Source organism: Nicotiana tomentosiformis, chromosome 5, assembly GCF_000390325.3.
Source record: "Nicotiana tomentosiformis chromosome 5, ASM39032v3, whole genome shotgun sequence".
Taxonomy (NCBI): Eukaryota; Viridiplantae; Streptophyta; class Magnoliopsida; order Solanales; family Solanaceae; genus Nicotiana; species Nicotiana tomentosiformis.
The window spans coordinates 39,503,833-39,575,921 of record NC_090816.1 but is presented as its reverse complement, the minus strand read 5'-3'; the positions used below and the strand labels follow the sequence as shown (position 1 = coordinate 39,575,921).

At 40.3% G+C, this 72,089-nt stretch overlaps 4 protein-coding genes across 4 annotated transcripts in view; 2 read left to right on the top strand and 2 right to left on the bottom strand.

Moving 5' to 3' along the window:
- The first annotated feature begins 37,034 nt into the window (after nt 1-37,034).
- LOC138892208 (uncharacterized) lies at nt 37,035-39,035 on the top strand. Its single transcript, XM_070175913.1, has 5 exons — nt 37,035-37,286; nt 37,463-37,989; nt 38,094-38,423; nt 38,679-38,819; nt 38,906-39,035. The coding sequence occupies exons 1-5, from the start codon at nt 37,035-37,037 to the stop codon at nt 39,033-39,035; spliced, it is 1,380 nt and encodes a 459-aa protein (XP_070032014.1).
- A 16,198-nt stretch (nt 39,036-55,233) lies between these two features.
- On the bottom strand, nt 55,234-55,668 carry LOC138892207 (uncharacterized). The gene has a single exon (XM_070175912.1). It carries the CDS (start codon nt 55,666-55,668, stop codon nt 55,234-55,236), a length of 435 nt encoding a protein of 144 aa, XP_070032013.1.
- Nucleotides 55,669-58,002: 2,334 nt separating this feature from the next.
- On the top strand, nt 58,003-60,822 carry LOC138892206 (uncharacterized). The gene is made up of 4 exons (XM_070175911.1): nt 58,003-58,488; nt 59,525-59,581; nt 60,067-60,252; nt 60,475-60,822. The coding sequence occupies exons 1-4, from the start codon at nt 58,003-58,005 to the stop codon at nt 60,820-60,822; spliced, it is 1,077 nt and encodes a 358-aa protein (XP_070032012.1).
- Nucleotides 60,823-72,021: 11,199 nt separating this feature from the next.
- The window catches only part of LOC138892205 (uncharacterized), a 1,220-nt gene continuing 1,152 nt past the window's right edge, over nt 72,022-72,089 (bottom strand). Inside the window, exon 2 of the mRNA XM_070175910.1 lies at nt 72,022-72,089. This exon is cut by the window's right edge and continues 534 nt beyond it. Within this exon, the coding sequence (XP_070032011.1) occupies nt 72,022-72,089 (68 nt within the window).

Sequence of the window (72,089 nt, the reverse complement as noted above, 5' to 3'; positions counted from 1 at the left end):
TGTTTAACTCAAGGTTGAGGATGTTTCCCGGGAAGCTTAAGTCCAAGTGGAGTGGTCCGTTTGAAATAGTTGGTGTCACACCTTTCACTGCATTGGATTTGAAGAACAAGAACAATGAAATGTTTCGAGTCAATGGTAACTGGGTGAAGCATTATTTGGGAAAGGTTGGAGAGAGCCACGTGGTGGCGGTTATTTACTTCACTTGAGGATGCAATGACATTGCATCATGCCAGGACGTTAACTAAGGCGCTTCTTGGGAGGAAACCCAAGTTCTTTTCCTTTTTCTCTTTTTAGTTAGATGTTATTTGGCATTTTCTAACTTGATTTAAAGTATGCTACAGGGATGAGTGTTAGATGAAAAATGGTAGACAAGGTTGTGTCATCGAAATAGGAAATGCGGACCACACTTTTCCTTTGTGCAGCCGCAGGAAAAAAGAGTGCTACCACAGAAGCCTTAGTGCGACCACAAATTTCATCTGAGGATTGCACTTGCTAGAGCAAACTCAGATGCCAAATGACAGGCCCTCTAAACTTTTCACCTATCAGTGCGAGGCAAAAGTGCGTACTTCTAGATAATTGTGCGGCCGCACTTCAAAATTGTGAGGACTGCACAAGAGTAATTGACTACTGAAGGCCAAGTAGTAGAGTGCGGCCCGTACTTGAAATTTTGCGGCCGCACTCACCTCTTTAACCTTCCAATTTTTGTGAGTATAAATATAATTGAAGGCCTCATTTTACACTTTTCCAACTTTGCAAAGCTACTGTTGCTCTGAGTAATTACCTGAGGATTTAGCACTTTAAAAAACACACCACCATTTGCACTCACTAGGGTATTTGCACATTTACACCATTTGGTATGCTTCATTAATGTTGATTTTATTTTAGAATTTATTTTTCCTTTTTAACTTCTTTTTATGCCATATGTTATTATATTCCGTTAATGTATCCATGTGGGGGTAGTTTTGTACAGGGTAAGTTGATAAAACATGCTAGATTGGATTGAGTTAATTGATTTCTATGTCTATACCATGTTGCCAAGTAGACTTGAACAAATATTTGCATAATCTAGGTAAAGTTAGACCTGTCTCATTTTGACTTATTCATTATGCGGACCACACTTGAAATTGTACAGCCTGCAATCTTCTAAAGAAAGCAACTTGGGTAGATGGTGTTTCTCTGGCCGCACTTTAATTGTGTGGACCGTATAATTTCTTGAGAAGCTGCAGATCAGGTCTGCACTGTCCATCAGAGGCTTTCCCTCTAAGGTCTGCACTGTCCATCAGAGGCTTTCCCTCTAAGCTTCTTAAGTGCGGATCGTACGGACCACACCTTTTAGTGTGTGGGCCGCAGATGAATTCTGTAACCACAAAATGGCCTCCACACTGTCTTTCAGAGAAGGAGCATCCGAGCCCTTGCAAATCTGGACAGAAGTGCGACCGCACATGGAATTGTGCGGTCCGCACTCCAAATTTTGTGGATGACACTTCCCCCATTTCTTTTGCATGTTTATCCAGCTGTAATCTCACTACTTCTATGTTGTTCTCACTCACTTACATGCGACTTAACTATTCTGAATCATGAATTTTAACTAACAATTATCTTTGTGCTTATACAGACAATGGTATGATCACAAGGTCAAGGTGAATCTATCAAAGGAAGAGTAGAATTTGAGGCCAAAGGGTGACATACCTTTGTATGCAGAAGGCTTGACTTGTGCCTGAATGAGAACAACCTGCCCATCCATCGAGCTATTCTGGTGGCTTTTATTATGGCCAGGTACCCAATCAATGTGGGTGTCCTAATGTTGTCCAACATCTCCCTTGTAGCACAACAGAGTAACACCACTTACCCCTTCCCCAACACTATTACTGTGTATCTGACAGATGCCAAGGTGAAGCCCAGGCCATTTGACACCAATGTCAAGCCGACATGGCCGTTTGATTGGTACAAGCTGCAGGATCAGAGGAACCCAAAGAAGAGTGCTCAACCTTCTACTACTGCTGGCCTGTTTGATGAGCCGGTAGTGGTAGTTTCTGTTCCTTGTGATTTTCCATCCACATCAGCTGAGCCTTCTACTAGTGCAGCAGCTGCTATGCCCGAGCCACCATCCTCAGCTCCTATTACAGCTCCTTCTACAGTGCCTACCCTAGCTCCGAGGCCAGTGCCCCTACCTACAAGTCCATTAGCTGCTTTGTGAGTCTCCCAAACATTGGAGAGTCTCAACAACTGGATGCAGGCAGCTACTTCAAAGCTGTCTAAGATCTCCAGTAATGTTGCAGGGCAGACATCTACATGAGCACCCCCGGACCCTCTAACATTAATGAGAAGCTTAGCAATGTATTGGACAACCGGAAGGTCATCATGGATACATTGGTACAATATGGTGCTGTGATTAAGTGGTTGACCAAGCAAGTGAAGAAAATGAGGAAGTCGCAGGCTATCCAGAAGTCAGTTGAAGAGCTTCGAGCTGAGGTGACGCGGATAGCCGAGGCCGGAGATTTGCCATTTAATATGCTACTTGATCCCTCCTAGACACACCCATCTCGATCTTCGCAGGATACTCCCGTTGCTCAGACTGAGGAGCCATGCCTTTGCCGCAGACACTGCTGAGGCGGTGCATGCGGTGTTCACTTCTCCGGCCACTCCCAGACTTGATGATGATATTTAGTTGGCTGAGCCAACAAGGACTGGTGCTGTTGGGGACACAATGATAACTGAGGACACTCAGGGAGTTTCTTCACCCTCTCTACTTTTTGATCTTATTTTGTTAAGCATTGGGTACAATGCTTATTTTTATTCGGGGGGTGGAGCTTATTTTGATACATTTGGCTACTTTGGAATGTAATGATTGGATGATTCTACTTTATTTTTATTTTATCTTTAGTAGTTGTTACTTTCATTAGCTTCTTTAATTGTTTATCTTTAATTGCGTTTGTTGTAGTAGCTTTTATGTTGTTCTCAGTAATGTTGATAATAAGCCTTTGGTATTCTTAATGCCACAGTTCTTTCCAAATGTGGTCTTTTGCGTGAACCGGGTGATTCTTACCGAGGATGGATAATGTGACAACTTTCTTAAGGGAATGAGTCAGTTTTATGTTTAGGTAATAATAGTAGTAAGTGTTGACGGCCAATTTTGACCCTCCCATTTAAACATTAATTAATTTATACTTAATAATTTACAATAAATATTTTGAAAATATTTTCTATACCTATTTCTACAAATTAATTCAGTATTAGGTTTTGAAATTAATCACTTAGTATTTGTATTGTGTAATTACAAATATATTTATTATTTTAGGATTATTAAAATAATTTCTATACGTAAGTTCTATAATTAATTTAATACATTGCTCTTCAATTTCAGGTTAATTAGGTTACTAGGTTAATAATTAAAAATTAGTGTTATAGTTTAGAAAAAACAAAGTATTGCTACAAATAATTAATTACAATAATTAGTAGTGTATTTGATAATTATTATTTTATTCTATATTTTATTGAAATAATTAAGTTTGTTTAAATTAAATTCAAAAGGGATAAAGACTAAAGGCTACTATTGCAATTCCTTAATTATTTATAAAGTGGTTATTAGTTGAATTGTTTTAGCCCAAATACAAGGCCCAATGTGGACCTGACCCAGTCCAAACACCTTATCTCATTCCAAGTTGGCGATCTCCGCCACCCTCTCTCAGCCAATGAGGGCACGCCACATCACCCGTCCTTATCACTCACAGAACAAACACAAATCATCTGGGCCGTTCATTTCTTTGATCAATGGCCAATGATTTTCACTCCATTTTCTCTTTAATTGCTAAACACTCAGAATATTTAATCCTAACCGTTGGATCATAGGGATCAAACAGACACCGAAATTCCCCACAAAGAATTGTTAAATCCGTAAATGTCAAGACCGTCGATCTAAAAGATCAATGACCCAAAACAATTCCCTCATTCTTACCTTAGAGATCAACCAGTATAACACCCAAGACCCTAATTCATTCGTATCTTTCACAGCTGCCCCCCCTTTCATCTTTCGTCCTCATTATCTCAGACCACCATGAACATCAGTCAACAAAACCTTGCATAAATCCGTGCAAGGTCATGTAAGCTCTCGTCAAATCACCACTTTTTGCTTCTTTAGCCAGAATCTCACTGTTATTTCCCCTTTCATTCACTGAAAATGTATCATCAGAGTCAAATCTCTCAAACTTGAAACACCATTCCGTATTTGTTTTCAAATCAAACTGAGAAAATAACGTTTTGTCTCTAGGTTATGATGAAGGTTGTTTTCTTTCATTTTTCATTGATAGATATTCAAAACCCCAAATTCGAAAACCCTAGACCAAATCGCGCAAGGGTAAAATCTTTGAAATCTCATCTGTTTTGTTAAATCTATGACATGCATGAGAATATCTCATAATTTAATCATGGTTATTCAAGGTCCAGAAGTCAAACGCAGTGACCTCTGCACATTGAAGCTTTATCCGAAGGTCCTTGCCTTCAACGGTCGACTTCTCTCCTCTCAGGTAAAAACCCTTACTGATTTTCACCCCTGTCTCTTAGATTTCCACTCGATTTTGCTTACATCAACTGGAAATAACCACTATAAATATAATCCTTTAATGTTCTCACCTAACAACACAAACCAACCACCTTACACTGAAGAGAAACACATACATGAATACTAAGAAGTTTAGGATTCCAAGCTTTAGGTTTTCTTACTATTTTCTTTTCTTTTGCTGAGTACTATCGCTGATCTAAACTTGAAGTTTCAGGGTTCTTAAGCAACTGAAAAGAGCTCTCGTTTGGTCTGCTGCTTTAAAAAAGATCAACACATCTCTCATTCTCCTCTCTTATTCATTTTCTTTGAATGCTACAATCATGCTAGTTTTGTTTTGAGTATTACAATTGTTTTATGGTATTCAGTATGTTAATGTTTATGTTTTGTCAGTTTAATATCTGCTTGTGATTAGTTGTCTTGTTTTGAGTCTTTAATTGATGATTGATTAAAACGTTAATTGATTCTTTCTGATCTTTGTTCTGAGTTTCTCTACAGTCTACACATTTAAGTTATTATGTTTCATTGATTTGCAGTAATCTTTATCCTTATCTGTTGCATCTCTGTAGTTTGTGAGTTGAACTTATTATTTTATAACCATGGCTAAGTAGAATCTTAAGGTGTTTTAGTTTATATCTTCTAGCCTTTAACCTTAAGCCTAAACTCAGTGCTTATATGTCCTCTTCTCTACTTTTGTTTGTTAAGTTATTTCTAAGTTGCCACTATGGTATCTTATTCTGTGTAGTTGATGTTGCTTCTGTTGATCTACTCTTGTTTGAATTAACTATCTTCCCTTCTCCCAGTAGTCTCGTTGTACATATCTCTCAAGACTAAGTTATCTTTTCTCATAATACAATCATGATCCTGTTTTCTTTTCTTTGTATAAAGACTGATAACTTGTTATGCTGAACTTAATTTTTTTCTTGATTAGTCATCATCCTCAGCTGCATGCTTACTTGATATCATATCTCCTGTCTCTGATCCCTTAAGCTTATAATTGATCTCTGAAAACTGACATGTATTGTATCTCTTAATATTGTCTTCCTTTAAAAGGGAATGTAGTTACTCTTCTCTAACCAAGTGACAACTTGTAAAAATAGGAGAATGATCATTGTAAAAATAGGAGAATGATCATTTTATATTCACGTACTAACCTAGACTTAAGATTAAGTTAAACATGTTTCAATGCAATACCTTCCCTTTATCTGTAACGCTTTCCCTTCATGCCATGTTTAATCTAATTCTATAAATGTGTAAGGTTTCCCCTATCTACATAAGATGATTACTGCATTTGAAGTGTTCAAGTAAGTTAACTGAATACTGCATGTTCTTATTTAGTTCCTAATTTCATACCTTGTCCAGAACCACGCAAGTCCTTTCCAATTGATAAGTCTTAAAAATAAATCTAATCCCTAAAGTCTCACAAGGATCCTCGCTGATGTTATCTGAACTTGATGATTTGTTTGAAGCTAATACTATTAGGAGTATGATTTTGTAGAAATCCTTAGGGATTCCATGTTGTAGTCTATAAATTTGTGGACCTATTGAGAAAGTTGATCATGTCCGGGATATCTTTGAAACCTCTGTATATGTTGAGTTGTTGTTGCATAGCTTTACATTTCCTTGGAATATTACTCTTCTCCAAATTTGGACTTTTGTAATATGATTATGATGCTTCTGCCCCTCACCTATGTGTGTTTAAAGTCAGATCTTTAGATTCATCTGATATATGTTTATTTGGTATCCAATGTAGACTATATGTTCTTATGTTAGGAGGGAAAGTATATATTTTGTAGTAGGTAATGCTATAGCATTTAATTTACATTGAAAGGGTCTCATTGGTATTTAAACCTTTAAGGAAAACATGTTGTTTGTGTTTAAGGAAATTTGGGAGTGGAGTTCGACTCTAAGTTGGGATGCCCTCCCCGGCAGAAGCATTGCTCTGGGCCTTGATTCCCTTGGGAACTTTGAAGTATGGGGGGATCCAAAGGGATCCTCGACCTTGAGTGGAGTTTCCTCCTTAGCCCTTAATTCATTGACGCATTTAGTTCTTTGGGGGTTTAATGTTTAATGACAACAAAAGGTTTTTAATGTGAATCATTTGTTAAGTAGAACCACCACATTAATATAATTTCCCAAAGTATTGATTATTTTCTTGTTCCAATTGTTAGTTTAATGTACATGTCATAAATGTTTTGAATATGTTGAGAATATGGAATATACTTCTAATGACCTTCTTTTATTCTTTTGGGCATATATACAACTGGGCCTGATAAGTTCCTAAGGAACTCAGAACCCAAACTAGCTTTGCTACATCTTTGAAGAGTCCAGTTTGGTATAGCCGCGTCTCTCAACTCGTTGGGCCTACCTTATTGAGGCCCAATCATCAGAGTCCAGTCTTCTTGTCACGACCCAAAACCTAACCCGTCGTGATGGCATCTATCGTGGTACTAGGCAAGCTGACCTTTCCAAAACACTTTCAAAATTTAACAGAAGTGAATTAAGATATTTAAAATAATCAGAGTTTTCTCATAAATACGGGGTAAAACCCAAATAAAATATAAGTGCGGAAAAAAATAGCCCGACATCAGGGTGTCACTAAGTAATGAGCATCTAGAGAACCAAACTAATACAACCAGCATCTAAGTGTCAATACAAGACAAAAAGAAATATATAAGGAGAGACAAGGTCCTGCAGACGCCGGCAGCTACCTCGTTGTCTCCGGTAGTCGATCGCGCCCGAACTCAATGACCTCCATGATCAAACGCACCTGGATCTGCACATGAAGTGCAGGGTGTAGCATGAGTACAACCAACTGAGCAAGTAACAGAAATATAAAGGAACTGAGAAGTAGTGACGAGCTATATAGTACAGTTCACTTCAAAAGTTTTCAGTAAAGAGTGAACATGATTTCAAACCCTGTGGTATAAGTCAAATCAGTTCGCGCTCATGTAAAATAAATATGAATCTTCTAGAAATTTCACAACAACAACAAATAACAACCAAGTGCAACAATAAATAAAAGCAAGTACAACCTCTCAAGGCACCAGTCACTCAATCCATCTCAACAGCTCACACTCTCGGCTCTCAGCCCTCAATACACACTCTCAATAGGTACCTGCGCTCACTAGGGGTGTTCAGACTTATGAGGGGATCCTATAGCCCAAGAGTTATAATTCGCACGGACAACTTACGTGTTGCACGGACAACTCACGTGCTATAATATCATATCTGGATCCGTACAGACAACTCACGTGCTGCACGGACAATTCACATGCCATAGTATAAACATAAGGATCCACACGGACAACTCACGTGCCATACAACAATACCTCACAACCAGGCCCTCGGCCTTACTCAATCATGAACCTCTCTAGTCTCATAGCTCTCAATAAAGAAAGGAAAAACAACCCAAATCAAGATGTTACAGTATATCATCTGGGAAAATAGTAGAGACTGAGATAAGCATGTACAAGAAACACTATGACTGAATATAACTACCAGGAGTAGGAATATAGCCTAAGCATGATTTCTAACATGAAAGACAGTCAAGTTCTAGTAGACAGGAATGCATATGAACACAAATAAAGTCTATTAGACTTTACAGTCTCCCGGGACGGACCAAGTCTCTATCCCTCATGGCATACATCCACACGCCTGTCACCTAGCATGGGTGCCACCTCCAAACAGTCACATTATACCAAACGCCAGGTTTCAAACCCTCAAGAAAAGATTTAAAACTATTACTTACCTCAACAGCGTAGAACTCCTACTCCGTAATGCTCTTTCCTATAGAACCGGCCTCCAAATGACCCGAATCTAGCCACAAGCAGTAAAATACAATCAATATGAGCTAGAGAAATGCTTCACACAAGGAAAATACCAATTTATAGGCCAAATCCCGAAATTCACTCACACCCGGCCCCGGGCCCACGTCTCGAAATCCGAAAAAAGTTACAAAACATGAAAGCCCATTCACTCACGATTCCATACATATGAAATTTATCAAAATCCGACACCATTTGATCCCTCAAATTCTCCCATCAAACTCTCCAAAATCCCAAACTCTAACCCTAACTACTAATTAGGTGAGAAATTAATGGGAAAACACCATAGCTAATGATAATAGAGCTCAAGCAACTTACCTCAGTGAATACCCTTGAATCCCCTTCAAAAATCACTCCAAAAGCTCCAAAAACCCACTTGAAAATGGTGGAAATGAACCAAAATTCGCGAAGTTTTCAATTTATAGTTTCTGCCCATGTCTTTCGCACCTGTGGCTAAATATGCGCATATGTGGTGCCGCATCTGTGACCACGCAGGTGCGGAAAAGACCTCACACCTGCGACCACTGCCTAGCCTTCTCACTTCCTCTTCTACGGACACCTATCCGCATCTGCGGACTCGCAGATGTGACCTCTCCTACGCACCTGCGGACCCCGCCTACCTCAACACTATCCGCACCTGTGAACTCCCACGCGCGCCTGCCACCTCGCACCTATGGCTCCCCCTCTGCAGGTGCGGAAATACCAGTAGTAGCAGCTTCAGCTGCATTTTCCAACTTCAAACTATCCGTTTACCACCCGGACTCACCCCGAGCCCCTCGAGACCTCGACCAAACATACCAACAAGTCATATATCAACATACGAACTTAGTTGAACCTTCGAAACACTCAAAACAACATCAAAACACCAAATTTCACTCGAATTTAAGCCTAAGAACGTCTAAACTTCCAAATTCAACAACCGATGCTGAAACCAACCAAACCACGTTTGAATGACCTTAAATTTTACACATATGTCAAAAATGACACCATAAACCTACTCCAACTTCCGAAAATCCATTCCGACTCCGATATCAAATTTTTCACATCCGACCGAAATCTCCAAATTTCTAACTTTCGCCAATTCAAGTCTAATTCCACTACGGACCTCCAAATCACATTCTGGATGCGCTCCTAAGTCTAAAATCACATAACGAAGCTAATGGAACCATCAAAATTCAAATCCGAAATCGTTTACACATAAGTCAATATCCGGTTGACTTTTCCAACTTAAGCTTCTACTTTAGAGACTAAGTGTCTCAATCCACTCCGAAACCACTCCAGACCTGAACCAACTAACCCGGTATATCATAATATAGCTAAAAAGCACAAAAGGAAGCAGAAATGGGGGAAACGAGGCTATTACTCTTGAAACGACCGGCCGGGTCGTTACATCCTCCCCCTCTTAAACAACCATTCGTCCTCAAACAGATCTAGAAATATACCTGGAGTCTCGAATAGGCGTGGATATCTGCTCCATATCTCCCGCTCGGCCTTCCAGGTGGCCTCCTCCACAGGCTGACCTCTCTACTACACCTTCACTGAAGCTATGTCCTTTGACCTCAACTTCCGAACCTGCCAATCTAAAATGGCCACCGGCCCCACATCATAAGTCATATCACTCTCCAACCGAACCATGCTGAAATCCAAAACATGGGACGGATCTCAAATATACTCCCGGAGCATGGAAACATGAAACACTGGATGCACACTCGACAAGCTGGGTGGCAAGGAAAGCTTATATGCCACCTCCCCTATCCTATGAAGCACCTCAAAAGGCCCAATGAACTGGGGTCTCAACTTGCCCCTCTTCCCAAACCTCATAACACCCTTCATGGGTGATACCTTCAGCAAAACCTTCTCCCCAACCATAAAAGACACATCACGGACCTTCATTTTCGCATAGATCTTTTGCCTAGACTGCGCCGTGCGAAGCCGCTCCTGAATCAATTTTGCCTTATCTAATGCATCCTGGACAAAGCCTGTACCTAAGAGCCTAGCCTCACCCGGCTCAAACCATCCTACCGGAGATCTACAACTCCTCCCATATAAAGCCTCGTACGGAGCCATCTGAATACTCGACTGGTAACTATTGTTATAGGCAAACTCCGCGAGCGGCAGAAACTGATCCCATGAACCCCCAAAGTCAATGACAAAAGCATGCAACATATCCTCCAATATCTGAATAGTGCGCTCGGACTGCCCGTCCGTCTAAAGGTGAAAAGCTGTGCTCAACTCCACCCGAGTACCCAACTCTCGCTGCACGGCCCTAAAAAACTGCGATGTAAACTGGAACACCATGCAGGCGAACAACCTCTCGGATATAAATCTCAGCCAACCGCTCTGAAGTGTAAGTAGTTCCAACTGGAATGAAATGCGCGGATGTCACGACCCAAATCGACGGGCACCCGGTACCTTATTCAATCGAATACTAACATAACGTATCTTTTCGTATCATACTATCATAGATAACTGAGCTGGAGAGGCTCCCGTGAGATAGGTAGAATACAACATGTAATACCAACTTATACTTAAGACATATGGGCCTCTAAGACCAAAATAACCACTCGTACACTGAACATAGGCCGACAAGGCCATAAGATCTTTTACGTACATGACATCTGTCTACAAGCCTCTAAGAATACGTAATTGTCATAAAGGTCGGGACAGAGCCCCACCATTCCAAACAATATACATCTAAATCATACTAAGGAATAAGCAACTCCGGAGCAAATGGTGTGCACATATATCTTCAGCTGAGCTGATCGCCTACTTGGAGGACTTTTGACCTGTCTATCGAGACCCGCGAGCATGAAACGCACCGTCCCCAGAAAAAGGGACGTCAGTACAAATAATATACCGAGTATGTAAGGAATAAAAATTAGTAAATAATAGACATGAGAGAAACATGGATTAAAATACTTGACATGTATGTCTGCAAAGCTCTGCGAATCATTTCATTTTCATAACATAATGCATAAGCATATAAATGTCATACCATGCATAGGTATATGTGTTCATAATATCATCAAGCCTCTGAGGGCATCCCATCATATCATTTCGGCCACTATGAGCAAATCATCAATGTATACCAGCTGATCAGGTGGTGGTGCGTATATAACGCCATGACCTTTTCTCATATCCCATATACATATAACATACGCGTATATAACGCCATCTGGTATTGGGTCAATGTACATGTATAAATGCATGAAATGAATAAGAAATACGTTAATAAGATTTTCTCAGAATTTCATAAAAATAATATGTCTGTCGGATAAATTTTATCAATTATGTATTTTTTTTTCTGAGACCCATGAACAGAAGATATAACAATAATTCATATGGGGAATCAAAAATATAGACACCCCTAATATTTCTATGAATAGAGTCATTTATGGAAATTGTGCATTTGCTCATTTCGTTCATGTCGTATAGATCATGCCAAAAAGAAATAAGGGATAACCTTAACATACCTGGAGTAGGGAAAAATCCGTATGATATTCTGGGAAAAGGTTGTACCGTACTCCTTTAGAACCGCAAAATTTTACGTTGCTACGGTTCTAACAATTCTCGTTGGAATTGTTTGGTTGCAAGAAGTTTGGTTGAAATCATGTAAGAATTGCTTGAAGATCCTTTTATTTAGAGTATTGAAATTGCATTTTGATTTTTATCTCCCTCGAGGTTTCATTCCGCTAATTTAGCCGCAACCCGCCCAATACTCCAAATGAAGAGAAAACAGGCCAAAATTTTACGCTAAGAATTAACTTTCTTTTTTTTGCTTAAGAAATGAACAATTGATAACGTTGTTGTTACAAAGTGTATCCTTTCTGAAGCTTGTTCTCAAGAGATGAGAATTCAATTTGTGAATCAGAAAGCTTTTTGTTGAACCTTTAGGTGGGCTCCTCTCGATAAGATGACTAAGGCACTTTAGTTTCTAAAGTTTCCACATAATGTAATGACTTAAAGAGTCATTTATGGGGTTTAAGGGGTGCTTCCACGTGAGTTCCCCCTCACTTATCCAATTATCCACCATTTTCTTAATCAATTCATTAATTCCCCCACTTGTCCAATAATTAACCAATTACTCACATAATTAAGAATTATCTCAAATTACATAAAATACTACTCACTTTTAATACACTTTATACACCTTAATATCATAGCCATATGGTACCTTGTATGGTACTAGTCCATAAATATCGGGTATTATTGCTCGGTTCATATTTTATCTCAAAATGTCAACCTTTGACGAAAATTCATTTTCTTCGATTTGCTTACCCTCTCACCTTCACAAATTTACTCATCACTTGTTTAAAGTAGCATAATGCTTATAATCTCCAAATAATCTCATTCCCAACCTTACGTTGAATAGCTTACGACGAAACTTTAAGGTACGTAAATGCGGAATGTAATATCTCATTTTCCGAGCTTCCATCAATTTACTTATGACGTACTTTCACGTACGAAAAGATGGGGTGTAACATCATTCCCCCCTTTAGAACATTCATCCTCGAATATTGACTGATGCACTTATCCTTTTCATAACCTATGAAAATTGCAAATCCCGTTGCTATTACGCACTGTAATTTTGCATGAAAATTTTGCCCAAAATCCGTCACTTTTCTTAGTCTTAATTCACGTTTCTCGTGAATTAGAAGTCTTAGAGATTCTTGGAATTTTAAACAAAAATCCGTAACTTTTGTATCACCATAATAAGATAAGGAGTCTCTTTCTCACACCATGACTTGTGGTCGGAATCCTTTCAATCTCGTAACTGTTGCTACCTTTGGCCATGCAGCTCCTTTACGACTTTTTCCTTGTATGTGCGCCTATGCGACTCTTCCCTTCATGTTTTAGCGAATCTTTGGGCCTCACTTTAGGAACATATACAGAACTTGATAAGATGTCCCTCTGGGCATCTATAGGTGTATTAAAGTTCTTCGGTCGGTACTTTGTCGAACTTACGAATATTGCCATATCTCATTTCGTACTTTGTAACTTCTATCCATCCATTGTTTATTTACCTCAATGTTGATCTACAATCTACCACTGATATATTGAAACTTCTTACGTAAAACATTTCCACTAGGGCTTACGTTGCATCAAGGAATATTCGAAGTGATTTTCCTAAGCCACTTAGCGATGATACTGTACTTCAATAACCGTACTTTATAGCATCCCAATGTGACTCACTTACGTGGGGTATTTTAATCCTGTACAATTCATGAAATCCCTTCAAATCATCACTCAATTGAAGGTCTAAACATAATCCTTCATTTATCATAAGTATACCTTCATTTTACTATCAGGGCAACATTCCATCTCTTTTAAATGCTATTAGTCTTAGACATCTTTGAGTTCATTTAGGCTGAACGTTTTATAACTTAGAGAAACCATCAGCTCTTTTGTCTTTATGGGCTTAATCCCGATAACTTATCCATTCCTGTAACCTTCTCACTTTCCATTCCTTATTCTTACTCATGTCTTTCCAAAACCTTGTCGCTCTACCATACTTTAGCTTGCGACCTACACATATTCATTTGTACTACTCGCAACCTTCCTTCAACTTCTTGTACCATAGATTCCCTTGCGTTATTTTGGAACATCAAGTGAGACATCACATCATTTCTAAATCTTCTTTACTCTCGTAACTGGACCTCTCGATACATAGAAATAACACTTTTGACCACTTTTGTCACTAACGACGCCACTATCATTCATGGATACTGAATCCCCACTCTTCTAGATTTCTATCCGCAGTACGGAGTCTTCCCAACCTTCAGCATTTAAGTATCTCGTACGTTGTTCACTTTTACCTTACTTACCTTAAAATTTCGCATCACATCTTCTATCTCTTTCATGACCTCCCTTTCACATAGGTATAATTCATATCCACAACTTGAAGCTCTATTATAATACTTGCACCTCTGGTGCACACACAATCCGGTGGGAGCTTCATAGTGACTTCTTATCGTAGAGCTGCTATAGAATATGGTTAATGTACTATCCTTTTAGTACCTATGATATTAAGAGTGATCCTGTAATGTTCTGAATCATGATTTCTATAATTTTCTGAGTCCAATAATCAGATTCCTGATTTACTTAGTTGATGTAATTCTTTAGTTTCCTCTTCCTTCTGATCATCCTTTATGTAGGCTTAAGGTATATTCCGATCTGTGGCTCATGGCATTTAGTTATTACTTTAGCCTTTCATGGACGCTATGGAAAACCATGTTACAATCTTCTAATGATTCAATCCTTTGTCTATGACCTGGACTCAATTCCTTCTTTTAACGCATACCAGAGCCTTCTAGGACTGATCATTAATCGAATAATTCCTTTCGTTCCATTTCAGCTTTCTTCAAATGTAAGCAAATTCTTTTTCATGATCTTTTGCCCCTTGTTGCGTGCATACTTAGCTTATCTGAGTTCTCATGCATGCCGAAATGTTCTTTTTGTGCAACTTATATGGTCTCGAATATTACTTTTGGTATAACTCCCGTTCCTTAGCCACGGTAGGTATTACTTCCTTATGGAGGGCATACAATATTGTTGTAAGACTGTTGTTACAAGACCATTTCCTCCTTAGGTTACTGAGATTAGGTTGAAGCCTTCTTACTTACTTCCTCAGCTAGTCTTTCATTGTAGTATTTAGGGAGAATCCTCTGATTCTTGTAAAGCTGTGAGCTTATCATATCGTATACCCGATGGAATTTTTGATGTCCTTCCTCGCCTATAATTACCCGTAGTTACTTACCTCCATGCCCTTGTGCTGGTAGGGTTGCTTGTGTACTGATATTTTAACCGTCTTCCCAGTGGGATGCTCTTTTATTTCCTTAACACTCATACGTTAGCTTTACTACTCCAACTCCTATCTGAATTTTTCTCAAGGTCGAGATGTCATATCTGCGAGACTGAATTCCCCATGTTGGGGTTCACTCTGTTTATTTTGCACGATCTATTGATTTGTATGTATCCTCTTGTCTAGCCATAACTAGGCTCTTCCTGAATCAACTACTAACTAATCGTTGGCCCACTCTCATATCAATATTCCGCGTAATCTTTCTTGGGTTATTTCCTTTGTCTTAACTTACATCTCGTACTGGCTCCTTATTTATCAATAACATCTCGAGCAGGAACCCTCACTTCCTCTCATTGACGTTGTGTTTGCATAATGTTCTGGAATCGTAGCCTATCCGTAGGCTTTGAATAAGTGCAATCTCATCCATTTTTCATTTTTGTCGCATTATTCCTTTACCATACCATAATTTCTAGAACCACTTAATTCTGACTTAATTCCACATCACTCCATATTCCCCCCCCCCCCTTTAGGGGAGTACTAAGAGTTGGAGCTATGATGATCTACCTATAGATGTTTTACCTTTTCATCTTTGGCGTCATTTCACATCATCGATGACCCTTACTCGCCTTGCGGTAATCCTTCTGTACCAAGGATAACAAAATTCCTTACTCACGAGGAAGGCACCTAGTATAACTGGCACATACAGTCCCTTAAGCTTAACTTTGCTTACATTGCTTGCTTTAGGGAAGCGTCTTCCTGAATGACCATTCTCTAAATTTCTCATGAATCTTCTTCTGTTGTCTGCTCTATTATCGCCGAAACGAAATATGAAATTCTCATGATGCTGACTATTATCCAATCAGTTAGTCCCTAATTCTTGTTTAGTTTATCTTGTTCACCAGCTCATACTGATTTCTATTGTTCTGGGGTATAACTTTTCCTTCCGGTAGTCGCGTTGGAGTCACAAACTTATTTCTTGAAATGAGGATATGACTTTATGACCTATACTCTTTTGTTGTCTCAAGGCCCATCACCTCTCGTCTTTTAGTTCAATTGACTATAGACTCTGTAATACTGTCATCTTTTTGATCTACCGTTGTCATCCATGTATCATATCTTACTCATAATGCTTCATTAACTCTTTTCTTATTTCCCGCTAATATTTATGTCTATCACTTTATTCTGAAAACTCGAACAAGACATTCTTTTGCTTTTAGCTCCTGTTTGCTCCATCCAGTGGCTCTTCGGGTTGCTTAACATTCTCGCTCTACTAGGGACGCGAGCCACTCTAAGGTAATATTTATCCCTTCCAGGCTTTCCATGCCTATCTTCTGATTTTGTTTTTCATGCTAATATTCACATCTAATTGAAACATTCTAGAGTGCACCATCTGGGTGCCTCACAAGGAGATCTATTAGCACCTTTGTAATATCCTTTGGAAATGTCAACTAACACAAACAATCCATTTACTATTTTGGGTTACTCTAACCCTAGCAGGATCCTAATATCCTGTCATTTTCTTAAACTACACATGTTAGCCCCCATAGGGCATAACTGAGATGGGTGTGGCCCATTCTACATACATCTGTTACTGTTGAAGGTAAGTCACAATGCTTATATTTTTCTGCCGGAGTTGAAAATACCGATAATCTTCATTAACTGGGTACCTCGTACCCTTCTCATCTTGCTCCTTTTACTTGTTAAAACTTGTATCTATCTTCTGAATCTCTCATTGCCTTTTACCATAGAGGTGGATATATATTCTTTCTTTAAGTCTCCTTATCAAGAAGCATACACATAAGGTAAACACATGTTCTGCTGAAGATCTCACATTTATCCATCATAGGAATGATGCAAACTCGAGTTCCTCTAACTCAATTCTTCCACAGCTATATTTCTTACCAACCATCTTTCTGGATGTAGGTATCATCGTATTATGAGTAAGATAGAGTTTAGGAAATTGAGTTCTTACAAGTGAGCTCTACCACATGATCTAGAGTATGAAGAAAGAGTGACAGTCTTAAATGCCCTGTAGCCTCCTGCTTATAAGTGTGGTGCATGACACACCCATAAATAAGACTCTACTAGACACGGCTTGTAGACTCCCTAGGACAGAACTGCTCTGATACCACTTTTGTCACGACCCAAACCGATGGGCCGTGACGGGCACCCGATACCTTACTCAACCGAGTACCAACATAATGTATCTTTTCGAATGATACTATCATAGATAACTGAGCCGGAGAAAATTCCATGAGATAGGTAGAATACAACATGTAATACCAACTTATACTTAAGACATATAGGCCTCTAAGACCAAAATAACCACTCGTACACTCAACATAGACCAACAAATCCATACAATATTTTACGTATATGACATCTGTCTACAAGCCTCTAAGAATACGTAATTGTCATAAAGTTAGGGACAGAGCCCCGCCATACCAAACAATATACATCTATATCATACTGACCAAACAAGCAACTTCGGAGCAAATGGAGTGCACCAATATCTTCAGCTGAGCTGATCGCCTACTTGGAGGATTCTCGACCTGTCTATTGAGACCTGCGGGTATGAAACGCAGCATCCCCAGGCAAAAGGGATGTCAGTACAAATAATGTACCGAGTATGTAAGGAACGAAAATCAGTAAATAATAGACATGATAGAAACATAGATTAAAAGACTCGACATGTATGTCTGCATAGCTCTGTTAATCATTTTATTTTCATAACGTCATGCATATGCGTATAAATGTCATACCATACATAGGTATATGTGTTCATAACATCATCAAGCCTCCGAGGGCATCCCATCATATCATTTCGGCCACCGTGGGCAAATCATCAACGTATACCAGATGATCAGGTGGTGGTGCGTATATAACGCCATAACCTTTTCCCATATCCCATATACATATAACATACGCTTATATAACGCCATCTGGTCATGGGTCAATGTACATGTATAAATGCATGAAATGCATAAGAAATACGTTAATAATATTTTCTCGGAATGTCATAAAATTAATATGCATGTCGGATAAATTTTATCAATTACGTATTTTTTTTTTCTGAGACCCATGAACAGAAGATATAATAATAATTCACATGGGGAATCAAGAATATAGACACCCCTAATATTTCTATGAATAGAGTCATTTATGGAAATTGTGCATTTGCTCATTTCGTTCGTGTCATATAGATCATGCCAAAAAGAAAGAAGGGATAACCTTAATATACCTGGAGTAGGGAAAAATCCGTATGATATTATTGGAAAAGGTTGCACCGTACTCCTTTAGAACCGCAAAATTTTACGTTGCTATGGTTCTAACAATTCTCGTTGGAATTGTTTGGTTGCAAGAAGTTTGGTTGAAATCTTGTAAGAATTGCTTGAGGATCCTTTTATTTAGAGTATTGAAATTGCCTTTCGATCTTTATCTCCCTCGAAGCTTCATTCCACTAATTTAGCCGCAAGCCGCCCAATACTCCAAATGAAGAGAAAACATGCCGAAATTTTACGCTAAGAATTAACTTTCTTTTTTTTTTTGCTTAAGAAATGAACAATTGATAACGTTGTTGTTACAAAGTGTATCCTTGCTAAAGCTTGTTCTCAAGAGATGAGAATTCAATTTGTGAATCAGGAAGCTTTTTGTTTAAATTTAGGTGGGCTCCTCTCGATAAGATGACTAAGGCACTTTAGTTTCTAAAGTTTCCACATAATGTAATGACTTAAAGAGTCATTTATGGGGTTTAAGGGGTGCTTCCACGTGAGTGCCCCCTCACTTATCCAATTATCCACCATTTTCTTAATCAATCCATTAATTCCCCTACTAGTCCAATAATTAACCAATTACCCACATAATTAAGAATTAACTCAAATTACATAAAATACTACTCACTTTTAATACACTTTATACACATTACTATCATAGCCATATGGTACCTTGTATGGTACTAGTCCATAAATATCGGGTATTATCGCTCGGCTCGTATTTTATCTTAAAATGTCAAACTTCGACGAAAATCCATTTTCTTCGATTTGCTTAGCCTCTCACCTTCACAAATTTACTCATCACTTGTTTGAAGTAGCATAATGCTTATAATCTCCAAATAATCTCATTCCCGACCTTACGATTATTAGCTTACGACGAAACTTTAACGTACGAAAATGCGGGATGTAATATCTCATTTTCCGAGCTTCCATCAATTTACTTATGGCGTACTTTCACGTACGAAAACATGGGGTGTAACAGCGAAGTTGGTCAGCTTTTCCACAATAACCCAAATAGCATCGAACTTCCTCGAAGTTCGTGGGAGCCCAACTACGAAGTCCATGGTGATTTGCTCCCACTTCCACTCTGGGATCTCTAAGCCACCCGGTCTCTGATGTTCATACTTAACCTGCTGACAGTTGAGACACCGAGCCACAAACCCAACTATATACTTCTTTATCTGCCTCCACCAATTGTGCTGCTTTAAATCCTGGTACATCTTCGCGGCACCCAGATGGATGGAATACTGCGAGCTATGGGCCTCCTCAAGAATCAACTTCCTGAGCCCATCTACATTAGGCACATATATCTGGCCCTGCTTGCTCAACACGTCATCATAACCAATGGTCACATCCCTAGCATCACCTCGCTGAACCCTGTCCTGAAGAACGAGCAGGTGGGGGTCATCATACAAACGCTCCCTGATACAGTCATAAAGAGAAGACCTGGAGACCACACAAGCCAATACCCAACTCGACTCTGAAATATCCAATCTGACAAGCTGGCCTACTAGGGCCTGAACATCCAATGCCAAAGGTATCTCTGCTGCTGGGAGATACGCTAAACTCCCCAAACTCTCTGCCCGGCGACTCAAGGAATTGGCCACCACATCGGCCTTCCCCGGATGGTACAAAATAGTGATATCATAGTCCTTGAGAAGCTCTAACCATCTTTGCTGACGCAAATTAAGATCCTTCTACTTAAACAGATGCTGCAAACTCCGGTGATTAGTATAGATCCCACAATGAACCCCATATAAATAATGACGCCAAATCTTCAAGGCGTGAACAATAGCTGCTAACTCAAGATCATGGACAAGGAAATTCTTCTCATGGGTCTTTAACTGGCGAGAGGCATAGGCAATCACCTTACCCTCCTGCATCAAAACACATCCAATGCCTATCCTCGAGGCATCACAATACATGGTATAAGAATCCGAAGCTGATGGCAGAACTAACACTGGAGCTGTGGCAAAAGCAGTCTTGAGCTTCTGGAAGCTCTCCTCACACTCATCCGACCACCTGAATGGAGCACCCTTTGGGTCAATTTGGTTAAGGGCGATGCAATAGATGAAAATCCCTCCACAAAGAGACGGTAATAACCCGCCAAACCAAGAAAGTTCCTAATCTCCATGGCTAAGGATGGTCTAGGCCAACTCTGAACCACCTCTATCTTCTTTGGATCCACCTGAATACTCTCACTGGACACCACGTGCCCCAAGAATGCTACTGAACTGAGCCAAAACTCATACTTGGAGAACTTTGCATAAAGCTCCTCCTCTCTCAATCTCTACAATACAACCCTCAAATGCTGAGCATGCTCCTCCTGGCTGCGAGAGTACACCAAGATGTCATCAATGAATACAATAATGAATGAGTCCAAATAGGGTTGGAATACACTGTTCATCAAATGCATGAACGCTGCTGGGGCATTGGTTAGCCCAAAAGACATTACCAAGAAATCATAATGGCCATAATGGGTTCTGAAAGTTGTCTTAAGAATATTCGAATCCCGAATCTTCAGCTGGTGATAACTGAAACTCAAATCAATCTTGGAGAACACCCTCGCTCCCTGAAGCTGGTCAAATAAATTATCAATGCCAGGCAAAGGATACTTGTTCTTGACAGTGACCTTGTTCAACTGCCTATAATCAATACACATCCTCATGGAACCATCCTTCTTCTTCACAAATAGAACCGGTGCACCCCAAGGTGATACACTAGGCCGAATAAACCCCTTATCAAGGAGTTCCTGAAGTTGTCCTTCAATCCCTTCAACTTCGTCGGTGTTATACGATACGGTGGAATAGAAATGGGCTGAGTGACCGCCACCAAATCAATAGCAAAGTCAATATCCCTGTCAGGCGGCATGCTCGACAGGTCTGCAGGAAACACATCCGAAAAATCACGTACCACCGGAACAGAATAAATGGAAGGAGTCTTTGCACTAACATGCCTCACAAACGCCAAATAAGATAGGCAACCCTTCTCAACCATACGCTGAGCCTTCAAATATGAAATCACCCTACTAGGTACATAATCTATAGAACCGCTCCACTCAATCCTCGAAAATCCCGGCATCGCCAGCGTATTGACATGGACAACATGACATGGAGATAATCTAGAACAACATGACATGGAGATAACTAATCCATACCCAATATCGCATCAAAGTCAACCATACTGAGCAGCGAAAGGTCCACTCGGGTCTCCAGACCCCCAATAGTCACCACACATGACCGATATGCACAGTCCACAATAATAGTATCGCCCATAGGAGTAGATACATGAACAGATGAAACTAAAGACTCACGAGGCATATCCAGAAAATGGGCAAAATACGAGGAAACATATGAATATGTGGAACTAGGGTCAAATAATACGGAGGCATCTCTATGACAAACTGAGACAATACCTGTAATCACAACATCTGAAGCAATAACATCTGGTCTGGCAGGGAGGGCATAGAAACGGGCCTGGCCACCCCTTGATCTGCCTCCCCCTCTCGGGCGACCCCTAGCTGACTAGGCTCCACCCCTAGCTGGCTAAGCTCAACTCCTGGCTAGCTGGAAGGGTGGTGAAGGAACTGGTGCTAGTGCCATCGGCCGAGTAATCCATTGTGGAGTCCCACCCAATAGCCTAGGGCAATCTCTAATAATGTGACCAAAATCTTTGCACTCGAAACAACCCCTCCTCTGACGAAACTGCTGCTCCTGATGCCCAAAAGAACTACCCGAGGATACCTGAGTGGGCGGGGCATGATGAGAACTCTATGCTGGTAGTGTACTGAATGATGACTGGCCTTGCTAATGACTGTGAAACCATGGCCAGATGATGCACCACGGTGAAATGGCCGAGCTGACTGAGCCTATCTAAAATGACGACCTCTACCGTGCTGGAACTGGCCCCCAGAAGGAGCACCACTGAATCCACCCTGACCACGAGGCCTCTTGGCCTCTCTCTTAACCCTCTCCTGACCACGAACCATCTCAATCTGCCGATAAATGTCGACAACCTCATCAAAGGTAGCACCAGACACTATCTCTCCGGTCATAAGCAACCGTAGCTGAAAAGTGAGACCATCTATAAACCTCATGATCCTCTCCCTGTCTGTGGGAACTATCTATATAGCATGACGAGCTAACTCTGAGAATCGCATCTCATACTATCGAAACAGTATAGCAGTTCACCACAAAGTCTCCAATAAAGCTCTCCTATTCAGCTCAAAGGGTACAACAATACCAGCCTCAAAACCTGCACAAAATGTGCAGAAGGATAGTATGAATACAATATAGTCGGTAACCAGTAAGTATCAAGTCTAACCTTGAAGAAGTAGTGGTGAAGCTAGATGCATCCGAATACTTACCACACAAAAATAACAACAAGCATAGAGCTGGAATAATATATATCCTTATGATCAACAAATATCAAGATATAAAAACAACTGAAAGACCTAAAGCATGCTTTTCCAGTTCAATAGATAATCATAACACTGCTCAAGTATGGCAAGTAAACTGGCATGCTTCAATCAACAAAGTCGAGGCTCCCAACTAGCATGTATACTTGACATGCAATAGTTAGCATTTAAATGAATGGTTTTAACTAAATCAAATATATGAATTCATGCTCAAACCGGTATAAGATCTATGTACCCCGAGTATCTGCGCCACACACTTCGCAAATGTGGAGCCCCAAGATAGGTTTCCTACTCGCATCTGCGACCAAAACCTCGCATGTGCAACCTCACACATGTGCTTCCCTTTACCCAGAAGCGAGCACCTATAGACCACTTCCTCTTTGCAAAAGCGACATCATATCCGCAAAAGTGATATAGCATTTGTGACTAAACCTTCGCAGGTATGAAGAACCAGAACTCCCAACATAGCACCAAATGATTCGAAATTAATTCGAAACACTCCCGAGCCCTATGGACCCCATCCAATCATATCAGCGAGTCTAAATACATTATCCAAACCCATCCAAAGGCTTAAAACATTACAAATAACATCAAAACCAAGAATCGAAGATCAAGATCCTTCTCTTAACTTTCAAACCTTCAAACTTCACCGAACTCGTCCCAATTATACTTAGACATTCCGGATCACAACCAAAATTTGTACATAAGTTTTAATAAACTAAATAAATATATACAAGGTCTCAAAACCATAATTCGAGTCCGATAATATCACAGTCAACTCCTGGTTAAACTTACGAACTTTCTAATTCTTCAAATTGCAAACTTTCAACAAATAGAGCCAAAATCTTATAGGAACATCCGAATTCAAATATGAACATACGACCAAGTCCAAAACAACCATACCTAATGAAACTATCAACTCTCAATTTCGAAGTCATTTACTTAAAAGTCAAACCTTGGTCGACTCTTCAAACTTAAAGCTTTCCAATTGAGAATCATACTACCAAATCACGCGAACCCTGCAAATATCAAAATCAACCAATACGCTAGTCATAATACATCATATGAAGCTACTCAAGGTCTCAAACTTCTAAACGAAATACTATAACTCAAAATAACCGATCAGGTTATTGCACATACATCCATGCATGATTATTTCTCGGTCCACGTGCATTATATATCCTTACCTCATATTCATATGCATAAATCACTACATATTCTCAGATATGGACTGAGGTCATGGCACAATGTTTCTATCATGCAGATATTGGGATATTATTATTGATTAGTCACGAGGTCTTTATCGTACGATTATAACTATAGCACGTGAGTTGTCTGTGAAGCATGTGAGTTATCCTTGCAATGGTTATGATTATGAAACCTGAGTTGTCTGTGCAGTTGTTATGATTATTGACATATGAGTTGTCCCTGCAACACGTGAGTTATCCATCCGGTTGTTATAATTATTAGCACGTGAGTTATCCGTGCAATACGTGAGTTGTACGTGCAGTTATGGCACATGAGTTATCAGTGAAACATGTGGATATAGATCCATCCCCCTAGGTCGCCCACTCATGTTTCTCTCTTGATGGCATATACGCCATTTGTGAGAGATCGATGAGTTTCTAGTTGATTGTGATGTGGGATCTATGTGATGAGTTATTGAGCATAAAAGTGGAATCTTGACAATTCGAGTGATCCTTTGTGCATATTCATGCATTTACATGCATTATTCAAGAATATAATCTACATATGCTAGTTGATACATTTTACACATGTATGAGACTTGTTAGTGAGTTGTTGGACACCTGGAATATGTCGAATTGTTATAAAAAGGGAGTTACCATCATACACTGAAATGTTAGACTCATAAACATGGTATTTGGAAGATACGGAATTGGATCATTGTTAGGTACATATTTTACATTCATGTATGAGTATTTGAGCATACCCACTACTTGGTGCAAGTTTTATTTGCTTGATCTGTTTAATTGGCAAAGCTTGTTTATTACTCCTTACCTAATTATGCACCTTTATTATTGATAGTTGTTATCCTGTAACTGTCTCTCTGGATATTACTCTATATTATGTTATTGAGCTGCACATATTATGAAAAGTGTGTGTCTTTTGACTTAAAACCTCATAACTATTTTAGTGAGGTTAGTCAAGATACTTACTGAGTACATGGGATCGAAGGTACTCATACTAATCTTTTGCATCTTGTGTGTAGATTTTGGAGCTGAGATGTTGTGGATGACGAAGGCAGGCATTGAAGTTGTAGATTCATTCCAGATTCAAGCTACCATTTGTTCATGGTAGATTAGGACTTCATTTCTGTTTATGTAAACTTCAAATAGATTTTGTATTTATTTTTTACCAACTTTATAAATCTAAATCATAGTAGCTCATGACTTGTACTGCCAGTCCTTAGGATAATTATATTGAATTCTTTTGCTATTTTATTTATTATTATTGTTGGTTTTTCAGTATAGTAGCGACTTACGTTGTTTGGCTTACCTAGCGGGTTGGATTAGGTTCCATAACGAGTTAGCAGGATTTTGGGTCGTGAAAAGTTGGTATCAGAGCTCTAGGTTCAGAGGTTCTACGAGTCATGAGAAAATGCATAGTAAAGTTTTGCAAATCGGTATGATGACGTCCATACCTATCTACGAGAGGTTACAAGGCATCTAAGAAACTTCCCTTCTTTCTTTCCTAATCATGCGACTTTTTTCAGCTTGAAGCCCAAATCTCCAATTTCTTTCTCTTTGATATGTATTTGATGTTGAGTACTCTGTATCAAATATGATATTGATGGCTTATGATGTTGTGGAGGGTATGCGAAGGGTTGTGGATACTTGATCATTATCTCAATGTGTTGTACGGTCTTGAGATGTGGATGTTTTGGTGGATCTTCCAGTTGTTCATTCGAGGAATGAAGAAGATTCTTATATCTTGTTGAGGTTAGTAGGTGGATTATCTCATGCGAGAATATTTGGCCTTCTGTGATTTGTATAAGGCTTTTATTCAGTGGAATGCATATACTACTATTTTGGAGCACTTGAGAAAGTTGGCTTTACTTTTGTGAGGATGAGTATGTACTCGGCAGATGATCGGAGTGTGTTTTGACTAGTGCTATGCGAGCTTATAATGAGATTTAGTTGGGTAGCAGCCCAAGGTCATGGCAAGTTAAGAGGGAAGGGTATTGTGTGTTATCAAATGAGGTATTTATTGCTCCAAGCGAGGGGGGGGAGTCTACCATCGACAATCGGGTCATTTGGGCATATGTTGCTATAGTTCCTAGATTTAGATGTACTGTGGATTGGATATGGTTTGAGAAAGGTGACATTGAGGATGATTTGGTTAAGGAATTTACTAGATGCATGATGTACTATACTTTATAGGTATATTGAAATCTGGAATGATTCGGGTTTGATATTCATTGTGGATGTAGTGTGCAAGGAAGATGAATCACTTGGTTATTTCTTTTTGGATATTCATGTGCTGGTGGAGCACAAGTTGTTCGGTGCGTATTGGTTGTGCATTGGAGATTAGAGCAAGGTGAATGACTCTCGAGAATGGTTCTAATGGGTTCAAGATTCATATGTGATACCTAAGAATTTTTAGATTTCTGTATGGCTAAGATTTGAGGTTTGCATTGGATGGCGCTGAGACTTGCAATATTTTTATATCATTGTTGATTCCACATTGTGGTATTAGAAAGATGAAAGAAACAACTTTAGATTCATTTAAAAGTCTCTTCAGAGGGAGAATTTTTGTTTGAGTTACCTATGGGTTAGGGAATCTGCATGACTTGGTTGATTTAGATAGATCTAGTTCCAATGGCTGGTCTATGTACTTGCGCATTTCGAAGAGTTCATGATGGTTTTGACCATGACTTGAGGTTGGTATCTTCTATGAGTATAGAAGGTTTGTTACGTGTTGTGATGTTCTCCTAGATTGAGTTAAATGGAAAGTTTTTGGTTGATGAGGTGTATATCCTACTTGTGATTTAAAGTTGATGACCGGGTTCTCGTAATTTCATATCATGGCATGATCGATGCAGTGATTTACGAGGCATTGAGATTGAATAGACAATGTTGTGATTCAGTTCAAGAAGAAAGGTCACGAGTTCTATGCAGTATGAGAGATTTTAGATGTTTAAGATGCTGGAACTATCTTGTATCGCGTGAGAAGGGTGTGTGTTTTGAAGGCGTATTATGTATTGATTTGTGGATGCTTGACTAGTACTACAGAATTCATGTGGTTATTAACCATTGATGTTTAGATTTGATACTTGACGTGGAAGATTTATGGGAGTACTTATGATGAGGTGGTTGTGTATGTGTGATGTGTTTGTCATTTAAGTAGGGGAGTTAGAGATCAAGCATGGAGATTCCAGAATTTTGAAGTTAAGAGATTTAATATTCTTAGAGACTGATTATTCTTTTGGTTGCAGATTGTGAAAGTGTGTTGAGGACCAGACAACTGATTGCATATGTTATGGGTAGGTAATTGTGGACCACTGGCAGGCTACTTACCTATTTCAAGATGGTTTGAAATGGTTGGGGGCCTATTAGTGGGCCTAATGTGAGTGTGCATTCTATACCATATTGGATTTGTATATTCATGGTAACATTTACTATGGGTGTGTCATCGGACATAATGGATGTTATTCATGCCTCAATCTGTTTTTTGTGTTTTTGTCTTATGCAATGATGAGTTGTGAGATTACTTTATTATTCACACACTTGTTGTGGTCCCGTTTAGGCCTTGTGGTGATATATGAGCGAGATGGCTCATGAGATGTTGATTTGCTTATCGCACCGTAGTTGTGCTTGTCTTTATGTAGCGCATTATGCTATATGTCTTCCCATGGTTATGTGTATTCACTTTGCATGCTTGATGTTGACACACATGTGTTGTTGATTATGAGCATTATGGCTCGATGTGTATTCCAAGTGGATTGGTATGTAAGACCGAGTTGCACGTCACAACAGTATGATGTGGGATCGGGTTGTAGGCCGCAACAATACTATGTTTGGGCATGATTCCTTGTGCTTATTTCGTGTATTTTATTTCTCCCTTGTGGGATGGATTCATAACGTTATGCTTATGTTGTTATATTTGTTGAACTTGTTGGGTAGTTCTCTTATTTGTATTCTCTTCCCATTCATGGTTATATTCAAGTTGTTACTTGTTTGGTGCATGGGTCGCGTTATATGAGGTTATGGATGGAATTTGTGTGTCATGTCGGTCAGGTAGCTGGTACTTGGTGAGAAAAGGTTATTGGACTTGGAATTTGCACAATAAGATAGGGATAAGGTATCTTTGGATGAATAATGTCATTAGTCAGCTAAAACATTGGCAATGGTCCTTATCGGGCAAGAGAGCTTCATGACTTATTGATTTGGTAGGTGGTTAAGAGTTTCTATATGTTTATTTCATCATTATCTGTGTTGGGGAGGTTTGGAATGAGGTTCTATTTGATATAAGGTATATTTTTGATACCGGATTTGATAATGAGTAGCCATTGTGGTCAGAAGTTATTGTTATGAGTACATGAGTTTTGTGGTGCATCATGTGGTTAGATCTTGGCAGTATATTGACGGCTTGATGTAGCATGTTGAGATTGATATAGTGTATATACGCAAGAATTGGATCTTGGAGGGAGATCCGGATGTTGGAATATAGTTCTAAGGATATTGTAAGCTAAGCTTAAAGAAAGAATCTTCAGTTAGGTTGTGTTGATGGACTTATATAGATTGTGGTGACGTAGAATCACCCATGGGTATGTTTATGATGGGTTTATACAGTGATTAGATGACTTTGGAATAACTCTTGGCATGTTCGAGGACGAACGTATGTTTAAATAGGGGATAATATAACGACCCGATTGGTCATTTTGAGTTCTAGCATTTTGTTCTATAATTTGACTTCGAGTGACTTTATATGGTGTATTATCACTTGTGTGCATAGTTGGTTTTGGTTTTTTGGTGGTTTGGGGATGGATTTGATAGAAAGATTTTCAATATGGAAGCCTTAGGTTAGAAGAGTTGACCAATGTTTGACTTTTGAGTAAACAACCTCGAAATTGGGATTTGATGGTTTTAATAGGTTCGTATGGTTATTTTAGACTTGGGCGTATGTTCGAATTTGAATTTGGATGTTCCTAGAGGGTTTTGGCTTTATTTGTCGAAAGTTGGCAATTTAAATTTTTTAATAGTTTATAGTGTTGACAAGGAGTTGAATTTGGTGTTATTCGACTCCTATTGCAATTTTGAGACCTTGTACAGGTTCATTTAGTTGGTTGGGTCTTGTATGCAAAGTTTGGTTATGATCCAGAATGTTAAGTATGATTCAGATGTGTTCGACGAAGTTTGAAGGTTTGAAAGCCAAGAGAATACTTTTGATCTTTAATTCATTGTTTTGATGTTATTTATGATTTTCAAGCCTTTTGATAAGTTTAGATAATGTATTTGATCTTGTTGGTATGATTTGACGGGGTCCCATGGGCCTCGGGTGTAATCCAGGGTGATTTCGCACCATTTTGGTGATGTTTGAGTTGCTGGTTTTTAGCAGGTATCTGTGTTCTTTGCGATTGCGGTTAGAGCAATGCATTCGCGAAAAGTATTTTTGGTTCTAGTCTATTGCTCTTTGTGTTTGTGGGGAATTTTCGCATTCACGTAGTATTGGTTCCAGGTGTAACGCATTCGCATGTGTTTGTCGCGTTCGCGAGGAGTTAAAGCTAGTAAGGGAGATTTTTTCCTTCGCATTGATGAAGGTGTAGATCACGTTCATGAAGGATAGGGACTGTTGGCTATAGCGATTGCGAGGGCGAGGCCATGATCATGTAGGGTATTTTGGTTAGTTGTTTGCAAAAGCGGTGCAGTGGTCGCATTCGCGAAGGGTACTGCTGGGGAGTGTATTTAAGATGTTATTTCGGGATTTTGAGCTCATTTCTCATATTTTGAACCACAGACTTGGAGAGGCGATTTCTCATGGAGATTTTCACACAAGACTTTGGGGTAAGCGATTTCGACTCACTTTTGGTATTATTTCAAGAATCTGCATGAATTGTTAACAGTGTTTTAAAAAGCGTGGGCGTAAGGCGGAGCGTTTTACATATGCCTCAGCGGGGCGTAAGCCCCATAGGTATTTAATTTTTAATTTTTTATAAAATAATATAATGATAGTTAATATTTATAAACAGGTAAAATTGCATAAAATTTGAAAAAACCTATATATATGTGTGCTCCATCCCCACAAAAAACTATTCAAAACAATCTATTATACGTTACTTACAAGCACAAGTAATTTGAGTCTAAAAGAATAAAATTTTCTATATGGAGGAACAAAAAGGATGATTAACCTGCAATTTGAACTTTGAATTTGCTGCTATGAAGAAAAATATAGTTCTCTTTGTATTTGTAAAAAAAATTAAATATTCGTTGCGTTTGGGAGATATTAGCAGACTAGCGGACAAGATAAAAAATTGGAAAAACCATGAATTATGGCTTAAATCAATAAAAAAGGTCTTTACTTTTAAATTTAATACTTTTGAGTTCCTTTTTAAACCTTTTGAGTAATTACCAAACTGACTTTTGAGAATTTGGGTATTATATGAAGGACTAATTTAACAAATTTTGTTTTAATTTGAAAAAGTCTCTGGGGATTACTCCTTACTAAGAAAAGCGCCCCGAACGCCCGGGCGTACGCCCCAAATTGTGGGGCGTACGCCTCTTGAGACTTTCGCCCCACACCATCGCCCCGGGGCGTTTTTGGTACGCCTCGCCCCGTGGCTCGCCACAGAAATGCCTTTTAAAACAGAGATTGTTAACACCCAAAATATGGAATTTTGAGATGAAATTTTGGGTTTTGCCTACACTTTAAGAGAGTGTATTTTGAGGATTTGCGTATCGACTTGGACTCGATTTTGGAATCGAATCATATATTGGGACTTGGCCTATCGGATTTTGGCATTGGTTTCGGGTTTGGCACGGGGACCCAGGTTAACTTTTGTTGATTTTGAGAAATTTTTCAAATATCAAGGCTTTATTGATTGGGATTACTTCTTATAGCGTTGATTGACTTCCTTGATTGATGGCTGGCTTGATTCGAGCCGGTTAGAGGTGATTTCTTAAGGAAATGCGATTTTGGAGCTTTGGACCAACCCGAATGAGGTTAGTGTCTTGCCTAGCTTTGGTTGAGAGAAGTTTTTCTAATAATTGGTATTGTGTACTACATGCGGGGTGATGTATATATGAGGTGACGAGTGTATATATATGTTCCATGAGTATTCATGCTCGGGTGTAGATTTTAGATTACCTTATGCCTTGTTTGGTTGTGTGTTCTACTTGATTCTATGTTTTACACAATAGATTTACTACGTGAGCACGATAACTATTCTAGAGTTAATGTTGAGGCTAATGGTACTGTATTTGGAGCATGATGAACTATTCTTGAGATTGTTGCCATACATGCTTTAGACGTAGTCACGCGTATGTTATGAATACACACCTGCACTTGTTATTCTTGTGTTATGTCTTAAATTAATGTATGATTACTTGAGTTTCTTTACCCACGTTAAAGAGTATGAAATGTCTTTTAATGCTTATTTGAGCGTGATGATCATTTGGATGATGTATTACGTGCTGGGTCCGTGGTCATACATACATATAAGCATACATCCAACCTAGGGATCATCCCTTGCATACATGCATACATCAAGACATGGTTATTTCTCGGTTCACTTGCATTTTATATGCTTACCTCATATTCATATGCATACATCACCGCATATGGTTCTAAAATATATACTGAGGTCATGGCGTGAGGTTTCTGCCGTGCAGATATTGGGATATTGTTATTGATTGGGCACGAGGTCTTCACCGTGCAATTATGATTATGGCACTTGATTTGTCCATGTAGCATGTGAGTTGTCCGTGCGGCAGTTATAATTATGGAACGTTAATTGTCCGTGCAGCACGTGAGTTGTCCATATGGTGGCTATGATTATGGAACGTGAGTTGTCCATGCTGTCACGCCCCGAACCTGGGGGGCGAGACCGGCACCCGGTGCCTCATCTATCCTTGCGTACCAACTTACGACTAAGGGACTCTGAACATATAATTCATACTTTGGCCATGGGGCCACATTATAAGACATTTTGTGAAGCAAAATATAAAATTGAACGGAAACTACCGCTGACTAAATATCAATATAAAGCTGGGCCGACAAGGCCGCCATAGCTACTACGGCTGACAAACCAACAAAATATACATACACGGCCTACAAGCCCAACATACTGCACTAACTGACAGGATATGTCTACAAGCCTCTACTGCTGGATGTACTGTGATCGGAATAGGGCCCCGAACTACCCATAACCTATATACATATATATACAGGATGTACACAAAACTCTAGACCCGGCAACTCCGAAGGACGTGGAGCTTACCGATAAAGCTGAACTCGGGCAACACCTACTGAGGAGGTCTACCCGTCTGTCTGTCTGAATCTGTACGCATGAAATGCAGCATCCCCAGAAAAAGGGACGTCAGTATGAAATGATGTACCGAGTATGCAAGGAAATAAAGTAATTGAAAACTAAAACTGAACTGATAATATAATATTGTAGTAACTGGGAGTCAGAGATAATCTGAAGATATGCTTACCTGCTGATACTGACTCAACTCTCTCAATATAGTAAGTAAAATAGTTGTCCGGCCCTATAAGGCTCGGTATATATACACTGCTCTGCTGTAGTAGGCTCGCTCATAGGCGCTCAGCCATACTAAGCTCTGTATCTCAGCCAAATGGGCTCGCTCATAGGCGCTCGACCACAGTAGGCTCGGTATATAACTTACCATCTGATCAGAGGTTGCCCAATAGGGGCTTGCCCATCGATTATAGCTCGATGATAATGAAAATACTGTAATACTGTATATATAGGCTCTCTTCCCTCTTGACTGGAAGAAGACAATACTCAATTAAATATAAAGTCCTGATAAGGAGAATACTGTAACTTATGAGACTAGGATAATGTATATAAATTCGGGAGTATGAACTTCTTTTTATGCCTCGTTATCAAACACATGTAATTACGAGATCATGCCAAAATGAAGGAAGGGCTTAGCCTTAACATACTTGGAGTAGAAAAACATCCGTATGATATTCTTGAGAAGGATTGTACCGTACTCCCTTAGAATTAAAAAAATCCCATTGTTATTACGTAATGCAATTTCGTATGAATTCCTTTACTAATCCAAGAACTATCGTTGTTATTGTAATACGAAGTTTCATATAAATTTCAAAATTCCCTTACATTCGTTCCTTGTTTTGCCTTTCTGTATAATTTCCTCACCAAACTGAATTTGATATCCATTGAAGATAAGTTAGAGATGACTAATTTAAACTCCACTTCTTATGTGTTGGCAAGGGATGGCTTAAGAATGTTGTCCATGTGCCTCCTAATTTAATTTTCTAAAGGCAAGAGTCACTTAAATCCTCCTCCACTTGCTGCCATATGGGGGTGGGGAGTCCCCACCTACAATTATCCATAAATCCTTAATTACATGGTTAATCTCCTGTTAAATAATTAATTAACCAATTATCCACATAATTAAGAATTACATGTAGATCTGGTGTTGAGGCTCAGATGATGGTTGAAGCAAAGTGCGGACCGCACACAAATAATGCGGCCGCAAAACATGGTCACACTGACAAGAATTCAAAAAGTTTAGAGAGTGTGCAAAATGACCAAGAGTGAAGCCTTGCCAAAAGTGCAGCCGCAAAAGGAAAAGTGTGGCCGTAGAAGCTGAAGTGCAGCCGCAGGCCAAATTGTGAAGCTGCAGACTTCCTCAACACGCAGAACCAAGAAAAGTGTGAACCGCACATGAAATTGTGCGGCCGCCAAACCTCCCGAAGGGCATTTTTGTCAGCAAATTTTGGACCACTATAAATAGATGGGAATCACTTTTTAGGGCAAGTTTTATAGTTTTTTGAGCTATAGCCATAGTAGTTTACTACCTTTGGTAACTATACGGATATTGATTTGGAGGACCGTAGGTGATTTTGTCTTAAAACGGTAAAAGTTGGAAAAGTTGAAATTTGGAGAGTTGAGAAGTTTGATGGAGAGTTGACTTTATTGTTACTAGGCTCTGATTTTGGTTTTGGAAGTTGGAATAGGTCCGCTATGTCATTTATGAATTGTATGCAAAATTTGAGGTCAATCGGAGTTGGTTTGATAGGTTTCGACATCGGTTGTAGAAGTTGGAAATCTATTAGTTTTATTAGGCTTGAGTTGGGTGCGATTCGTGTTTTTGATATTTTTCATGTGATTTGAGTCCTTGAAAAAGTTTGTATCATATTTTAGGACTTGTTGGTATTATTGGATGGAGTCTCGGAGGCCCTGGGTATGAATCAGATTGAAATCGGGATCAAAATTGGACTTAGAGGATTGCTGAAGCAACTGGTATCATCGCACCTGCAGTGGGTGTGGCCGCAAGTGCGGTCATGTAGGTGCGGTCACGTAGGTGCAGGGTGAGTCATCACAGGTGCGAGATTTGGGGAGGAATCCTGGGAGCGAAGGTGCGAGGAAGATTACGCACCTGCGATGTCGCAGATGCGGAAGAGTTAGGAGCGAAAGAAGGACTTGAAGGGCCGGTTCGCAGAAGCAGAGTGTTTTGTGCAAAAGTGCACCTGCAGGTGTAGGCGTAGGATCGCAGATGCCATTGGTCGGGCCTTAAGTGGCTTCTGCAGATGCAGATTTTTAACCGCAAAAGCGGTGCTTTGGGCCGCAGAAGCGAAAACACTGGGCAGTGCTATAAGGACGAAGGTTAGAGTATTTTCTCCATTTGTGGACTTTGAGAGCTCAGATTGAGGCAATTTTTGGAGGGGTTTTTCACTATATTTCAAGAGGTAAGCAACTTTTGATGGTTTTTATCTATTAATATTTAATACCCATTGAATGTTAGATTAGGTGTTTTTGATGTGAAGTTTCCGGATTTGTGACCCATGTATTAGAGAGTAAGATTTTGGGATTTGAGTGTCGATTTGTGGTTGTAATTTGATAATTTTGGTATGGTTGGACTCATTGTTGAATGGGTGTTCGGATTTTGTAAATTTTGTCGGGTTCCGAGACGTGGGCATAGGGTTGACTCTTTGACTTTGATTAAAGAAAATAGCTTTATCGTATGGAATCAGTTTCTATAGCTTGTATTGATTGTATAAAGTTGCTTGTAGCTAGATTCGAGTCGTTCGGAGGACTATTCGCGAGGCAAGGGCTTGTTAGAGTAGGGATTTATGCGGTTTGAGGTAAGTAACACTTCTAAACTTGGTACTGAGGGTATGAATCCCTGGAATTCATGTTATGTGGTTAGTGTTGAGGGGACGCACATGCTAGGTAACAGGCGTGTGGCATGCACCGTAGTAATTGTGACTCAGTTGATTCTGTGGTACTGTGTAGTTATCAAACCATATTGCTGTTCATGTAATCCTTACGTGTTAGAGTAATTAAGCTGCAATCCATGTTAGAAATCATGTTTAGGCTATATGTTTATTCCATTGTGACCCACTGAGGTCATTTCTGCTGTTGAACTATTTGCTTAAACTGCAATTTTATACTCACTCACATTCAACATTTGCATAACATATCTCAGTCTCTATTGTCATTTACTATTACATCATGTTATCATTGTTTGGGCTGATTGGCATAAGCTTTTTGAGCTGGAGAGGCTAGAGATATTGATGACTTAGTTAGGGCATGAGGGTCGGATTGTGTTACCTATTGAGTACATTGGGTTGGTTGTACTCATACTACACTCTACACTTCGTGTGCAGATCCATGTACATCTAGACCCAGTGGTTGCTAGACTTGGAGCATTATCTACTTGGAGACTTTTGAGGTAGCTACTTTGGCGTTCGCCGACCTCGACTCTCCCTTTTTTTAGTTTATTTAGCATTGTTCTGTCTTTTCAAACAATTGTATTAGAAGTTTTGACTGTGTTGTCATATAGTAGATCATGTACTAGTTGATACCCGGATTTTGGGAATTTTGTATTTGGGTCGCAGTTATTCTTATCGATTATTTATGAGATTTTTCACTATTAAACTTATTTCAGCATGTTTTTAATTTAAAAATGCGTAGTTATTTGTGATTGTCGGCTTGCCTAGTATTGTGATAGGCGCCATCACGACATGTGAGATTTTGGGTCGTGACAAGTTGGTATCAGAGCCTAGGTTACATAGGTCTCGCGAGTCATGAGCAGGTTCAGTAGAGTCTTGCGGATCGGTACAGAGACGTGTGTACTTATATTTGAGAGGCTACCAAACCATTAGGAAAACTTTACTTTCTTGTATTCTTGCATGCGGATTTGTTGATCCCGGAAACTAAACTTCTATTATTCTATTCTCTCACATATGGTTAGGACACGTGCTATCGGATCGGGCGGACGGCCACCAGTACCACTAGCTAGGGCCGTGTGAGGCCGAGGCTGCAGCAGAGGCCGAGGTACAACTCGTACAATAGCTAGAACAACACTTTTAGAGCCACTTGTTTCTCCAGCTCAAGAGTAGATACCATATGTGGTTGAGCCGATGGGACCAGCTCAGGCACCAGTTGTGGCCATCGTAATTCCAGGCTTTCAGGAGGCTTTGGCCCAGATATTGACTGTATGCACCTGCCTTTCTCAGGCAGTTTCCGTTCAGGCTACACCAGCCACTTCTTAGGCTGGGGGAGGTGTTGAGACTCCCGCCGCCTGTACACCAAAGCAGGTGGTTAAGGGGCTTCAGACACCGGGAGTACTACTAGCCCAGCTGGTTGCAGTTGTTCAAGCCCATGAGTTGAGTCGCATTTACTACTTTTCAACTGTCGGGGCAGCCTTCAGATGGTGGGAGGCCTATGAGTTGAGCAGGCTAGCCAGCACTGCACCACTTACATGGCATGAGTTCTCAGTTCTATTCTTAGAGAAGTGGTGTTCCACAGACCCGCAGGGAGGAGTTACGTAGGCAGTTTGAGCAGCTACGCTAGGAGGGTATGCTAGTGACCCAATATGAGATGAGATTTTTAGAGTTGGCTCGTCACGCGATCTGGTTGGTTCCCATAGAGAGGGAGAGGATTAGGAGGTTCGTTGATGGCCTCAACTATGGACTGCGCTTCATCATGACTCAGGAGATTGCATTAGGTGCTAGGTTCGGCGAGGTGGTTGATATTACTAGGCGGCTAGAGCAGGTTCATAGTCAGAAGAGTGAGGAGAGGGAGGCCAAGAGGCCTCGTGGTTCGGGCGGTTTCAGTGGTGCTTCTTCTAGAGGACAGTCCCACCACAACAGAGGTCATCCTTATAGGCCCGCTCAGATGGCTAACCTAGTTCATTGTGGTGCATCACAAACCATGGTTCATACAGTGCTCGTCCAGGTCAGTCATCTCTCTGTGCCCTCCAAGCTTAGAATTCATCTCGTGATCCATCAGTTCAGGGTTCATATGTGTGAGGCCCTTCTAGTAGTTATTCTGTTTCTCGGGGTCTGATTCAATATCTGCTGCCATTGTTAGAGCGGGGTTTCTTTGAGTGTGGAGAGTTTGGTCATGTGAAGAGGTATTGTCCCCATCTTTTAGGAGGTCTAGTTCAGCAGAGGGGCCAGGCTATGACTTCTACACCAGTTACTTCACCACCCGCTCAGCCAACTCAGGGTGGGGCTCAGGCAGCTAGAGGTCACCTTAGACTGGGAGGCCGATCAGGTGGCAGTCAGGCTCGATGCTATGCTTTCCCTTCCCGATCAGAGGCTGTTGCTTCAGACACAGTGATCACATGTATTGTTTCAGTATGCCACAATGATGCTTCCATATTATTTGTCCCTGGTTCCACTTATTCATATGTATCATTATATTTTGCTCGTTATTTGGATATGCAACGTGAGTCCTTAGTTTCGTCTGTTCATGAATCTATGCTGGTGGGCGATTCAATTATTGTGGATCGTGTGTATCAAGTATGTGTGGTGACCATTGGAGGATTGGAGATGAGAGTTTATATCTTAATTGTTAGTATGGTTAATCTTGACGTGATTCTGGGATGGATTGGTTATTCCCATGTCATGCTATTCTGGATTGTCATGCTAAGACTGTGACGTTGGCTACGCTGGGGTTACCTAGGATCGAGTGGAGAGGTTCTCTAGATTATGTTCCCAGTAGGGTAATTTCATATCTGAAGGCCCAACTAATGGTTAGGAAGGGGTGTTTGTCATATTTGGATTTTGTGGGGGATGTTGGTGCTGATACTCCTACCATTGATTCTGTTCTAGTAGTTAGAGACTTTCTGGATGTATTTCCTGTAGATCTGCTGGGCATGCCACCCAATAGGGACATTGATTTTGGTATGGACTTGGTGACTGGCACTCAGCCCATTTCCATTCCTCTGTATCATGTGGCACCAGCAGAGTTGAAGGAATTGAAAGAGCAGCTTGAGGAGCTTCTGGATAAAGGATTCATTAGGCCTAGTGTGTCGCCTTGGGGTGCGCCGATTCTATTTGTGAAGAAGAAGGATGGTACTATGCGGATGTACGTTGACTATAGATAGTTGAACAAAGTTACAATTAAGAACAAGTATTACCAGTTAAAGATTCGGTACTCTGATATTCTGAAGATGACATTCAGGACCCGCTACGGTCACTATGAGTTCCTTGTGATTGTGATGTCTTTTGGGCTGGCCAATGCCCCAGCAGCATTCATGCATCTGATGAACATTGTGTTCCATCCATATCTTGATTTGTTTGTCATTGTATTTAATGATGATATTCTGGTGTACTCGCATAGCCAAGAGGAGCATGCACAACATCTGAGGATTGTGCTACGGATGTTGAGGGAGGAGAAGCTTTATGCTAAGTTCTGTAAGTGTGGGTTTAGGCTCAGTTCGGTGGAGGTTTTGGGCACATGGTGTCCAGCGAGGGGATCAAGGTGGATCCGAAGAAGATTGATGCGGTTTAGAGTTGGCCCAAACTGTTTTCAGCTACTGAGATTTGGAGTTTTCTTGGCTTGGACAGATATTATCATCGTGTCGTGAAAGGTTTCTCGTCCATTGTAGCGCCTTTGACCAAGTTGACCCAGAAGGGTGCTCCATTCAGGTGGTCTGATGAGTGTGAGGAGAGCTTCCAAAGCTCAAGACTACCTTGACTACAACTCCAGTTCTAGTTATGCCTTCAACATTGGGTTGTTATACAGTGTATTGTGATGCTTCTCGGATTAGTATTGGGTGTGTCTTGATGTAGGAGGGTAGAGTGATTGCTTATGCTTCATGCCAGTTGAAGCCTCATGAGAACAACTACCCTGTTCATAATTTAGAGTTGGCATCCATCACTCATGCATTGAAGATTTGGAAGCACTATCTCTACGGCATGTCTTGTGAGGTATTTACAGATCATTGGAGTCTTAAGCACTTGTTCAAGCAAAAGGATCTAAATTTGAGGTAGCAGATATGATTGGAGCCGTTAAAAGACTATGATATTACCATTTTGTATCATCCCGGGAAGATCAATGTGGTGGCCGATGCCTTGAGTAGAAAGGTGGTGAGTATGGGTAGCCTTGCATATATTCTTGTTGGTCAGAGACTACTTGCATCAGATGTTCATGCCTTGGTCAATCAGTTTGTGAGATTAGATTTTTCGGAGCCTAGTCAGGTTCTAGCTTACATGGTTTATCGATCTTCTTTATATGATCGCATCAGAGAACGTCAGTATGACGACCCCCATTTGCTTGTCCTTAAGGACACGGTTCAGCACGATGATGCCAAGGAGGTTTCTATGAGATGATAGGGTGTTGCGGATGTAGGGTCAGATTTGTGTTCCCAATGTGGATGGGCTACGTGAGTTGATTCTTGAGGAGGCCTACAGTTCACGATATTCTATTCATCTGGGTGCAATGAAGATTTATCAGGACTTGAGGAAACACTATTGGTGGAGGAGAATGAAGAAGGACATAGTGGAGTTTGTAGTTCGGTGCTTGAATTGTCAGAAGGTTAAGTACGAGCATTAGAGGCCGGGCGATTTGCTTCAGAGGCTTAAGATTCTTGAGTGGAAATGGGAGCGTATCACCATGGACATCGTAGTTTGGCTCCCATAGACTTTGAAGAAGTTTGATGCTATTTGGGTGGTTGTGGACCGGTTGACCAAGTCCGCACATTTCATTCCAGTTTGGACTACGTATTCTTCGGAGCGGTTGGCTGAGATCAATATGCGCGAGATTTTACACCTTCACGGTGTGCCGATGTCCATTATTTCTGACCGGGGCACGCAATTCACATTACAATTTTTGAGAGCACTACAGCAAGAGTTAGGCACACTAGTTGAGTATAATATTCCACCCTCAGACGGACGGACAGTCCGAGCGCACCATTCAGATATTAGAGGATATGTTACCTATTTGTGTCATGGATTTCGGGGGTTCTTGGGATTGATTTCTACCGTTTGTAGAGTTTGCCTACAACAATAGCTACCGATCAAGTATTCAGATGGCACTGTATGAGGCCTTGTGTGGGAGGTAGTGTCGGTCTCCGGTTGGTTGGTTTGAGCCGGGTTTTGCTAGGCTATTGGGTACTGACTTGGTTCAGGATGCTTTGGAAAAGGTTAAGTTGATTCAGGATCGGCTTCACCGGGCACAGTCTAGACAGAGGAGTTACGCCGATCAAAAGGTTCATGATGTTGCCTACATGGTGGGGGAGAAGGTATTGCTCAGAATTTCACCCATGAAGGGTGTTATGTGGTTCGAGAAGAAGGGCAAGTTGAGCCCTCGGTATATTTTCCCTTTTGAGGTGCTTGAGAGTATTGGAGAGGTGGCTTACAAGCTTGCATTCATCCAGTGTTTCATGTTTCATGCCCCAGAAGTATTTCGGTGACCCACCTCATGTTTTGGACTTCAGCACGGTTCAGTTATATAGGGATTTGACTTATGATGTGGAGCCGATGGCTATTTTGGATCGGCAGGTTCGAAAGTTGAGTCAAAGAATAAAGGTTCAGTGAATTACAGTTGAGAGATCACCTAGTCGAGGAGGCTACTTGGCTACCGAGTGGAAGATACGGAGCAGATATCCACACCTATTTGAGACCCCGGGTATAATTCTGGACCCGTTTGAGAATGAACATTTGTTTAAGAGGGGAAGAAAGTAACCACCCGGCCAGTTATTTTGAGTATTGTAGCCTCGTTCCCCCATTTATCGCTTTTTTATGTTTGTTTGTTGTTATGTGACTTGCTAAGGTATTTGGTTTGATTTCGGGGATGTTTCAGAATTAATTGGGACACTTAGTCCCATGGTTGTAAGTCTAAGTTGCAAGAGATGACCAGATGTTGACTTATATGTAAATATCTCCTGAATGGAGTTTTGATGGTTCTGATAGCTCCGTATGGTTATTTTGGACTTAGGAGTGTGTCCGGATATTGATTTTGAGGTCCGTAGGTGATTTTGGCTTGAAATGGCGAAAGTTGGAAAAGTTGAAGTTTGGAGAGTTGAGAAGTTTGACTGAGAGTTGACTTTGTTGTTAACGGGCTCGGATTTTGGTTTCGGAAGTTAGAATACATCAGTTGCGTCATTTATGACTTGTGTGCAAAATATGAGGTCGATCAGAGTTGGTTTGATACGTTTCGGCATCGATTGTAGAAGTTGGAAATCCATTAGTTTCATTAGGATTTAATTGGGGTGCGGTTCATGTTTTTGATGTTGTTGATGTGATTTGACGCCTCGACGAAGTTCGTATCGTGTTTTAGGACTTGTTGGTACGTTTTGATGGGGTCCCGAGGGCCCCGGGTGTGAATCGGATAGAAATCGGGATCAAAATTAGGATTGCTGAAGTCTGGGGTCATCGCACCTGCGGTGGGTGTGGCCGTAGGTGCGGGGTTAGTCATCATAGGTGCAAGATTGGGTAGGAAGCCTGGGAGCACAGGTGCGAGGAAGATTCTACCTACGAGGTCGCAGATGCAGAAGAGTGGTCGCAGTAGCAGAAGAAGGACTTGAAGGGCAGGTCCGCAGAAGCGGAGTGTTTTGCGCAGAAGCGCACCCGCAGGTGCGGGCGTGGGATCACAGATGTGGTTGGTCGGGCCTTAAATGGCTTTTGCAGATTCGGATTTTAAACTGCAAAAGCGGTACCGCAGAAGCAAAAACACTGGGCAGTGCTGTAAGGATGAGGGTTAGAGTATTTTCTCCATTTTTGGACTTTGAGAGCTCGGATTAAGGCAATATTTGGAGGGGTTTTCACTAGATTTCAAGAGGTGAGCAACTTTTGATCATTTTTATATATTAATATTGAATTCCCATTGAATTGCCCACATAGATTAGGTGTTTTTGAGGTGAAATTTAGGGATTTTGACTTATGTATTGGAGAGTAAGATTTAGGGATTTGAGTGTCGATTTGTGGTCGGAATTTGATTATTTTGGTATGGTTTAACTCATTGTTGAATGGGTGTTCGGATTTTATAAATTTTGTCGGGTTCCAAAACGTGAACCAGGGTTGACTTTTTGGGTTGACTTTTTGAATTTGGTTAAAGAACTTAGCTTTATCATATGGAATCGATTTCTATGACTCGTATTGATTGTATTAAGTTGCTTGTGGCTAGATTCGAGTCGTTTAGAGGCCGATTCGTGAGCCAAGCGCTTGTTGGAGTAGGGATTAGCTCGGTTTGAGGTAAGTAACACTTCTAAACTTGGTACTGAGGGTACGAATCCTTGGAATTCGTGTTATGTGGTTGGTGCTGAGATGAAGCACATGCTAGGTCACGGGCATGTGGTATGCACGCCGCAGCAGGTTTTATTAGCGCTTGGGCAGGATTCGCCCCTCCGGAGTCCGACATACCAGCAGTGAGCATAGATACCTTACAGTGCTTAGTGATTGAGTGTAATGAGTGAGAGTTGAGACAGTCAGATTGTGTTCTCTGAGTGCGTAAGTATATGCGAGTATCATTGTGATGCATTTCATTTGGCATGCATATTTGTTTATGTAGGCATAGAGATGTAACATACCTCTGCTAGCTATACTTGGCACATTTTTCTGGTATTGAGCTTAATTGTTGAATTTGAAAGCATGTCTACATTTTCGTAATGTGTATAAATTGATTATGAGATTTCTCTATGTATTACTGTCATTTCAATGTTATACAGTATTATTATTATTATTTGGATTTGGACTGTACCTTTCTGGCTCGTCACTGCTTTCAGCCCAAGGTTAGTCCTATTATTTATTGAGTACATTGGGTCGATTGTACTCATACTATACTCTGCACTTCGTGTACAGATCAAGGTGCATTTGGACCCGGTGGTTGCTAGACTTGGACCATTATCTACTTGGAGACTTTTGAGGTCGGTTGTACTCAACTCTCCTTCTTTTCAGTTAATTTAGCATTGTTCTATCTTTCCAGACAGTTGTAGTTGAAATTTTGACTGTGTTGTCATGTAGTAGCTCATGTACTTTGTGACACTCGAATTTTAGGAATTTCGTATTTGGGTAGCTGTTATTCTTATCGATTATTTATGAGATTTTTTACTGTTAAACTTATTTCGGCATATTTTCAATTTAAAAATACGTAGTTATTTGTAATTGTCGGCTTACCTAGTATTGTGATAAATGCCATCATGACATGTGAGATTTTGGGTCGTGACAAGTTGGTATCAGAACCTAGGTTACATAGGTCTCACAAGTCATGAGCAGCTTTAGTAGAGTCTTTTGGATTGGTACGGAGACGTGTTTACTTATCTTCGAGAGGCTACCAAACCATTAGGAAAACTTCACTTTCTTGTATTCTTGTTGTGCAAATTTGTTAATCCCGAAAATTAAACTTTTATTATTCTATTCTCTCATAGATGTCGAGGAAACGTGCTACTGGATCGGGCGGATGGCCACCAGTACCACCAGCTAGGGCCGCGATAGGCCAGGCCATAGTAGAGGCCGAGGTACAACTCATACAGCAACTAGAGCAACACATGTAGAGCCACCAGTTGCTACTGCTCAGGAGCAGATACCAAATGTGGTTGAGCTGGTGGGACCAACTCAAGCACCAGCTGTGCCCATTGTGATTTCAGGCCTTTAGGAGGCTAGATTTTTTGCTAGATATTGACTATATGCACTAGCCTTTCTTAGACAAGTTCAATTCAGGTTGCACTAACCACGTCTTAGGCCAGGGGAGGTGCTCAGACTCCTGCTGCCCTTACACCAGAGCAGGTAGTTTAGGGACTACAGACACCGGGGGTACTACTAGCCCAGCCGGTTGCACTTGCTCAGGCCTAGGTGGGTCCACATATGAGTGATGAGGAGCAAAAGAGGCTAGAGCAGTTTGGAAGGCTCATGCCTCCAACATTCGGTGGGGCTGAGTCAAAGGATGTTCAGGAATTCTTAGACAGGTGCCCGTAGATTCTTTGCATGTCGGGTATTTTGGAGACTAATGGAGTCTTATTTACTACTTTTCAGATGTCGGGGTAGCCTTCAGATGGTGGGAGGCCTATGAGTTGAGCAGGTTAGTCGGCGCTGCACCACTTACGTGGCATGAGTTCACAATTCTCTTCTTAGAGAAGTTTGTTCCACATACCCACAGGGAGGAGTTACTTAGGTAGTTTGAGTAGCTACAACAGGAGGGTATGTCAGAGACATAGTATGAGATAAGATTTTCAAAGTTGGCTCGTTACCCGATCTGGTTGGTTCCCATAGAGAGGAAGAGGATCAGGAGATTCATTGATGGACTCAGCTATGGACTGCACTTCATCATGACTCGGGAGATTACATCGTACTCCATCAGTTCAGGGTTCATCTATGCCAGGTCTTTCTAGTAGTTATTCTAGCTCTCAGGGTCCGATTCACTACCTGCCGCCATTGTCGGAGCGGTGTTGCTTTGAGTGTGGAGAGTTTGGTCATGTAAAGAGGTATTGTCCCCGTCTTTTGGGAGTTCCAGTTCAGCAGATGGGCCAGGCTATGACTTTTGCAACAATTACTTCACCACCCGCTCAGCCAACTCAGGGTGGAGCTCAGGTAGCTAGAGGCCGCCCTAAACGTGGAGGCCGGTCAGGTGGCGGTCAGGCGCGATTCTATGCTTTCCCTGCCAGGCCAGAGGCCTTTGCTTCAAATTCAATAATCACAGGTATTTTCTCAATATACCACAAGGATGCTTCCATATTATTTGACCCTGGTTCCACTTATTCATATATATCATCATATTTTGCTCGTTATTTGGATATGCCCCGTGAGTCCTTAGTTTCATATGTTCATATATCTATGCCGGTAGGCGATTCTACTATTGTGGACCGAGTGTATCGGTCATGTATGGTGACCATTGTGGGATTGGAGATGAGAGTTGATCTCTTATTGCTTAGTATGTTTGATTTTGACGTGATTCTATGCATGGATTGGTTGTCCACATGTCATGCTATTCTGGATTGTCATGCTAAGACCGTGACGTTGGCGATGCCGAGGTTACCTAGGATTAAGTGGAGAGGTTCTCTGGACTATGTTCCCAGAAGGGTGATTTCATATCTGAAGGCCCAACATATGGTTGGGAAGGGGTATTTGTCATATTTGGATTTTGTGAGGGATGTTTTTGCTGATACTCCTACCATTGATTCTATTTCGGTAGTGCGAGACTTTTTGGATGTATTTCCTGCAGACTTGTTGGGCATGCCGCCCGACAGGGACATTGATTTTGGTATTGACTTGGTGCCGGGCACTCAGCCCATTTCTATTTCTCCGTATCGTATGGCACCAGCAGAGTTGAAGGATTGAAACAGCAGGTTCAGGAGCTTCTTGATAAGGGGTTCATTATTCCTGGGTTGTCGCCTTGGGGCGCACTTATTCTGTTTGTAAAGAAGAAGGATGGTACTATACTGATGTGCATTGACTATAGATTGTTGAACAAAGTTATAATTAAGAACATGCATTATTTTCCGCGCATTGATGACTTATTTGACCAACTTCAGGGAGCTAAAGTGTTCTCTAAGATTGATTTGAGGTCTGGGTATCACCAGTTGAAGATTCGGGTCTGTGATATTTTAAAGATGGCATTCAGGACTCGCTATGGTCACTATGAGTTGCTTGTGATGTCTTTTGGGCTGACCAATGCTCCAACAACATTAATTTATTTGATGAACAGTGCATTCCAGCCATATCTTGATTCGCTTGTCATAGTATTTATTGATGATACTCTGGTGTACACGCGTAGCCAGGAGGAGCATGTACAACATCTTAGGATTGTGCTACAAATGTTGAGGGAAGAGAAGCTTTATGTTAAGTTCTCCAAGTGTGAGGTTTGGCGCAGTTCAGTGGCTTTTTGGGGCACGTGGTGTCCAGCGAGGGGATCAAGGTGGATCCGAAGAAGATTGAGGTGGTTCATAGTTGGCCCAGACCGTCTTCAGCTACTGAGATTCAGAGTTTTCTTGTGTTGGTCGTATATTATCATCGCTTCGTGGAGGGTTTCTCGTCCATTGCAGCGCCTTTGACCAAATTAACCCAGAAGGGTATTCCATTCAGGTGGTTTGATGAGTGTGGGGAGAGCTTCCAGAAGCTCAAGACTGCCTTGACCACAACTCCAGTTCTAGTTTTGCGTTCAGTATCGCATTCTTATATAGTGTATTGTGATGTTTCTCAAATTGGTATTGGGTGTGTGTTAATGCAGGAGGCTAGAGTGATTGCTTATGCTTTATGCCAGTTGAAGCCTCATGAGAAAAACTACCTCGTTCATGATTTGGAGTTGGTAGCCATCATTCATGCATTGAAGATATGGAGGCACTATCTGTACGGGTTGTCTTATGAGGTATTTACAGATCATCGAAGTCTTCAGAACTTGTTCAAGCAAAATTACCTAAATTTGAGACAGCGGAGATGGTTGGAGCTATTAAAAGACTATGATATTATCATTTTGTATCATCTCGGGAAGGCTAATGTAGTGGCCAATGCGTTGAGTAGAAAGGTGGTAAGTATGGGTAGCCTTGCATATATTCCTGTTGGTGAGAGACCGCTTGCATCAGATGTTCAGGCCTTGGCCAATCAGTTTGTAAGGTTAGATGTTTTGGAGCCTAGTCGGGTTCTAGCTTGCGTGGTTTCTCGCTCTTCTTTATATGATCGCATCAGAGAGTGTCAGTATGATGACCACCATTTGCTTGTCCTTAAGGACACGGTTCAGCATGGTGATGCTAAGGAGGTTTCTATTAGATATAATGGGGTATTACGGATGCAGGGTTGGATTTGTGTGCCCAATGTCGATGGGCTACATGAGTTGATTCTTGAGGAGGCCCATAGTTCACGGTATTCCATTCATCCAGGTGCCGCAAAGATGTATCAGGACTTGAGGCAGCACTATTGGTGGAGGAGAATGAAGAAGGACATAGTGGAGTTTGAAGCTCGGTGATTGAATTTTCAGTAGGTGAAGTACGAGCATCAGAGGCCGGGCGATTTGCTTAAGAGGCTTGAGATTCCTGAGTGGAATTGGGAGTGTATCACCATGGACTTCGTAGTTAGGCTCCCATGGACTATGAAGAAGTTTGATGCTATTTGGTTGGTTGTGGACCAGTTGACTAAGTCCGCACATTTCATTCCAGTTAGGACTACTTATACTTCGGAGCGGCTGGCTGAGATCTATATCTGCGAGATTGTTCGCCTTCACGGTGTGCTGGTGTCCATTATTTCAGATCGGGGCACGCAGTTCACATCGTTATTTTGGAGAGCAGTGCAGCAAGAGTTAGGCACATGAGTTGAGTTGAGTACATCATTCCACCCTCAGACGGACGTACAATCCGAGTTCACCATTCATATATTGGAGGATATGCTACGTGCTTGTGTCATAGATTTCGGGGGTTCTTGGGATCAGTTTCTACCGCTTGCAGAGTTTGCCTACAATAATATCTACCAATCAAGTATTCAGATGGCTCCGTATGAGGCCTTGTGTGGAAGACAATGTCGGTCTCCGGTTGGTTGGTTTGCGCCGGGTGATGCTACACTATTAGGTGTTGACTTGGTTCAGGATGCTTTGGAAAAGGTGGAGTTGATTTAGGATCAACTTCACATGGCACACTCTAGACAGAAGAGTTACGCTGATCGGAAGTTCGTGATGTTGCCTACATGGTGGGGAAGAAGGTATTGCTCAGAGTTTTTCCCATGAAGGGTGTTATGAGGTTCGAGAAGAAGGCAAAGTTGAGCCCTCGGTATATTATCCCTTTTGAGGTGCTTGAGAGTATTGGAGAGGTGGCTTACAAACTTGCATTACCACCTAGTCTATCGACAGTTCGTCCAGCGTTTCATGTTTCCATGCTTCGGAAGTATTTCGGTGACCCATCTGATGTTTTGGACTTTAGCATGGTTCAGTCAGATGGGGATTTGACTTATGATGTAGAGCCACTGGCCATTTTTTATCAGCAGGTTCAGAAGTTGAGGTCAAAGAATATAGCTTCAGTGAAAGTACAGTGGAGAGGTTAGCTGGTCGAGGAGGCTACTTGGGAAACTGAGTGGGAGATGCGGCACATATATTTGAAACCCTAGGTATGATTTTGGACCCGTTCGAGGACTAATGTGTGATTAAGAGGGGGAGAATGTAATGACCTGGCCGGTCATTTTGAGTATTGTAGCCATCTTCCCCCATTTATCGCTTATTTTATTTTCGTTTATTGTTATGTGACATGTCGGGGTAGTTGGTTTGGTTCCGGAGATGTTTCGGAATGCATTGGGATACTTAGTCCCAAGGTTGGAAGTCTAAGTTGAATGAGTTGACCGGATGTTGAAGTATGTGTAAATGACTCCTTAATGGAGTTTTGATGGTTTCGATAGCTCCGTATGGTGATTTTGGAGGTCCGTAAGTGATTTTGGCTTGAATTGGCGAAAGTTAGAAAAGTTAAAGTGTTTAGAGTTGACAAGTTTGACCGAGAATTGACTTTGTTGTTACTGGGCTAGGATTTTGATCCTGAAAGTTGGAATAGGTCCGTTGTGTCATTTATGACTTGTGTGAAAAATTTGATGTTAATCGGAGTTGGTTTGATAGGTTTCGGCATTGATATTAGAAGTTGGAAATCCATTAGTTTCATTAGGCTTGAATTGGGGTATGATTCATTTTTTTTATGTTATTGATGAGATTTGAGGCGTCGACTAAGTTCGTATCGTGTTTTAGGATTTGTTGATATGTTTGGATGTGGTCCCAGAGGCCCCGTGTGTGAATCAGATTTAAATCGGGATCAAAATTGGACTTAGAGGATTGCCGAAGCAGCTGAAGTCTGGTGTCATCGCACCTGCGGTAGGTGTGGCCGCAGATGCGGTCACGCAGGTATGGGGTGAGTCGTCGCAGGTGCGGGTTTTGGGGAGGAAGCCTGGGAGTGCAGGTGCGAGGAAGATTCCGCACCTGCGAGGTCGCAGATACGGAAGAGTGGTTGCAGAAGAGGACTTGAAGGGAAGTTCCGCAGAAGCGGAGCATTTTGCGTAGAAGTGTACCCGCAGGTGCGGCATGGGATCGCAAATATGGTTGGTCGGGCCTAAAGTGGCTTCCACAGATACGGATTTTTAACCGCAAAAGCGGTACTGCAGAAGCAGCGTTTTGGGCCGCAGATGCGAAAACGCTGGCCAGTGCTATAAGGACGAGGGTTAGAGTATTTTCTCCATTTTTGGACTTTGAGAGCTCGGATTGAGGCGATTCTTGAAGGGGTTTTTACTATATTTCAAGAGGTAAGCAACTTTTGATCGTTTTTATCTATTAATATTGAAGACCCATTGAATTTCCCAAATAGATTAGGTGTTTTTGAGGTGAAATTTGGGGATTTTTGGCCCATGTATTGGAGAGTAAGATTTGGGGATTTGAGTGTCGATTTGTGGTCGGAATTTGATGATTTTGGTATGGTTGGACTTATTGTTGAATGGGTGTTCGAATTTTGTAAATTTTGTCGGGTTTCAAGATGTGGGCCCGGGGTTGAATTTTTGAATTTGGTTAAAGAACATAGCTTTATCATATGGAATCGATTTCTATGACTTGTATTGATTGTATTAAGTTGCCTGTGGCTAGATTCGAGTCGTTCGGAGGCCGATTCGCGAGCCAAGCGCTTGTTGGAGTAGGAATTAGCGCGGTTTGAGGTAAGTAACACTTCTAAACTTGGTACTGAGGGTATGAATCCCTGGAATTCGTGTTATGTGGTTAGTGTTGAGGTGGCGCACATGCTAGGTCACGGGCGTGTGGGCGTGCACCGTAGTAATTGTGACTCGGTTGATTCTATGATACCGTGTAGTTATCAAACCTTATTGCTATTAATGTAATCCTTACATGTTAGAGTAATTGAGCTGCAATCCATGTTAGAAATCATATTTAGGCTATATTCTTATTCCATTGGAACCCGCTGAGATCATTTCTATTGTTGAAATATTTGCTTAAACTGCAATTTTATACTCAGTCACATTCATCATTTGCATATCATATCTTAGTCTCTGTTGTCATTTATTGTTATATCATGTTATCATTGTTCACGCTGATTGGAATGAGATTTGTGAGCCCGAGAAACTGGAGACATTGATGACTGAGTTGGGGCCTGAGGGGCGGACTGTGAGTGATATTGATGGGATTAGGCTGCATGCCGTAGCAAGTTCTATTGATTCATGATGGGATCGGGTTGCACGCCGCAGCAGGTATTACTGATTCATGATGAGATCGGGCTACATGCAGCAGTAGGTTTTATTAACGCCTGGGCAGGATATGCCCCTCCGGAGTCTAACATACCAGTAGTGAGCGCAGGTACCGTACAATGCTGAGTGATTGAGTGTGATGAGTGAGAGTTGAGACAGTCAGATTGAGTACTCTGAGAGCGTAAGTACATGTGAGTATCACTGTGATGCATTGCATTTAACATGGATATTTATTTATGTCGGCATAGAGATGTAACATACCTCATGCTAGATATACTTGGCACATTTTACCGGTATTGAGGTTAATTGTCGAATTTGAAATCATGTCTATATTTTTGTACTATGTAAAAACTGATTATGAGATTTCTCTAAGTATTACTATCATTTTCCTAATATACCATACTGTTATTATTTGGATTTGGACTGTACCTTTCTGGCTTGTCATTGATTTCAGCCTAAGGTTAGGCCTATTACTTATTGAGTACATTGGATCGGTTGTACTCATACTACTCTACACTTCGTGTGCAGATTTAGGTACATCTGGACCTAGTGGTTGCTAAACTTGGAGCATTATCTGCTTGGAGACTTTTGAGGTAGCTTCTTTGGCATCCGCAGACCTCAATTCTCCTTCATTTCAATTTATCTAGTACTGTTCTATCTTTCCAGACAGTTGTATTAGAAGTTTTGACTGTGTTGTCATATAGTAGCTCGTGTACCATGTGGCACCCGAATTTTGGAAATTTTGTATTTGGGTCGTAGTTATTCTTATCAATTATTTATGAGATTATTCACTGTTAAACTTATTTCGGCATGTTTACAATTTTAAAATGTGTAGTTATTTGTGATTGTCGGCATACCTAATATTGTGATAGGCGCCATCATGACATGTGAGATTTTAGGTCGTGACCATTGTTTCGAGAATTAATGGTTGCAAATATTGATTCATGCCTTTTTGACTAGGTTCTTACTTGAGAAAGAGAGACCTAGTCTAGAAAAACTTAGCTAAATAGAAATTGGGCTAGTTAAGATTTTGGCTAGCCTAATTAAAGGTTTTGAACTAGAGATAGGGAAAATCCGACTTGAGCTCATATCAACTACTTGACTTGATACCCAATTGGGATTGAGAAAGCTAATCTAAGCAAAATCACTCTATGACCAAGAGGTATTGAGTGGGTAACTAGAGTTGAGAGCTGTAATACACCCCGATGACGAAACAAGCGTTATCATAATTAACGCATTAAGGTAATACCTAAGTGAAGGTTACATCCCTATGCCTTTTACCCTTTTTGAAAAACAACAAAAATAATTACTCAATCTCTAGTTTCTTTTCTCTAGTTAATCTCTAGTTTCTTTTCTCTATTAATCATTGCATGGTTATCCATTTTGCTTCTGTACTTCAAATCTTGTTGTTCTTTCTGTTTTCACCATTTAATTTCAAAAGCCCTAATCATGGAGTCACAGACCAAAATGTGAAACTTGAATTCGTCTGGCCTTTCAAATCGAAGCAAGCATGAAGACATTAGTTGGCTTCATCATTAATATTCGATATCCAGAGGTCAAATGTAATGATCTTTGGGTATTAGGGTTCCGACCGATGGTCTCTCATGCTTCAACAGTTGATCTCTCACTTCCCATGCCCAGGTAATTATCTATCACTGTTTTTCACCTATGCTTATCTCTGATTTTCAATCAATCGTGCTCACATCATCAACTCTCCGTCATCTTCCACCATCTAGTTTGAATATGTGAACCTAAGGCATTGAATTCCACTATAAATAGAGCCTTCAATGCTCTCACCTAACAGATCTTACAAGAGCTAAGAAACCTAATACGAGCACCAAAAACCACACTAAGATTTCAAAGTTTAAGCTCTCTTATTGATTTATGTTTCTTTTTTGTTTTTGTGTTCTTTCACTGTTTCAAAGCTTGAAATTTTGGTTTCTAGACGGCTACGTTAAACCTTTGTTTGGCATGTTGCACATAAGGAGGTCAGTATACCTCCACTCCTTCTTTTTTGATTATCTTATTCGAAATCATGAATACACTGTTGTATTTCTATTGACTGCTTTCGTTTATGATGTTTGTCATTAGCTTATAACTGTTTGTTCCTGCTCATAATGATTTGTTATTGATTTATGACTGACTGATATACTTTTATGTGTCTTGAACCAGTATTGATTGAACAATTATGCGACCTTGATGACTGTTATTCTAAATCAAACAGCCTATGCAATTAAGATCCTTGACGTGCCTTAATGACTTTCCATATTTATCTAGACTTCATATTTCTTTAATGTTCTGCTATGGTCTTCATATCTATCACACAATTTTCGTTTAGTGTAGTATGTTGTTCTGTATTTGAGGTTGTTGTTTGATGACTTTAACTAGAACATACATGAATTCTTAAGGTTTAATCCTTTATCACTTAGTTGGAGTATATCAGTCTAAGTGTTTAAGTTGCTTTCTTTCTTCACTAGAATGTTTTTTTAATTCTGAAACAACCTTTGAGTCATTACTGTGAAAGTCTTGTATCTTTATTTAACTGTTAATCACATCTGTGAGCCTTATTATATGAAGTAATCTCATTAAGGTAACTAGGCCAACTCTAATGAACTTCAGTAACTATTCTTGTGTGTATTCTGTCATGATCAAGTCATCTCTCATGAATTAAGCTATAATCATATTTGTTGTGGCTGAGTATTAATTATTATGCCAGTAGGTTGAATAGAACTCCATCATGTTCGGACCATCACCCCTTTATATGTACAGCTAAGTTAAACCTACTTAGTATAAAGTCTCCCTTGTCTTGAACTTCTTTAATGATATTATTGACTTGACTTCATAAGGTTTGAAACTCAACCATGTTTGTAAAGTCATAGCCTTGGCTCAAATATCTTATGTATGCACTTGAATGAAAGTTTTGCATCCATCTTCGTTTGTCCTTTATGTTCATGCTTGTGCATCCAGTATCATTAAAACCTGCTGAGGTTATCTGAGTCTACTATAATCCACTATTATAATCAATGAAAGACTTTGAGATTATCTGCTTTGGTTGAATATTGAAATGTGCTTTGACCTTCAAATAAAGACAGCATGAATGTGAGATGTAGAGCTCTTTGAAAAGAAAGCAGTCGTGTCACATGATTAGGGAAATATTGGCCTGTCAATCAGCACAAACAGCTCTGTTAATGCTCTTAAGAGATTCCTAAATGAAGCTAACAACTCAACATCTAACACAAGTCAAGACCTAGTTTATGATCTCTGCTATTTGTTTTTAGGAAATCCACTAGGCAAGGTGCCTAGGGATAGTTTTTATATATATTTAAAACCAAAACAAAAACAAGATAATGTGATGCCTTACAAAAAGTAAGGGGATATCCTATGAGAATTACATAAGCCTAATACCAATTTTGAGAAAGGGATACTCAATACTGGTAATACAATTTGGTCTAATACTAACATGGCAAAGTGGTCTACTAAAATAGCAAAAACACTGCATATAAACTAGCCCTATGGAGCAATCAAAAATGTACTCATTTATCCTCCAAAGTTAAGAATTCATCGTCTTCAAGCGTATCCTCATGTATGTCCAGAATTTGGGCAGAGTTACTCGCGTGTATTGTAGCTGCTTTGGTTTCAGTTTTTCTTGTGATTGTGAGTGTAAGTAGCAGCATAATGTTCGATCATATTTCCCTCCATGTTGAGAAGATAGCCTACAAACACTAACCATTGAAACTGGCCACAGTAATTCATACTTGGTGCATTTTGCATTGCCCATCATTGTAATTTCTTGTTGCCCAAGCAAGTTGACATCCAATTGTCGTGTATGATCCTTGTTAGTGCCCAGAAAATCCAGTCATATGATTCATCCTCTAATATCCTAGATAGTAGTTTTACATGGTATTTCTTGTGAAGTTGACCCAAGGCTCCCGCATAATTGCCCAAAAGACAGTGTGTTAGCATGATACCACTCGCAATTTTGGGTTCAAGCAGTCACCCCTATACCATGTGATTTGATATCCTATGTTGGTACTTGTATCTGCTAGCTAAAATAAATTAGAATTACATTAGAGATTACACATTTTTGCCCAGGTTTTATGGCCATCAAGAAATCTGGGCAGTGGTGGCTTGAACTGGTCAGCTGCATTATGTCTTGTTGTCTCCATGCTTATGCTTACCATCAACACTTGTTCAAGGGAATGAGTACAAAGTGCTAATACCATGCATTGAATTTGTGTTAAATGGTAATACATGGATACAGTAACATCTCCTACAAAAAAGAACACATCGTTAGTAAAAAGACTGCTCACTATGCTCTCCTCCATAAGGATTTGAACATGATGAACCAAGCCAATGAATCCAGCCTTCTCCATGGCCTTACTATTCCTCTCCTACATAAGGATTTGAGATTGATTACCCATAGATTCCTCCAGCATTTTTCCACTTTGATCCTCCTCACCTACTATCTCCATATCAGTCAACTCCTGGCAACCTTTATCCGTAAATATGGACATTGTGATTTGTCACTATTAACGAGCCTTCTACCTTGTGCATCTAATTGATCAAAATTGTTCACCTCAATAAGTCCATTATCAAGAGCAAGATTTGCTAAGTAATCTGCCAACCTATTACCCTCTCGCATAATATGTGAGACCCTAAAATTGCATCTCTCCATGATGACCTTGATCTCTTCAATGTATGCAGCCACTAACCTAGGTGTCACCCACGTACCTTCCACTACATTCTTCAATAGCATGGAGTCAGTTTGCAATAATACTTGTGTATACATGATGCACGCAGTGTCTTAGTGCTTCTAGAATTGTGAGTGCTTCAACCTCAGTATTAGTAGCCTTCTGAATTTTCTTTCCCCATGCAAACTTGACATCTCCTTCCTCATCCCTTACTACAAAGCCAATTGCGCTCTTGCCTGGGTTGCCCCTTGATACCCCATCAGTATTTACTTTCATCCACCCTTGATCAGGAAAATCCCAAACCACCTTTGTGACCTTCAAGCGTGGAGTATATCCTTCCAATAGTTGTATTATGTCTAGCCATTTGTGAGGTACATTCTGTAAACTTGGCTTTCTTACTCTGACCAGTGCTTGCAGTGTAGAAGATATCTGATATATCACTCTATTAATTGATACAGCTTTACCATATTTATAACAATTCCTTCTCTTCCAAAGTTCCCACATAATTATTGAAGGTTGAGCTTGAAATATAGGTTTAAATCTTGGTATGACCTGGGAAGTCCAACATTTTGTTATTGCTTGTTGTAATGTAAGTCCTCCATTGATATCCCTGCATTCGATAGAAAGTAGTACCTTTGTATATATTTTTTTGTGATCATGCACTCCTTCTGTTCTTTAATGATCTCATACATGTTTGCAATGTCTTGAAACTGCATTAAGCTCTCTCTCTCTCTCTCTCTCTCTCTTTCTCTCTCTCTCTCTCTCTCTCTCTCTCTCTCTCTCTCTCTCTCTCTCTCTCTCTCTCCTTTTAAATCAATTGAACCTAGTCTGTGAACTCTAAAAGTCTCTTGTTGCTACTGCTTGGATATAACAACATGCTTATTCTTAGTGAGATTAGTGTGAGGTTAATATTCTTAGAAAAAGGTGATCATGTCACTAATTTCAAAGATAGATAAGGCTGGTAGCATGAGATTCTGTTGAGCACTCTTAGGAGTTCCATTTTAATTTGAAACTTGTAGTCTTGTTGAACTCTTATTGTATCTTGTTATTTCTAACAGCATATGTAGAGGTCCTGACTATGACTATTTTGTTTAAATCCTTGTTGATGCTTTCAAAAGCTTCCAGTAGTGTTGTTAACTTATGTGTGCTAAAGACAGGAGTTGTGTTAAGCTAATCAGTGCTTAGTCTAATTAGGGGTTGTCAAGACAAATACATATGTATTCATAAATTATTGAAGATTTGAACTATGTGCTCTTTCTCTATCCTAAGATACATGATCTCAGTTATTTGGTTCTTTAGTGGTAACATGATAATATCTTTGCCTTTATGTGTGTTTAAAACGTAGCCTTTGGACCTGCTTAATATGTTAATCACCCACTTACTTTTGGAAATATGGTTATGAAAATGTAGATAAAACTGTCTTGTGCCCTTATGATATTCTGTTTGATCCTCATAAGAGAGGTGTACACTTCGGTGGTATGGTATTGTTATGGTGATTGGTTTACATTGAAAGTGCCTCATTGGCACTTAAACCTTTGGGAAAGAGTGAGTCATTAATGGTTAGGGGTATTTAAGAGTATAGTTTAACTCTTGATTGGGATGCTCTCCCTGACACAAGCATTGCCCTGGGCCCTAGAGACCCTTGTGAACTTTGAAGTGTCAGGGTATTCAAAAGGGGCTTTGATCTCGAGTGGAACTCTACCCTTAGCCCCTAATCCATTGATGTTCATTACTCCTTTTGGTTTAGTGTTTAATGATAACGAAAGATTTTCAATGTAAATCATTTACCATATATAACCTCTACATTAGTATGACCTTTCATAAAATTTAAGTACTGTTAGTTGCTATATTTTGCTCAAGTCATTTACTCATATATTTCATGTATGATGTATGTATTTAATATCGTTTCTAATGACTTTCTCTCTTTCTTTTGAACATGTACAACTATTGGGTCTGCCGAGTTCTCACAGAACTCAAGCCCAAACCCTGCATCATGCATATAAAATCTGGAGCATGTTGCTATCTATTCTGCTAATTATTGGGCCTACCTCTTTCAGGCACAAACCAGAGTCACTCTTCATCCTTTACTGCTTTATTCAAATATTCCCGCATTTCTCTTTCATCAACAACAGAGAAATCACAAGTTGAATCTTGTTTTGACTCATGCAAAATAGGGTGCAACGGGATTAGCACAACCAACCAATGTGTAGTGAATCAACTAGCCGGTGGAAACTTCATGACAATGCCTGATGCGGAGGCGTGTGACATTCTAGATGAGATGGCGGAAACGTCATCGGCTTGGCAGTCCCGAGCTACTGTTCAGCAAGGTGATCATAATATGATACACCTCGACAAAGAGTTGCAAGACCATGGGTAAGCCATTTCCGAATTGATAATAACCATGACTCAACTAGCAAAGGCCCAACTAAATCAAGTGCAAGCTCCTAAGAAAGTTCATGCTATGAAGGGAGTTAATATTTTGGTGAACAAGAAGAGAATTAGAGGACCGAGGGTCTATGAATTCAAACCCAAGTGGAGAACTATGTGCAAGATGATAGCGTTTTTTTATCAAGATGATTCTTATAATAAGGAAGAAGAGGAAGTTCAATATGTGAATAATTTTCAAGGACAAAGAAACAACTTCCAAGGCTCAAATCAACAACACTAGCGACCACAAAATAACCATGGCAATTGGAATTACAACAATCAAGGAAACTGGCATAATAACAACAACCAAGGAAATTGGAGTAGAAACAACTAAGAAAATTAGGGAGGCAACAATCAAGGTGGTTGGGTGAACAATCAAGGCAACCGGGGTCGAGTTTTTAAAGGCCCCCAATGTATCAACAACCAAGCAACCCACCTCCTTATCCTTCCCATGGTTCAAGTTCTTCAGACAATGAGATGGGACATATTGAGAATATGTTCAAGCAAATGATGGAAAAAAATGCTAATTCGAATGCTCATCTTGCCTCTCACAACACATCAATCTTTAATCTAGAAGTTCAAATGGGGCAAATCTCTCAAGTTCTAAATTCTCATCCTAAGGGTGCACTACGAAGTGACACGGTGGTAAACCCAAAGGGTGGTAACAATACGGGGCATGCTATGGTGGTTATTACAAGAAGTGGAAGAGACGGGAATGCACCCACCTCAAATAAAAGGCTACTTGTCGATGATGACCAAGTGATACAAGAAGAAGAGATCACAAAAAATGTTGTTCAAGTAAATGAGGAAATTCGGATTGATATTGATGATAGTATTGAAGAGACTCAAGAGGAGGTGAACCCGTCTAGGGATCACATCATTGACATACCGGAACCGGTAGTGCAGAAGGAAAAGGCACCATTGCCTAAGCCTCCACCTCCATAGCCTCAAAGACTTGCCAAGCAAAATGGTGAGAATCAATTCAAGAAGTTCATTCAAATGATGAAGAGTCTTTCAATCAATGTGCCATTGGTAGAAACTTTGGAGCAAATTCCCGGTTATGCAAAGTTTATGAAAGATCTTGTGACCAAGAAGCGGTCGATGAATTTTTAAACTATTAAGGTCACTCATCAAGTGAGTGCAATTGTTCATTCAATGGCCCCTCACTTGGAGGATCCCGGTGCTTTCATGATTCCTTGTACAATTGGGAGTGCCTAGTTTGCTAAAGCTCTTTGTGATCTTGGGGCAAGTATAAACTTGATGCCCTATTCAATTTTTAAGATTTTGGGAATTGGAAAACCAAGACCCACTTCTATGAGGTTGCAAATGGCTGATCATTCCATGAAGAGACTGTTGGGTGTGATTGAAGATGTTTTTAGTCCGGGTTGATAAATTTATTTTTTCGGCGGACTTTATTATTCTAGATTGTGAAATTGATTATGAAGTGCCCATCATTCTTGGGAGACCTTTCCTTGCTACGGGTAAGGCTCTTTGTGATGTAGATGCCGGAGAACTCACTTTCCGGGTTGGTGATGAAAACGTGGTATTCCATGTGTGTAAGTCCATGCGGCAACCAAATGGGAATGAGGTGTGTTCTTTTGTGGACTTGGTGACCGATGTCATTGTTGATGATACAAGTGCAACAATCAATATTGGTGATATGTTGGAGGCCGTTTTGCTCAATTTTGATGATGACGAGATGGATGGTTTCATGGAAGGTGTGGACTCTTTGCAAGGAATGGGGTCATACAACTATGCACCCCAGAAATTATCTTTGGATCTTGAGAATAGGAAGACTCCTCCTACAAAACCTTCTATTTAAGAGCTACCTACTTTGGAGTTGAAGTCATTGCCTTCACAACTTCAGTATGAATTTCTTGGCCCTTGTTCTACTTTACTGGTTATTCTTTCCTCTTGTTTGACTAACGTGCAGGTTGATTCCACAATGGCGGTGTTACAAAAGAGGAAGAAGGATATTGGGTGGACTTTGGTGAATATTCGGGGTATAATCCCTGCCTTTTGCATGCATAATATCAAGTTGGAGGATGGTGCTAAACCATCCATTGAACATCAAAGAAGACTCAATGAGGCTATGTAAGAAGTTTTCAAGAAGGAGATTATCAAGTGGTTGGATGCGGGGTTGTCTACCCCATCTCTGATAGTTCATGGACATCTCCGGTTCAATGTTTCCCAAAGAAGGGGGGCATGATTGTGGTTACCAATGATAAGAATGAGTTGATTCCTACAAGAACGGTGACCGGTTGGAGGGTTTGTATGGATTATCGCAAGCTCAACAAAGTTACAAGGAAGGATCACTTTCCACTTCCTTTCTTAGATCAAATGCTCGATAGATTGGCCGGCCGTTCTATCTATTGTTTTCTTGATGGGTACTCGAGCTACAACCAAATTCTCATTGCTCCGAAAGATCAAGAGAAAACAATCTTTACATGTCCCTATGGTACTTTTGCTTTCAAGATAATGCCATTTGGTTTGTGCAATGCACCGGCGACATTTCAACAGTGTATGATGGCTATTTTCACGAACATGGTAGAGAACTACCTTGAAGTTTTCATGGATGACTTCTCGGTGGTTGGGGATTCTTTTGATGATTATCTTGCAAATTTGAACAAAGTGATGGCTAGATGTGAAGAGACCAACTTGGTACTCAATTGGGAGAAATGCCATTTCATGGTTGAAAAAGGTATTGTCCTTGGCCATAAAATCTCAAGGAATGGAATTGAAGTTGACAAGGCAAAAAATGAGGTGATTTCTAAGCTTCCACCCCCAACTTCTATGAAGGGTGTGCGAAGTTTCCTAGGCCATGCGGGCTTCTACCGGTGCTTTATCAAAGATTTCTCTAAAGTGGTGAACCCTTTGTGTAAGCTTCTTAAGAAATATGCCAAGTTCAATTTCAATGATGATTGCATGAGGGCTTTTGAATTATTGAAGCTCAAGTTGACAACTACACTTATCATTACCACTCCAAATTGGAGTTTGCCTTTTGAACTCATGTGTGATGCAAGTGATGTCGCGGTTGGGACAGTTTTGGGGCAACGTATCAACAAAATTTTCTATCCGGTCTACTATGCTAGTAAGACCATGAATAGTGCCCAAGGCAATTATACCGTTATAGAGAAAGAGCTCCTTGCTATTGTGTTTGCAATTGAGAAGTTCCGCTCGTACTTGATGGGTGCCAAATTTAGTGTCCACATAGATCATGTGGCGCTTTGATATCTTATGAGCAAAAAAGATTCTAAAGCCCGGTTAATTAGATGGGTTCTCTTGTTGCAAGAAATTGATATTGATATCCAAGATAGGAAAAGTTGTGAAAACCAAGTGGCGGATCACTTGTCTCGTTTGGAGGAGGAGGGGAGGCCGCATGATAGCCTTGAAATCAATGGCACCTTTCACGATGAGCAACGTTTGGCAATTTTAATGAAAGAGGTGCCATGGTTTGCAGACTTGGCAAATTTTCATGTGAGTGGAATCATTCCGGATGAGTTCTCTTCAAACCAAAGGAAGAAGCTCAAGAGAGATTGTCAAGATTATTATTGGGATGAACCATACCTTTTCCGAATTTATACGGATGGGGTGATTAGAAGGCGTGTACTGGAAGAAAATCAAGCGATATTCTTAGGGCTCGTCATTTTTCACCATATGGTGGTCATCATGGTGGAGCAAGAACGGCGGCCAAAGTTCTTAGTTGTGGTTTCTATTGGCCTACTCTTTACAAGGATGCAAGTGATTTAATGAAAAGATGTGATGAGTGTCAACGGGCCGGTGGAATCTCAAAAAAAAAATGAAATGCCTCTCACAACCATCTTGGAGATTGATATTTTCAATGTTTGGGGCATTAAATTTATGGGCCCTTTTATGAGTTCTTGTGGTAACACTTACATTTTGGTCACGGAGAATTATGTGTCCAAACGAGTTGAGGTCGTTGCCTTACCCAAAAATGAGGCGAGAAGTATAGTGGTTTTTTTGAAGAAGAATATTTTTACAAGATTTGGTACTCTACGTGCAATCATAAGTGATGGGGGGTCACACTTTTGCAGCAAAGCTCTTGACACTTTACTTAGCAAGTATGGTGTTACTCACAAAGTCACGACCCAATATCATCCACAAGCTAGTGGGCAAGTGAAAGTCTCCAACTGGGAGATAAAGAGTATCTTGTCTAAAACAGTGAATGCTAATCGGACGGATTGGTCCAAGAAGCTTGATGATGCGTTATGGTCTTATCGGACGACTTACAAAACACCTATCAAAATGTCTTCATACCGGTTAGTGTTCGGTAAATCTTGTCATCTTTAGGTGGAACTAGAGCATAAGGCAATGTGGGCTGTAAAGAAATTAAATCTTGATTCGGATGTAGCCGCTAACTTGCGGGTTGCACACTTGAATGAATTGGATAATTTCCGGTACCATGCATATGTGAGTTTGTCCTTGTACAAAGAAAATATAAAATATCTTCATGATAAATACATTTGAAACAAAGAGTTCAAGGTGGGAGATCTTGTATTGTTGTTTAACTCAAGGTTGAGGATGTTTCCCGGGAAGCTAAAATCCAAGTGGAGTGATCCATTTGAAATTGTTGGTGTGACACCTTTCGGTGCATTAGACTTGATTTTGAGTCAATGGTCACCGGGTGAAGCATTAGTTAGTCAAGGTTAGAGATAGCCACATGGTGGCGGTCATTTACTTCACTTGAGGATGTTTTGACATTGGTCGTGTCGCGACGTTAAATCAGGTGCTTCATGGGAGGCAATCCATGTTCTTTTCCTTTTTCTTTTGTAGTTAGATGTTATTTGTTGTTCTAACTTGATTTGAAGTGTGCTACAGGGTTGAGTGTTACAAGCAAGAAAGGTGGACTTAAAAAGGCTAAGTGTTGAAGGAACTACGGACCGTACTTTAATTGTGCGGAGCACAAAATTTCGTGTGCCACAGTAGAAGTGCTTGTGCGGCCGCACATTTCACATGCGGACCGCACAATTGGAAGCTTTCCAAAGTGTCAAAATGCAAACTCTCTGAAGTTTGAGGCTGTCAGTACGGGGCTAATCTACGACCGCAAGAAAAATTATGTGACCGCACTCAAAACTATGCGGACCGCATATGAGGATCAGAAAAGTCAGGCCCAGGTGAAAAAGTGTGGGCTAAACTTGGATTTGTGCGGCCGCACTCGGTCTTTTTCCCTCTCAATGACTCTAAATATAAATAGGAGTTTTGATTTCATTTTACACTTTTCAACCTCCTCACAATCACTATTGCTCTGCAAGTTTTACTGAGAAATTTTCACCGTCCACCACACACACCTACTTGTGGTTACACACCTAGTGCACTCACTCTATATGGAATGCTTCATTTCATGTTAATCTTTGTGTTAGTTTAATTTTTGAAATTTTAGTTTCTATTTAGGCCATATGTTATTAGAGTTCATCCATGTGTTAATGTGCGGTAGATTTGTACTGGGTAGTTGTTAATACATGCTAAAATGGTTTGGGTTAGTTAGATTTTATATGTATACTATGTTTCCATACTGATTTGTATAGGTAATTGCAAAATCTAAGTGAAAAAGACTACTGTTCGTGAAAATTTGAAATTTGCAGCCACACTTGAATTTGTGTGGTCCGCAGTTTATTTATTCTGGGCAATAGTTAAAGGCGAGTGCTTCTGCTGTCGCACTTTAATTGTGCGAACCGTAGAATTCTGACAGAGGCTGCACTTAGGTCTGCATTATCTATCAGAGATCTACCTCTTGAGTAAACAAATGTGTGGACTGCACTTAAAATTTGGTGGACCGCAGATAAATTCTGCGGCTGCAGAAAGGCCATTGCACTGTCTTTAGAGAAGAGGCACTTGAGCCTCTAAACTGTTTTGTAAGAAGCGCGGCCGCACTTGAAATTGTGCAGTCCGCACTCCCTTTCTGTGGCCGCACATCAGAAATGTGCGGACCGCAGTTCCCATTTCCTACAACATGTTAATCTATAGTAACCCTACTGTGTCCATAATGCTCTCCATTGCCTACATGAGGCGACTCTTCTAGGGGTTGAGTAAAGGTACCTTGCACCTCAATGTGACCAAAACCATCAGGAAGAAGTCCACAGCAAGCAGAGAAAGGGTGTAGACCTCTTTGAGTCTAGCTTTTATGTCCCATCTAGGGAAGCTTCTGAGGAAAACTCCGTGTCTATTCCAGAGGAGTAGGAAGTTGCACAATCTAGGCCACATGGGAGATCTGAGCCCATGGATGTGGTTTCATCATCTCACAACACTTCTGAGGGTTCGAAAAGTTCTATCCAGGCTTCCGAGCCAGCAGCTGTTCCAGAGTCAGATACGCAGAATGTTCAGGATATCCCTGATAATGGTAGAGGAGTAGAGGGTACATCCACTAGTGTTGAGAGGTCAAAGAAGAAGGAAATATGGGAAGACAAATTTGTTAGTTTGGCTGCTTTCCCTAATTTCCGGATGTGGTGGCCGATGAGATCATTGACGCATGAGAAGTAGTTTCTGTTGAAGGATCTAGATAGATACAACTCTGTAGTGTTGAGGAATTTTAGATCGATGAAGGGTTGGATGTTGTTCACTGAGAGTAGTAGTAGATTTCAAGAAGCACCTTGTCCGCGAGCTCTATGCCAACATTTCACACATCCGTAAGGCGACAAAGGTGACAAAAGTATGCAACCTAAAGGTGAGATTTGATCAGCACACAATGAACGCATACTTGGGTTTTGAGGACTTAGAACCATAAGAGTACCTAGAAAAGTTGGCTTTGAAAGAAGAAGCCCATCCATAGCTTGCTAAGATCTTAGCACCCGGGACCACCTCTACCACGGATCAGTGCTGGGGTTTCCATTCAGCGGAACACGCTAAGCTTTGAGGAAAAAGGTTGGCACACATTTGTGTATAGCAGGATTGACCCTAGCCAGAATGAGAACATTTTGCCTATTCCCCGTGGAGTTCTAGTGGCTTCTATCATGGCCGAGTACCCGGTAAATGTGGGTGCCATGATGTCGGCCAACATCACATTGGTAGCGCAGCAGACTAATATGGCTTACCCCTATCTCAGCACTATCACAGAGTACCTTACTGATGCAAAGGTAGAGCCAAGAATAATTGATATAAAGGTGAAGCCAAATAAGCCATTTGAGTGGTTCTCGCTGCAGGATCCGACCAACTCGAAGAAGAGCACTCAGACTTCTACCACTACAGGCCAGTCTGATGAGCCGGCAGTGGTAGTTTATGATACAGTTGATATTCCATCTACATCAGCTGAACCCTCTTCTAGTGCCGCTGCTATGCCTCCACCACCATCTTCAGCTCCATCCTCAGCTCCATCCACAGCTCCTAGGGCATCCCCTACTCCAGTTCTAAGGTCGGTGCCCAAGCCTACAGCTCTATTTTCTGCTATGCGAGTTTCCCAGACATTGGTGAGTCTCAATAATTAGATGCACGTAGCTACTTCAAAGTTGTCTGAGATATCTAGTACTGTTGCAGGGCAGTCATTCACACAAGCACCGCAGGTTTCTACTGACCTTGATGAGATGTTGTGCATGATTTTGGAAAACCAGAAGTTGATCATGGACACTCTGGTACAACATGGGTCAGCTATTGAGGACTTGACCAAAGAAGAGAAAAAGCTGAGAAAGTCCCAAGAAAGCAAGAAATCAGTTGACAAGCTTAGAAGGAGGTGACCCGACTTGCGACAGCTGGGGATTTACCATTTGACATTCTGCTTGACCGAGACCAGTCTGCCCTAGATCCATCTGTACCGGTTGCACTAGTTGGCCAGTCTGATGAGCCATGCCTTGCTACTGACACTACTGATGCAGTGCGTGCGATGTTTGCTACTTCCGGCACTCCCAGATATGATGATGATGATGATGATGAGATATAGTTGGCCGAGCCAACGAGAGTTGATGTTGGTGGGGAGACTGAGATGTCCAAGGATGCTTAGAGAGTTTCATCGCCCTCTCCCTTTTCACTCTTAGTTTGGTAAGTATTGGGGACAATGCTTACTTTTATTCGGGGGGGAGGGGGGAGGGGGGGAGAGTTTATTTGATTCGCACATTTGGATACATTTGGACTGCAATAATTGGATAATTCTGTTTCTTTTCTTATTTTTAATTTATCTATCTTTAGTTATTTATTGCTTTAATTAGCTTCTTTAAATGTTTACTTTGATTTTTGTTTTGTTAGTAGCTTTCATGTTTTTCGTAGTAGTATAGATAATAAGCCTTTGTTTTTTTTAATGCAACTGTTCTTTCCAAAGGTAGTTTTGTGTGAACCGGGTGACTCTTTCCGAGGATGGATGGTGTGACAACGTACTTAAGGGAATGAGTCCATTTTTGTGTTTAGGTAATAATAATAGTAATAGTAATGAATAAAAGCCTTGATCAAGTCATTCTCTAAAAAGAGTTATTCATTCTTCATTTGGAACCAACACACTTAACTGCGTGCTTATGGTTTGAAACAAGATTTTTAAAATACAATAGCTCTAGTTAGTGACTTTGAGACTCTTGATTTGACTTTCATAATCATTGAGTGGTTTATTGGACTATTGTGATCTTTAACTTGATTGTGTTTGTTGTAGTCGAATGTGCTTCAAGGCGAAATCCGAAGTTTTCTTGGTTTGGGAGATGATTGTAGGCTTTCCTTGGTTCATTTGAGCTTTCTATTGCCAACCAATGTTGTTATCCCTAGTTAACCTCCTTTGAGCCTTTAGCCTTAATCATTTTGTAACCATGTTATAAGCCTTTACCTATTTTGTCGTAGTCCTCTCTTGGCACCTGGACCTTCCTTAACACTCTTATGTAATAAGTGGCTTAAGGCATAAGTTTTTTTTTGGGGGGGGGGGGGGGAGTTGATTAATTTGAAAGAAGTATCAAGGCACCAAAAAGAGGAAAGAAATGATCTCTATAAAAAGCGAAAGCAAGAAAAGAAAAAGAACAAAAAGAAAATGCCAAAAAGAGAATAAAAAGGAGGGTTGATAAAATCAAAGAAAAAAAGAGGCATCTATCTCTAGTATGAGCATCAAGGGAGAAAAAGAATGAATTGAACAAGAAAGAGTGATGTCAAGTCTCTCTTGCCCCCAAGAAAATGAAAATGCCTCTAAGAGTTGGTAAATGTGAGCCAAGAAATGAAAATGTCGAGTGCTTAAGGAAGGGTGTAACCACTTACCCATATGACATCCTACCCCAATCCAAAAGCCTTCATTACAACCCGAAAGAAGTCCTACTTGATTTTGAACCAAGCTTACATTAGTGGTAATCTACATGAAGCCTATGGTACTTGAAGCCTTACTTGTGACATTCTTTTCTGAGAGAAGACTGAATATTTCATTGATCTAAAAACTGAGTGCTAACTCTTGAAGTGAGCTTGGTAAATGGAAGGTAGAGGAGGAAGAGTTTGGAGTCCACCGTGATCTACATGATAGAACAAGAGTCCTTGATGAGCAAAGTCAATTCTTGAAGCTTAAGTGTCACATTAGAACTATATGTGCATAATATGTGATTTGTCACCTTGTTGAAAATGCATGAGTATTGTGGATAATTGTTGGTCCCAACTGAGTAAGAATAGCTTATCATTGACTCTCTGAAATGACCTTTCACTCTAAGGAGGTTTGAACTAATCTATTTGCTTGAGGACAAGCAAAGACTTAAGTTTGATGGAGTTAATAAGTGTGGATTTTGACCACTTATTAATACCTTCTTGCTTTAGTTTTAGTCCGAAAGTGTTGATTTATGTTCCCAAAACTAATGAAATTGTGCAAATTAAAGGAATGTTGGAGAATTGGACTTCAATGAAGAAATCTAACTAAAAAAGGAGTGTTCTGGTTCATAAGGAAAGAAGGAGCGCATCAGGCCAAAAGTGTGGTCCGCAAAAGTAATTCTATCGCCGCAGAAGAAAGCGTGGACTGCAGAATTCTCTCTGCAGCCGTAAATCTGGTGTTGAGGCTCAGATAATGGTTGGAGCAAAGTACGGACCGCACACACAAATTTTGCGGCCGCAAAACATGGTCACACTGACAAGAATTCAAAAAGTTCAGAGAGTGTACAAAACGACCAAGAGTGAAACCTTGCCAAAAGTGCAGCCGCAAAAGGAAAAGTGCGGTCGCAGAAGCTGAAGTGCAGCCGCAGACCAAATTGTGTGGCTACAGAATTCCTCAACCCGTAGAACCTAGAAAAGTGTGGACCGCACATGGAATTGTGTGGCCGCCGAATCTCCCGAAGGTCATTTTTGTCAGCGAATTTTGGACCACCATAAATAGACGGGAATCACTTGTTTAGGGAAAGTTTTATAGTTTTTTGAATTGTAGCCATTGTAGTTTACTACTTTTGGTAATTTGTGACCAATTTGGGTTAAAATCACATTAGTTTATCATTTTAATTTTGTATTATGACTTTAATTAGTTTTTCTTCTTTATTTTCTTCCAATTCTATTATGAGTAGTGAGATATTTTGTAGGGTTGTAACCCAACCCTAGTGTGTAAACCTTATAGGTAATTAATCTAATGCTTGTTTATGATTGAGTGTTTGTTATTTAGCCTTGTTCATGCATTATTTCTAGAATTAATGGTTGCAAATATTGATTCATGTCTTTTGACTTGGTTCTTACTTGAGAATAAAAGACCTAGTCTAGAAAAATATGGCTAACAAGAAATTTGGCTAGTTAAGGTTTTGGCTAGCCTAATTAAAGGGTTTGAACTATATATAGGGAAATACGAATTGATCTCATATCAACTAATTGACTTGATACCCAATTGGGCTTGAGGAAGCTAATTTGGGTAAAATCACTCTATGACCGAGAGGTATTGGGTGGGTAACTTAGAATTGAGAGTTATAATACACCCCGATCATTAAAACAAGTGTTATCGTAACTAACCCATTAGGCTAACACCTAGGTGAAGGTTACATCCCTAGGCCTTTTACCCATTTGAAAAACAACAAAAATAATTACTCAATCTCTAGTTTCTTTTCTCTAGTTAATCATTGCTAGTATAGATTGCATAAGTAAATTACAAAGCCATCTTGTTTGAAAGTGTAATTGAGCTATTTAATCTACGCTCATCAAGTGTACACACTAACACTCACATTTAATTCCCTGAGAAAATCGACTCCGGCTCATTATTGGGTATTATTCTTCCAATGATCATTTCCACTCATTGTTGAGTGTAGATTGGGCGTGGATCAGGTCGTCCACTCATATTTCTCTCTTGATGGCGGACACGCAGGTTGTGAGAGATCGATGGGTTTCTAGTTGATTGTGATGTGGGATCCTATGTGATGAGTTATTGAGCATAAAGGTAGAAGCTTAACCATTCGAGTGATCCTTTATGCAAATTCATGCATTTACATGCATTAATTACGCATATCATCTACATATGCTAGTTGATGCATTTTACACATGCACGAGACTTAATAGTGGGTTGTTGGACACTTGGAAAGTGTCAAATTACTATAAAAAGAGAGTTATCATCATACATTGAAACGTTAGACTCATAAATGTGATATTTGAAAACTGATATGGACTTGGATCATTGTTATGTGAGTATGAGTATTTGAGCGCACACACTACTTGGTACATGTCTCTTTGTGTGCGGAGCTGGTGCAAGTTATATTTGCTTGATCTGTTTAATTGGAAAAGCTTGTTTATTACCTTTCCCTAGTTGTGCACTTTTATTATTGATATCTATTATCCTGTGATTGCCTCCCTGGATATTTCTTTGTATTGTACATGTTATTGAGATGCACGCGTCATGTAAAGTGAGTGTCTTTTGACTTAAAGACCTCGTCAATGCTTCACCGAGGTTAATCAAAATAATTATTGAGTATTGGGTTGTATTTGACTAAATTCGAGTTATTTGGTGTTGGATTTGAACGAAAAGGTGTATTTGACTAGATTCGAGTTGTTTGGTCGATTTGGACTTGGTTTTGGAATCTAATTTACATATTTGGACTCGTGAGATTATGCGTAGTCGGGATCTACCCCTTGACTGGGTTTTTGACCATGCAAGCTTGGGTTGACTTTTGGGAATTTGATTAAAGATTGAAGCATTATTGTTCGAAATTGATTCATATGGCTTTGTTTGACGTTATTGAATTGTATTTGATTAGATTCGAGTTGTTTGGTGTTGGATTTGAATGAAAATGTGGTTTATTGTTGATTAAAGCTTGTCGGGTGTAGGTAAGTCTCTTCTTTATTCTTGTAAGAGCGAATTCTCCCTATTAGGCAATATATGTGTTATTTGCTACTTGCTTTATGTGCTTCGTATATGCGAGGTGACGAGCGTATATCCGAGGTTAGGTTATGACCATAGCCAGTTAAAGTTGGGCATATATTAGGCCTTATTGAGACTTTATGAATTGTTATCCATGCCATATTGATGCTTTGACTACGTGATGAATCTTAAAACATGCTTAGAGAGTATGTTAGGATTATGACTTGATGATTTGAACTTTATGGACTTCGTTCACTGTGTTGGACTTTCTACTTTAGCCATATTTATGCAACTGCCTTGTTTGACTTATGATTTGAGATTATTGGCTCTTGTTATTCATATTTGATATCATGATCGGACTTTAGAATAATAAATGAATATGTTGAAGTTTTGAAAAGTTGAATTATATGAAAAGCTATAACTATCTCTTATTCATGTTATTATTCATCCATATTTTTATAATTATGCCCTGGTGCATCTTTATCATATCATCTCATATGCATATACATGAGTTGGAGAGTTGGATGTTGAGGAAAGTTGAGAATTTTGGCACCAAAGACATTATGAGAGGATATGATTATTGATGAAATTCCTATTGGACCGGGTTGCATGGTGCAACAAAGTTTGGATATGGATTCGTCCCTCCATAGTCAGGTGATTATCCATGTCAATTTGAGCCTTGTGAGTGCTAGCACCATATTGGTGCTTGTTTGGACACTTGGCCAGTATCAAGAATATGGGTTTGTGTTGTGAGATATCTAGATTGCATCCTGAGCATGCATTAGTAGCCTAAACTCATGCATTGGCTCTTATATACATTGATATTTGATCATGAGCGTGCATCAGTGTGTGCGAAGTTTGTTTGTAATCCAAAATGTCTAAGTGTTATTCTGACATGTCCGATGAAGTTGGAATGTTTAAAAGTTAAGAGATGGATTTGATCTTTGATTCTTGGTTTTATCATTGTTTTTTATCTTAGGAGCATTGCAATAAGATTGGATAAAGTATTTGGACTTGTTGGTATGGTTGGACGGGGTCCCGTAGGGCTTGAGTGTATTTCGGGGTAGTTTTGGATCATTTCGGATAAGTTTGCTCTGTTGCTTTTTTGGTGCCTCTGATGAGCTTCACGATCGCGGAAGCATCATCGACAAAGCGTAGTGTGTTTGGGAAGCTATGAGCTTTGTGCTTCGCGTTCGTAAGGTAACTTTTGTGTTTGCATAGTGTTGGCAGACTGGTCTCCGCATTCGTGTGGAAATGTTCGCATTCGCGTAGAGGGAGAGCGTGGCTGGGTGCTTTCCTTTGCGGAGTGGAGGATGCGATCGCGATGGAGTGGGAGCATTAAGCTTTTGCAATCACGTGGGAAGTGTCGCGATTGCGTAGGAGAAACTTGGGCAGCAACCTTTTTTTACTTCGTGATTGCCTGGCTTTGGGTCGTGATCGCGAAGGGTACATCTGGCAGAATATTTAAGTGCACATTTGTCACCACCCAAAAATCCCTCCTTAGGAGTCATAATGGCACCTAGTCTCCAAACTAGGTAAGTCGATCTCTCAATATTGTTTAAAATAATTAAAGCATGAAATAACGAAAATGGAGTTTAACATAAAAGCAGAAATAAGAGTAATACAGCCCGAAGCGCCACAGAATCTAACCAGAACTCGTACTTGGAGCACTTAGCATATATCTTTTGTTCCCGCAAGGTCTGAAGCACTATCCTCAAATGTTGCTCGTGCTCCTCCATACTATACGAGTAGTTCAATATGTCATCAATGAAGACAATGACAAATAAGTCGAGATATGGCCTGAATAGTTCAATATGTCATCAATGAAGACAATGACAAATGAGTCGAGATATGGCCTGAACACCCAATTCATCAAATCCATAAATGTGGTCGGAGCGTTAGTCAAGCCGAAGGACATTACTAGAAACTCATAGTGCACATATCTAGTCCGAAAAGCCGTCTTCGGAACAACTGAAGCACAAATCCTTAGCTGATGATACCCAGAACTCAAGTCAATCTTATATAACACTCTAGCACCCTGTAACTGATCAAACAAATTATCAAAATGTGGCATTGAGTACTTATTCTTGATAGTGGCTTTGTTTAGCTGGCTGTAATAAATGCACATCCGTATACTCCCATCCTTCTTCGTCACAAACAATGCCAGTGCACCCCAAGGCGCCACACTCGGCTTGATGAAACCCTTCTAGAGCAACTCCTCAAGTTGTTCCTTCAACTCTCTCAACCTTTGGATCCATACGATAAGGAAAAATAGAGATAGGATGTG

What these genes read in the sequence shown, in the direction of transcription:
- LOC138892206 (XM_070175911.1), top strand. Translation starts at nt 58,003, where the DNA reads ATGTATCAACAACCAAGCAACCCACCTCCTTATCCTTCCCATGGTTCA. An exon ending in TCATTGACATACCGGAACCG is followed by an intron (nt 58,489 to 59,524) that starts GTAGTGCAGAAG and finishes ACTAACGTGCAG; the next exon opens with GTTGATTCCACAATGGCGGT. An exon ending in AGGATATTGGGTGGACTTTG is followed by an intron (nt 59,582 to 60,066) that starts GTGAATATTCGG and finishes TTTGCTTTCAAG; the next exon opens with ATAATGCCATTTGGTTTGTG.
- LOC138892207 (XM_070175912.1), bottom strand. Translation starts at nt 55,668, where the DNA reads ATGTGGGAACTTTGGAAGAGAAGGAATTGTTATAAATATGGTAAAGCT.
- LOC138892208 (XM_070175913.1), top strand. Translation starts at nt 37,035, where the DNA reads ATGACTCAGGAGATTGCATTAGGTGCTAGGTTCGGCGAGGTGGTTGAT. An exon ending in TTCATACAGTGCTCGTCCAG is followed by an intron (nt 37,287 to 37,462) that starts GTCAGTCATCTC and finishes GGTCATGTGAAG; the next exon opens with AGGTATTGTCCCCATCTTTT. An exon ending in AAGGATGGTACTATGCGGAT is followed by an intron (nt 38,424 to 38,678) that starts GTACGTTGACTA and finishes GTACTCGCATAG; the next exon opens with CCAAGAGGAGCATGCACAAC.